At 36.5% G+C, this 72,089-nt stretch overlaps 2 protein-coding genes and 2 long non-coding RNA genes across 8 annotated transcripts; 1 reads left to right on the forward strand and 3 right to left on the reverse strand.

Annotated features, from left to right (window-relative positions):
* Positions 1 to 1,056: 1,056 nt before the first annotated feature.
* LOC113293498 lies at positions 1,057 to 6,053 on the reverse strand. Its single transcript, XR_003332331.1, has 9 exons — positions 5,893 to 6,053; positions 5,646 to 5,766; positions 5,203 to 5,248; positions 4,878 to 5,115; positions 4,349 to 4,409; positions 4,103 to 4,241; positions 2,272 to 2,404; positions 1,799 to 1,862; positions 1,057 to 1,656 (listed from the first exon to the last, which is right to left on the reverse strand). It is a non-coding gene; the product is annotated as an uncharacterized LOC113293498 (long non-coding RNA).
* A 1,417-nt stretch (positions 6,054 to 7,470) lies between these two features.
* On the forward strand, positions 7,471 to 8,918 carry LOC113299859. The gene is made up of 4 exons (XM_026548958.1): positions 7,471 to 7,586; positions 7,949 to 8,067; positions 8,166 to 8,258; positions 8,423 to 8,918. The coding sequence occupies exons 2-4, from the start codon at positions 7,966 to 7,968 to the stop codon at positions 8,666 to 8,668; spliced, it is 441 nt and encodes a 146-aa protein (XP_026404743.1). The 5' UTR covers positions 7,471 to 7,586; positions 7,949 to 7,965; the 3' UTR covers positions 8,669 to 8,918.
* Positions 8,919 to 25,670: 16,752 nt separating this feature from the next.
* On the reverse strand, positions 25,671 to 28,208 carry LOC113299860. Of its 3 annotated transcripts, XR_003335227.1 has the most exons (6): positions 27,808 to 28,208; positions 27,380 to 27,493; positions 26,725 to 26,988; positions 26,471 to 26,521; positions 26,173 to 26,271; positions 25,671 to 25,974 (listed from the first exon to the last, which is right to left on the reverse strand). It is a non-coding gene; the product is annotated as an uncharacterized LOC113299860 (long non-coding RNA). The 3 variants fall into 3 exon arrangements; XR_003335226.1 differs by having other exon boundaries at positions 26,471 to 26,988; positions 27,829 to 28,208; XR_003335225.1 differs by having other exon boundaries at positions 26,471 to 26,988.
* A 7,468-nt stretch (positions 28,209 to 35,676) lies between these two features.
* Positions 35,677 to 38,665, reverse strand: LOC113293499. Of its 3 annotated transcripts, none has more exons than XR_003332332.1 (7): positions 38,493 to 38,665; positions 38,259 to 38,386; positions 37,763 to 38,047; positions 37,252 to 37,595; positions 36,394 to 36,674; positions 36,149 to 36,260; positions 35,677 to 35,887 (listed from the first exon to the last, which is right to left on the reverse strand). XR_003332332.1 is itself a non-coding variant. In XM_026542119.1 (6 exons), exons 1-4 carry the CDS (start codon positions 38,588 to 38,590, stop codon positions 36,616 to 36,618), a joined length of 363 nt encoding a protein of 120 aa, XP_026397904.1. In that variant the 5' UTR covers positions 38,591 to 38,665; the 3' UTR covers positions 35,677 to 35,887; positions 36,149 to 36,260; positions 36,394 to 36,615. The 3 variants fall into 3 exon arrangements, 1 of the variants encoding a protein (XP_026397904.1); XR_003332333.1 differs by having other exon boundaries at positions 37,763 to 38,050; XM_026542119.1 differs by lacking the exon at positions 37,763 to 38,047 and having other exon boundaries at positions 37,252 to 37,329.
* Between the last annotated feature and the right edge of the window lie 33,424 nt (positions 38,666 to 72,089).

The raw sequence follows: 72,089 nt of genomic DNA on the forward strand, positions 1-72,089 counted from the left end.
TTCCACTGTTTAGCATCATCCACAGTAGATTCTAGAATTAGAGAAATTTTCTAGTGGCACAAGTAAGTCAGCAACATCCCCAATTTCATTCTCATTTAATCTTCTCCTAAAATTAAAATTCCAAACTCCTTCAATTGAAATCATGTCTCTGACAGTAGCTTTCTTGGTTCTAGAGATTCTACAAATAGCAGGATACCTCTCTTTTAAACTAATATCTCCAATCCATTTATCTGTCCAGAAGTGTATACTCATCCCACCGTGCATTATTAGTTTAGTATTTTCAATGACATAATTTTTGGATTTAAGGATGCCTGCCCAAAGGCTATGACTTGTAATTTTTGAGTAAGAATTAGGAAAAAGAGAGTTTTGAGTACTACAAATTTCTCATGAACAGTGAAGAGCCTTATTATCTAGTTTTAGTTTTTTGATTCCGGTGCCTCCTCTTGACTTGAGAAGAGCTGATCTCGATCAGGACACCCAACTCCTCTTCTTCTTCTTCACATCAGACGAACCCCACATAAAATTCGTATGATCATTTTAATTTCTTTTACCACAGAAACCGGCATCTTAAACATTGAGAGATAGTAAATTGGGAAGCTTGCAGTGACACCTTTGACGCCCATTTCTTCATTTAACTTTGATTCTTTTCACCGGGAAAATCCAGTAAGGGGAATGGACGGTCGGATTAATGACTCTGAACACTTGGATTTTCTCCCAGGATACAAATCATTTTCGATCTCAATAATATCTGGACGTGGATTCAAGGTTCAACTTTCAACATCAACACTGTTGCATGACCCCTTGCATAATCATTGGAGGAGTGGTTTAAGGGTTCGAGTGTGAACTTGAATGTGCGCCATATGGTTTGGCACATAAGAAATCATTTTTGCGGTCAATTATTAGGCGCAAAGAGACTTGATCCCCTAGATTAAAACGCCTTAGAGTGATCAAATGGCTCCAAATCACAAATTTTAGTTACTTTAAACAATGGGCCTAACCATTAGGCGCCAAATATGAATTTCACAGGACAAAACAACTGATTCAAGCTACCTAATAAGTAAAACATAACTATACATTTCTTAATCTTTAGATATTTAAGAATACTATTTATTAGTATGATTTTTCTGGAAATATATATCATATGAAAAAGGAAATCTGAAAGGTGGCGTTTGAGCCGCCTGATACTGTATTATTTGTCTAGTGACCAAATCTAGAATAGGCCCATGTACGTGTAGTTTCATGGACGCTTGGTCTATTGCTAGCGTCAATGTCTTGATCCGTCTGATAGTCCTTGTCGGAGTCTGGGAATCTTGATTTGGTTCTTCCAAAGAGTAAAAGGTTTTGTTGACGACTATCAGAGGCCATTCCATCATGAGCTTGAAAACCTTTTAACCATGTTTGTTAACGTGCCTACATCTTCTTGCCTGACTCATATATTCTGCTAAGCCCCAAATCTGATGCCATCCTCTTCTTAACTTGAAGCTTCTTCAATGGTATTTACCTGGCTTGTAGTTCTGTTTATATTTGTGACGAGATTCTCCATAAACTCCAGATGCATTTCTTAGCTGCAATGTCAGCCTCTCAAAGTACTCCCATTGGGTTCTTCGAATGATTTATTAAGTCAAAAGGGAGATGCGCTGTTATAGTCATATCAAGCTGACATACCAAAAGGGACAGAAAGTCAGGAGCCTAAAAACTTCTCATACATTCATTTAATACAGAACAATTGCTGAGGATTGTTCTGTATTTTAGCCTAAAATGCTGAAAGTAACCAATCATGAAAAGAGACGGAACAAACCTAAGCTGAGGAGCAGCATCTGCTTTTGTATACAACTTTTAGAGTTTGCGAGGAACTCCTTAGACTGAAAAAAAGAGATAGATAAAATCATGAAACCCACAAATAAGCTTTTATAATAAATCATACAAAATATAGATGCTACAAAGTGAGTATTAATCCAATCCAGCAATGATTCTTCTGAAGGATAATCCAATTTAACTCCTCTACACAGAGCATCATGATAAAATCACAACTGTGAAACCACTCTCCTCTATTAATATTATTCCTTCATTGACCCAAGTGATTCAGATACATGCATAGAACGCTTGGATATATTGTGAAAACATAAGCAGCAAGTCTTAAATACATACAGAAAAGAGCAAATTGAGCATTGCTTTCTATTGAATCTTGCACATGAAATATCTCTATGAAGACTAAAATATTTACGTGTGTAGTTAGATGTGTATTTACTATTTAGTTCAGCTTCTCCATACCTGTTATTGAAACATTGGACTCTGATGACTTCAACAATATCATACTTGGTAACACGTCACATGTTTGAGCTATGAGATTATTCAGGCAAACCCACAAATTAAGCTAATGGGTTACGCGAAACCATTTAACAACCTGCAAATGGTTAATGGACAGAAAGAACGAAAATCAGTATAAAGAAGGCATAGCAGTAACTAATGCAACTAATGTATTGTAAGTCCCATTTTTTTAGATTACTGTTCAACGGTAGATTTCACTATCCACATTGCAATGTAACTCTGTGATGTTCACGGCAATTTAGTTCATGTCGTGCCTTACTGTATTGGTTCATTCCACGGCTCGTTAGTTATTTAAGGTACAATATTAATGTTTTAGTTTCAGCAAGGTGCCAAGCACTAAACTTAGGTAAATAGAAAGCCTAATATACAACTTGGTGCATGTTTCAACGTCTACAATGCAGCATTTCATATTTTACACTGATTGTGTAACAATGCAATACATAAGGCAAACTCGAGGGAAGAGAGTTATAACTCTGTCTTTTAGAACAACCAAAGTTATAACCCCAAACCCCTCCATCCTCCACAAAGAACCCATTAGAATTCATCAAATCCAACATTTTCCATTTAACGCCAACTTTCATCACACCTTTTACAGATACCATATTTTGTGCAATGCCAAAACAAAATATAGGAAAGTGAAGCACAAAAATCGAAGTAACAGAATCCCCGTTATCACATCTCCTCGACATACATGGTCTCATTACCACAATTGTTGTACAACATGGGATATGGGTAAAAATGAATCATCTCAGAGTACTGTAGCGATTAATGTTGTCTAAATATACTGGTATCTAAAGCATGTAAGCGCAACTTCAGGTGTAACGCAAGGACAATCAACTTTCAACATGTTCACCTTCAGAACAAAGTGCTGCGAAAACATTAATGGTATTTGTTGAGTTTGATAGAAAACAAAAATGTAAAGAAATGAAAGGTTTTCTACATTTTCACCAGTGTCCGCACTATGTATTGTTATCTAAAGCATAAAAGGTTTTCGCTTACTCAAGTAAACCATGCCATATGTGGGAGTCGAACCCACAACTACATCAGTGAAAACCATGCGCTCTGCCATTTGAGCGACAGCAAATACAATTATATTTGTTTTTTTTAAATAAATCAAAGAAAATATACATAGATGTATTGTTTACTTAATTGCATGGTCACTGTTCACGGTAGACATCCACATCAATGAACTACCTAAACCATGTATTATTTGAGCACCCAAAACATCCCCTAAGGTAATACTAACAATATTTCTCTGTTGTGAGCTCAAAGTTACTTTTGAGCATCACCACTTAAGTGGGAAACAAAATAGAAGCTCAACAATTACACAATATGTGTTAAAGAGTTTATGGAGACCAAATAAAATAAAAAACTCTAAGCTTACCATTGTAAAAATGCATTGTTGTCGGCTAAGTTTGAAGAAGCCATACATGCTATGAAATTCAAGAAAATTCGACTCTACCTATTTCTTTTCCCTATTCTAGGAAACTGGAGACTTGCAGATTAGCAGACAACTCAACTAAACCAAAACTGGAGAAACTACCAAACCAACTTACTATTGAGCTCACATTATTACAGTGGCCACGCTCAGGTCTTAGACGAAATATGTCCGGGGGTCAATCACGTGTGTACGGTTTACTACAGACAACATTCTATACAAGCTAGGAATATGGAAAGAGTTTTCTATGACATGTAATAGATTAATTTTCAGCACAGTAATAAAATATCGACTATAACCCAACAAATCCTAAGTTAGGGAGGACATTTTTCTTACCTTTTCATCCATCAAGTGCATTCCATGCCATATACTTCATTGGTATACGGTTGCCAGACTCCAGGTCTTTAGAATCCTTGCCTTGATCACCTTTTGTCGAGCCTTTCGAGCCTTTAGTCCATCTTTGCCAATGTTTTTCCTACGCATTAGAGAACAAAGATGAGAGTAAGATCGTTATACGCCAACGCTTAATCAACAATGTCTACACATGCAAGTGCTTATACATAGAATGGAATGATCACAAACCTGAAGTAGAAATATGGACAGTCTTCTGAGAAATATTTAGTGGCAGAAATGTTTGTCTGGCCTGTTTACAATGGAATCAAAACATAGCTCAGATACCAAAACTTAGCTAAGGGTCTTACTAACAAAACTCCAGACTCTGTTCATCCATTACAGTTACAGACTTATGGAGAATTTGGAAGTACAATAGAGTAGCCAACCTAACAGGCCTCAGATGAGGTCAACAAAACCTGGAGAGTGATCACGTAGTTTAAAAAGGATAAAACCCAACTTCGATGCAAAGTATAGAAGCCCAGATATAACAAACGTAACTGGAATCTAAGGATACATCTAACCTTGGTATAAATGGAAAATACCAACCGCCAACTGAACTATAACAACAGAACCCAACCATAAATTCGAAACAAAATAATGTTAAAACCTAATTGTTATAAATTTGGAAACAAACCACATCTATAAAAAAAAAAACTGAGCAGGATCATTTATATCAAAAAATCGTAGGTAGATAAAAGAAGTTCTTTCACACACTAACCTACATGGAACTTTGTTAGTAAAAAACCATATGCATGAGAGCTTCTCTCTTTAAATAGTTCTCCCATCTCCTCTTTCACCTTTTGCAAGTTTCGCCAGCTTCTGTTAGTTTATTCTTTTCAGTAGTCACTGACCATGAATGGTAATCTTTGCATGCCTCTGTTGAGATGGTTAAGCCTGGTGATACCGATAGACTGATTGCCGCCATTTCAGCGAGATTCGCTCCTTTTTCCAACCAACTACATTTATTCATACAGCTTATTGGTTCCAACACGAAATATTACTTAAGGTGTGTAGAAACAAAAATAGAAGGTACTTAACAACACCTTCATTCCTTTGTTCCCTTCACGCATTCCTTTGCCGAACACCCCTCTGTATATAAAAAATAATGCGAAAATTTGAGTACCACTTGATATAGCATGGTGTATAGGCAAGGAGGTAGCAAACATACATCATATAATACAAATAAATCTAAGCAGTACACTTGAATGATTCTTGAAATTACATGTAGTGCTGTTAGTGAACAAATGTGACCATTGCCCTTATAATAATCAACAGTGCCATCATTATTGACCATTGCCCACCATTTTGGTACTAATTTAAATTTATCAAAAACCAAAACAAACACTTGAGAATGTAAGCTCAAGTTTTATTCCTTTTTATTCAATTTTCAAGACTATCAGAGAAGGTTAATTTTCAACTTAATGGATTCAGCTTGCCAGTTCATAACAAAATTAACAAAAAAAATTAAAATTAAAATTAGACTTACCATTTTTGCCTTCACAATCTGCTCCAATTTTTCGAAACAATCCAAGCTTCAGGAACCCGGAGAAGGAGACCGAGCAAAACCCAAGCTGACATGGTGCTGCTACATCCATTACTTTAAAACCCTTTTTCGAATCAAATTTGCAAGCATAGCATGCCAAAGTAAAACATAGTGAGATTCAATGGAAGAATTAAGAACAGGAGAAAAGCTAAAAATTGAAGAGCAAACCCTAGAATTCGTGTTCACTAACCACGATTTCATCTCTCTTCATATCCTTGTTCTTCGAATCTCTAATCTTCACGGAGAAGATATGATTTGTTTTTCTTCCGAAGCAAGTAATAATTTCCGTTCTTAGGGTTAGAGAGGAAGAAGAAACCATCGCTCGCTCCGTCTCCCCTGTCACAAAATAAAAGAAGGCTATTGGGGCGTCACATTGCATTAGAGGGGCGTCCCCTAATATGATAAAAACGGGTCATCCATAAATAATATCAAAAACTTTTTATCTAAAATAATTGTGTAATGTCTAAACAATCTTTATTTAGTTAAAAAGAACCTGGACGTAAAATGAGCTTCTATTATTGGAACTAATTCAAACCTAGACGTAAAATTATATGCAAATAAAATTCTACGGTTGGAATTAATCCAAACCTGGATGTAAAATCACTTTTACGGTTGGAAATAATTGAAACCTGGACGTAAAATCACTTCTACGGTTGGACTTAAAAGAAAGCTGGACGTAAAATCGGATTCTACGGTTGAAATTAAAAGAAACCTGGACGTAAAATGAAATTCTACGATTGGAACTAATCCAAACCTGAACGTGAAACTAAATGCGAATAAAATTCTACGGTTGGAACTAATCCAAACCTGAACGTAAAATCACTTCTACGATTTTTAAGTTTTTATTTTAGTTAAAGGGTAATCTAGACATTTTGTATATGTGTTAGGATATCCAATAACAATTTTTTGGACACTAAGAATCCAAATGAAGCCCCTCTATTAGAGTGTGACGCCCCAATAATAGCCTTCAAATAAAAATAAAATAAAATTACGAAAAACATACAAGTGGAAAGAGAGAATCCGAAGCTGATTTGGAAGAAAAAAAAAAGGCAAGTCTGAGTTGGTACGAGTCAGTCCCGAATCAGATAAATTAATTTTTAGTAGGGGTGTATAAAATGCCTGAAATCCTGCGGCCTCCGGTGTACCGCCCAGGTCTTAAGAAGCCCGTGGACGCTCGATAGCCTGTCATTGGCCTATCCGACCTACCCGGTAATTATAAGTGGGTGGTTCCGGATATTTGTTCAAAAATTGGAGCCCAATCTGTTTGCCGGTCTGGTATCCTGTTTATTTATCCGGCCTAACTGTCTGATAACATAAAATAAAGTTTTCTAGCAGTGTGATGGATTTCATTATGAATTAAATTTCAAGTTTGGACAAATTATCGTGGTTGAATCAAATTTTAACTTATACTTCACAGTAATGAATATGAATTGCTTGAACTATCATTTGAACGAGTTAGAAATGTATCAATCATTCATCAAGCTAAAAAAAACACAAAACTATATTCTTTTTTTATTTTGTGAACTATCTCTTAGGCTCGACCTGGCCTGACCTGTTTTGTTTCACGGATATGGACAGGCCATGGACACTATTTTTTTGCTACTACCCGATCCGACCTGACCTGTCAAACTTAATGGATAGTAAGAACTACAAGCCCATATGGCCCGCCTGTGCTACAATCGGGCTTAGGATGGCCTGCCCGGCCCGATGTACATCCCAGATTTTTAGGGTAAATATAAAGACCAAAAGAACGAAGACATGGTTTTTCTCGGAACAACCAAAGTTACCAAACAAAATCAGTGAGCAGAAACTCTCCTCCCTCTCTCCCACCATCGTCGCACATCTCATCCTCATTTGAAGGCAGGCAGGCAGGCAGCCAGACCAGTAAGAAGATCGATCCTGACTTATGAATAGTATTGATTTGATTAGGGTTTGTTTCTTTTGTTCGGATTTTACGATTCGATTTCATCATTATTTATTTTTGAAGCAGTTTGATTTCATCATAGTCGATGGTCATTTTAATTTCTCAGGGGTGGGTTGGTTTCAGCTTTTCTTATTTGTTTGGTGAATTAGGTCTTTGTTTGAAAATTTTCAATTTTCCTATTTGTTTTTAAAAATTAGGGCTTTTTCGATTTTTCCTTTGTTCTTTAAAAGTTGGGGATTTTCTAGAACATCTTAATAGTTGCTTGTAATTTATGGCTGGTGATCTTCTATTAATGTTGATTGCTGTCATTACTTGTTGTTAGGGAAGTAGAAAGATCAGATGGCACTAAAAAGTGTCACAAAAATGCTATCCCAGAGGTGGTTCTCCACCAGCACCAGAGGCATTACCAATACTGGAGGAGGAACTGAGACCAGCAAACATGTAACAATGTTATTTCATTATTGGATTTGCATTTATTCATCTTTTAACATCTAATCGAAACAGGCCTTCTTACTTGTATGTGTTTAATGATCTATCAGATTACGGATGAAAAATGGCGAGGTCTTTATGAACGCATTAAGCAGGCTACTGCAGAAACAAACCAACTCAGGGATGAATGCAATGCTTACTTTGTACGCCCCTTCCTTCTATCCGCACCTTTATTTCCTTTTGCTCTTTATACTCCGTGAATCTATGTCTGCCTATTAGAGGATTGAGCAGCTAATTTACCCATGTGCAATGCTACTAGTATTATTATAGATATCACATTAAATTGCAATGCATGTTTCTTTTGCAGGCCCTAAAAAGGGCATTTCCCCAGGATCGAGTCGTATGGGCATTGTTCATTCTCAGTGTTGGTTATAACGTAGTTCTGCAGTCCCAAGAAATCTTGAAAACTAGAAATGTCATCAAAGATAAACAAACCCAGTTGACAGCTCGTCGTAACGCCATCAAAGATAAACAAACCCAGTTGACAGCTCGTCGTAACGCCATCAAAGATAAAGAATCCCAGTTGACAGCTCGTCGTACCGAAATGCAATAAAGAAAGTAAAAATGAATGTCCTGGAAAAGAATATAGAGTGTCATTTGCATCTTTGTTACCCTCTTAGGTACTTTCTTGTCCTTGCAGTGAGTCTTTTGTTGCCTGCAATGTGAGTACGAGTTGCCCATATGACGTGCTCTAGGGAAGTCTGATTACTTCTTGGTAGAAAGATTGTCAAGTTTATTGGCCACTGTTCTGACATTTCCACTTGAGCAATAAAAATTATAATCCTAAACCACATAAAAAAAAAGCTGAAAATTATAATCCTAAAAAAAAACAAAAAAAGTACTCTCATGTGGTAATTCACTAGGCCCTTCCAAACAGAATTTCCACTTCCTCCAGTTGGCCCCTCCCAGATAACAGTTGGTCTTCAAGTTCTGCAATAAAGAAAGAGGTACATTATATGAATTAGTCAAATGGGTATCAAGCCTTCAGAAGTACACATATAGCCTTCAGGAGTCAGGTTAATCCCTCTGTTTCAGGAAAAGAGATCCTTTTACTGTTTCAGTTTGGACAGTTTTCAAGGAAACAACTTAACTAAAACAAAGGTAGTACTAGTAGTTCACAGAAATTAAAACTCACGACCTGCTTTGGATGAAATATCTGGACTGGCAAGTCAGACAGCATTCGAGAGGTGAACTGCTGCTTGCTGGCCTAAGCTAGATGACACTCAATGCCCAAAGGAAAACACGTGCCAAAACAAAACTTCAACCAAGATAATAGGAAGAGATAAATATCATAAGAGTAACCATATATGTCATCTTCTTCAGCAATTTAAACATGACTACTTCTAGAAAGAGATAAATATCTAAATTGCAAAATGTAGGATAACCATTCTATTACGCATCAAGGGGTAGAAGCTGGTCTCAAGCTTGGTTGGGTAGAATCTGGTCTCAAGATTGTAAGCTCGTAAGTTTGGGTTCCGTTAATCCCCTTTCCTTTACAAAATAACAACCAAACAAAGCACAAATAAGATAAGCAGCAACTTACATTTGAAGCACATATAATCAGGTCTGGAAGCTTGGCCAAGACTGCGAATAAACCCCATAATTGGTGCCTTTCGTGAAGGAGCCTGCTTTGTTACCTCGTCTGCTGATACTTTGTTTGCTGATGCCTTCGTTTGCTGTTCGATCTTGGCTAGACTTTCTTTCACTCCCATCATCTCACTTTCTAAATTCTTCAACTGAATTCTTGCTTCTTTGATCTCAGCCAGAAGATCTTTCAGGGAAACTTCCTTTGGGGCATTTGTCAAGTAGCCCCACAAGGACAGAAGGTGTTTGCTGGCAAAATCAATCACTGCACCATATAAAACAATCCTTTGACATTGATTTGATAAGTTCGATCCGTGCTGTGTTGCTTCATTTATTGTACTTGCACAAAGCTTAATGTCCTTTACTCTCTGCCCCATGATCCTTTTTTTGAAACTGACCTACCAAACTCCATACTGACTCTGTTTGGGAAGCTGGAGGCACTTCTGCAGCAGATGGAGGCACTTGGGAACCAGTTGGAGGCACTTCGGAACCTACTGGAGGCACCTGCTTCGGAGATGGAGTATTGATTAAGGTTAAATGGTCTGTTTTGGTTAGCTAATATATCCAAAACGATTAACAAATCTGCAAAATGTAGAGATGCCAGGATCCACAAAGGACCCGACCATTTCTCGTGATTTCTTACATCAACACTACACTAACACATGTTACAGGATTTAATCAGATCAAATTTGTCATGCCTGAATCGGTTGGAATCGGTCGGTATTTTCGTCGGAATCAGCGTCTTGTAGCTATTTGCTGGTGGCATTGATGTTGTTGTATCTTTAAGAAACTTGGATGATGTTGATGCTTCTAGTGTCTTTGATGATGTCGTTATTGATGCTTCTGGAGACTTTGATGATGTTGTTGTTGTTAGAGTTTGTGTTCTATTAAGACGAACATGAACATGATCATTAACAAACTTCATCATAACAATCGAGGTGAAAAATCTACTCCGAAATCAATTAGATTTGAAACAGGAAGAGGAAAACTTTAAAAAAACTTAAAAATAAAATCAGAGGTAAAAACAAACCCTAATAAAGTCTATAACTAAGTAGAGAGAAATTAGATGGAGTTTGATAAAGTAATGATATGTTCTTGCTTATATCTGCTCCAAAGGATCCGGTTTGAGAAAGAGAATCCTCAAGTTTTTCGTTTTAACTTTTTTAGGAGAGAGCAAGGTAGTTAATATCGCGTATCGGTATCGTATCGGTCGGGTCCTATACACCTATACAAATGATAATATCTGTTTTTACAGGTGATACATCATTTAATATAGAATTTCAAATAATATAAAATCATTGTAAACTAGATGACTGCTTCAGCAGTGTTAGGACGACCAAAGTAGGGGCTTGTTTTTTGTGATGCAATTTGTAACAGCTTTTGCAACAATGTCTGTAATAGTGATTTTATAACATTTATAAGCGTTATACTAGTGTAACACTTATATTGTAACAATTATGTATCATATTTTGTAACATTTATGTAACAGTTTTAGATATGATGGCTGAATTTTCTTTGTAATCAACGATCAAGATTAAAATTAAAAGTTTAGGTGACGGATTTTTGACCATTTTCATGACTATTAGCCGTCAATTAGGTCGACTTGTATTCGTTTTCATCGCTCCTAACCGTAGTCGGGGAAGATAACTCTTCGATTGTTGACTCAAGTCGAGAAAAAACGACCAATACTCATTCAATTGAATGGATTAAAACTGAAGAAAAAAATGGAAAAAAAAAACGTTGCAAGCAATGCATTTTTAGCCCCCCATAGTGACAGTATAGAAGGGACTCCCTTCAGTCGTCCCGAAAATAATAAGAATCATACACATATCTCAAATTTCCAAAATACAGGTGGTTTGTTAGAGCTTCTCCAATGGTCATTGTGTGTGCTTCCTATGTGGAAACACAAATAAGACATCCTCAATCTATTTTTCATTAAAAATTAGGGAGTGAAAAAAATTAATCTCCAATAGTATTGCATGTAACATATTCTTTTAATTAGTATAATTTTTATTTTCCATAATTAAGATTTTATTAGAGCTAAAAATAGTTAGTTAATATATTAGAGTTTCTCCAATGGCATGTGTGTGGAGATAAATGTTAAAATCCACCTAGGATACACATCTATTTTCTCTAAAATCATTCTCCAACCATGATATCTTAAACCAATGTATAGATGACTTTGGTAGAAAATGTCAAGGAGAATGTCAAGTTTTAGACATTCCCCTTGACATTGTCTACCATCCTAGTCAGCTTTTAATTAATTGAATTGTCTTTGATATATTAACGAACCATTTTTAGATTTAGTAAAATCTTAATTATGGAAAATAAAATTTATCCTAATTAATGAAGATGTTACATGCATTACTATTGGAGATGGATTTTTTTTCTCCCTAATTTTAAGAAAAAACATATCGGAGATGTCTTATACGTATTGCCACATAGGAAGCACACACAATGATCAGTGGAGAAGCTCTTAAAGTCAATTCAATTAAGTAAAAGTTGACTACGATGGTAGACAATCTCAAGGGGAATGTCTAAAACTAGACATTCACCTTGACAATGTCTACCCAAAGTCATCTATACATTGGTTTAAGACATCAGGGTTGGAGAATGAGTTTAGAAAAAAATGGATGTGTATTCTAGGTGGATTTTGATATTATCTCCACACACATGCCATTGGAGAAGCTCTTAGCCAACGTTGTGATTTTTGTCCCATTATTCAAGTAAATCTTTTTTTGTTATCCTTCATATTTATATTATATATTTCTCTGCATTGCAATTGAAATTTGGTTTCCATCGTATATCCTATATTAGGGATTTTTACCTTCTCCAATTGACATTGTACTTTTCTGTAAGACTAGATTCATGTTTGATGAAAAATTTATTCACAAAACCGATATTATCGGTATACAAGTAAAACATGTTAGAGCATTGCTCGGTCGACCTCACATGCGTTGATATCTCAAGCATGTTTGTCAATGTTAGTGATCAAAACTATAAGTCTTGATTTCTAGTCTGTTATAGCTAAGTCTCGGACTAGTATAGAAAGTGTAGTTGAGCTCAAGGACTTCATGGAGATTCATCATACAAGAAGAAGAACTACTCAAGGAACCGGTGGAACTTCTCGACAAAAAAGTATGTGAAGACTTGAACTTATCTGTCACTCAAAAGTCTATCTACTCTATCTCTTACTCTTTGAGACAAGAAGTCGTATGCTATATATATATATAGACTTGGATTATACACATTTGGTATTTCGAGCCGAGTATACCTCGCCTATCTATATATCGAATATGTGTTGGGAAGCTTTTCGCTTCGATCAAGTTTATCTTTACCTAGTGACGAAAGTCATGATATGTTTCAATCATCTTGAAAATTTCTCTGACGAAAAATGGTTTGTGAATAACAACTATATAACGTCCTCTGAGAATGTTTCAATGATTGAAATGAGAGTTTAGATTACATAACCAATGATGGACATAAACATTATTGTGGAAACACATTTATGTATAAGTCCTATTCTCTGAACCAAAGTTTGCGAACTTTGTTGATCAAGAGAAATCGGAGAATGGCGCGAGCCAAGTCCGCGAACTGCCGAACTTCTCATCCCGAGAAATTCTGCTGGAGTTGACGAACTAGTTGCGTCCGCGAACCGGCGGAAGGTCTTTACCGAGATTTTCTGCTGGAGTTTATAAACTCTACCGGTTGCTTAAGTCCGCGAACCTAGTCTGCGAACTTGAGAAAGGTTATATATCTGAAGATGATTTCTAAACTTAAACTTATAAAGACTAAGGAATGCAGTTTGCAAACCGTGGCTATAAAGTTCATGAACCGATTCGAGTGAATCAAATCATGTTTGCTTCAATTGTGTCTTGTGTAGTACATGAGATTTCCTTGCAATTGAACAACTCTCTTAACTACTTCATATGAGTCATTTGGACTAGTTATGGTGAAGAAGAACATGGTTGATATGAAATGCTCATATGGCTAACCTTTTGGTTGACTATTATTGAACCAACAATGCACACGTTTGGGTACGTTTAACAAACCTAGAAGCGTGCAGTTCAAGTGTGTATAACAAGCTAAGTTTTCAATCTAATGGTTGAGAAATATGAGCTTGAATCTGAATCAGGTTTTCATCTAACGGTGGATATTGTTTGCTTTGCAACCAAGGAAAAATCCTGATTTGAAAGACTATATATAGGAGACATCTAGTATTGTGCAAAACTAATCCCCACACCTTATGTCTGATACTAGTTTGCATACACTAGTGGAAAATAGAAATAAAACCACTGTCAGGACAAGAAGTTATATCGCTAAAAACGACTGTGTCCATTAGCAGTAATCTAGAAGTGGTTTTTTTCAAAACGACTGTGCCTGGCAAAGGTTGAATTCTTTAAAAAAATCACTTTCTTCATCAGCTGATTGATAAGTACTGACAAACACAGTAGTTTTTATTGATGATATTTATAAAAAAAAAAGAATAATTGATATTGATTCAGCTGAATCCAAAGGAGAATCAACTGAATCAAAAACTAAAAGCTGAATCACAATTAAATTAATATTACTTCAAAACAGAATTCAACAAAATTAAATTGATAATGGATTTAAAACTTAATTTATATTAAAAAATGTATTCATTTTAGAGTTTCAACTAACAAAATACTGCAAGTCTGAAAAACTGCTAACACTAAGTTGGAGAACCTTAACCTATATTCATATTGCAAGCTTCACATAATGAATTGGCTCAACTAAGGAGCAAGGTTCTACCATCAGTTCATCATTGAGAATCTTCCTCTGACAGCCAAGATGCTCAAAAGCTATTTACCATGACTCTTTTTATCTTGACTCGCAACAAGGTTTGGCTACTGTATCAACTCTATCGTTCTTTCTGTTGTAGCTCCAGAACTCAGTTCAGTTGAAGCAAATTTTCAGAACCTGCACATTTTCAGCTTAATATTTATGAACAACATACACGATTTTAGAGTACAAATGCTTCAAGGTTAATGTTCATAGATACATGTTTATGAGATAATCCACGATATATGCCTATGAGCTATATCAGTTCATAGAGAAATTTCAAAACTCATAGGGGATGTAAAACAGTTACATGCTAATGCTTATCTGAAGTTATAATGGAGCTTACCAAACACAGGTATCAAATTTTATGTTAATCTACCTGAGTTCTTGTCGAGCTCAAATGCATAGGTTTGTATATAGATATTATGAAAAGGGTTGAACAAAGAGAAACAAAAACTTATCTTTGAATTAGTGGTTGTTCAAAGACGTTCACGACCCTGCAACATCCTTTTTTCCCATTGCAACTATTCTCCATTCAGAGTTCAGATATTGTTCAACTCCAACACTGAAACAACAAGGAAGTTTAAGGATATAGGATATGATATATTCTAGGTAGATAAAATAACACAACAATTCAAATGTTATGCCGGCTAGGAACCAACAGTCCATTTGTAGGTAGACTATGCTTAAATTTAGACAATGCAAATATGGTAAACCATCTGCCAACAGATACATTTTTTTTATAACATTTAAACTAAATATGAATTCTGAAAACCAAATGGGGTGATGAAAGATCTTAATTGGGTGGCTTAGTTTCAATAAGAAGTTGTCAACCTGCATTCTTGTACAAGAAAGAATCCCTAGAGTCTACCTTTTTAAGTTACTGAACACGATAAAGAAAACATGCGGAGAGTTGAATATTTATAAAACTGATAAACTACATGTTCTTTAATATCAGCGTAATTATTTTTACTTCAAGCCTCTCTTGAACCTACACATGAAGTGACCAATTAAATTGCAAGCCCTTTCATACCAAATTAACATGCTCTGCCAAACCTGCAAAAAGAAAGATACACTACTAAGTTGAACTGAACTCATACAGTACTACAATGTCGTAGAAACAAAGACCCATGTTAAGTACAAACATAAAGAAATGCATAAGAAATAAGAGCTCGGAAACAAACCATGTGTAAGTAAGTATCAACATGAGGCACTCTTTATTTAGTAATTCCTCGTGGGTCTTGATGCTTAAACTACCATTGAACACAACAAATTTAGTATCAGGCAGGGTAAGTGTTGAACCGCTCAAACTCGTAGCAGATCTGAGGTTTAGATATAATTAAGAATCAACAGGAAATGATCAAAATCTTCATTGTTATATGAAGGTTTAGTATGAACGCAAAATTATAACAACAACTTATCCAGCCACATGCTCAATTTGCTGCAGTGTCAAGAGGGGCCAGAGACTATAGTTTTTCCCATCCCAGATTTTGCTTGACAGATAACATCCATAACCAAAATAGCTTGAGAAATGCATTCATGTTGAACTGATTAATAACCAATAGAAGCAAAGCAACCTCGGTAAGTAAGATATGATCTTCGAATATGAACTAAAATTATCTGCAAGTCAAACAATACACCTCAAAATATAATTCCACTAATGAATATGAACTAAAATTACAAAGAAAGTAAATTACAACCCCTGCAGCACCTATTCATCTTCAAGTACCAAGAGGACTAAACCAAAACTAGCCTACTGAACTTTGTTAAATCAAAAACACAAAAGAGTACAAGGAGTAGTAAATTAATCTCAATTCATAAGAAGATTCAAAAAAGGAAAAAAAATGTAAAAACTAAATCGATTAAATAAATAAAATCACCAGAATAAAATGATTCTTAGGCCAAATTATAAGGTCCAACACGACAAAAGTTCCAAAGGATTAAGCTCTTCCATACAAAGAAATACAATACTAAAGAATTCCAAGTTTTTAACTAACAAAACCATCTATGGGATAACACAAAACAAGTCTCGATATTACTACTAAACTGAGGCAAACTATCAATGATTCTTATGAACCAGGCGAAATCTTTCATATTATGAATTTTTCACCAACACAACATAAAAATTCATAGATTCCTATACTAGCTGAGCAACCTTCAAGTCTCTAACTACCCACACACATGAATGAAACAGCACACAACTGTAAATCTGTACACACAATACCTGTAAGAGATAAAACTACTGAACATAAAGAAAATAAAAATTGGATATATGCTCAATCCCAGATCGACCACTGCTCTAAGAAGCTCCGCCTTTAATAAAAATTCTCCAAGTCCAGAACCATATATTTTAACATACCCCCTGCACCATTACAAAACATTCACATTAGCCTCAAACTTTAAAGTTTCATACATACTATCAGAAATCGACAAAAAAAAAACTAATTTCTAGGGCTTGAGCAAAAAACCAAAAACGAAATCATATCAATTTCACTCGCAAGATGTAATTAACTTTCAGAAATCCAAAATCACTAACAATTTCATAGAAAAAAATTTCTAAATTTTAGCAAACCCAATCTTAATTCCAGTTGAAATCAAATAAATTGAAATCAAATAAATCCAGGGTGTAAAAATTAAATATAACCAAGATAATGAGTTCGAAATTCAATGTTCGGAGTTCAAATCTAAATAGAGATTAATAGTTAATCTTACCGTTTTCATTATTTCACAAGATCTATATACTTGTGGTCATCATATTTTCTCGATCAGAACTCTAAGGATTGTAAGAAAAATTGAAAGAAGAAAGGAACCCTAACCGTAAGATAGTAAAATCATCCCTTACGATTTCTGTCTTCATCAACATCCTCTAATTATTTTTCCGATACATCTTCTGTGCTATTTTTGTTGTTTAATTAGACAGATTATGAGAGAGATTGAGAGAGAGGTGGGGATGGAGAGTGATTGATTTGGTTTACTATAGGTTTTAGTTGATGGCTAGGGTTTGTCTATTTTCTTTTCAGATCGAATGATGTCACGAAATTTCTGGTGAAACTGAAAGATGAAGAAATGAGCTGGATTTGAGATTTGGGGATTTTAGGGTTTTCCTGAGAGATTGATGTGGTGAGTGAATGGATAAGAAGAAGAAGATGCGGTAGCTGTGAACTCTGAGTGAATGAAGAGAAAGGGGGAAATTTCCTTTTACAATTTCTTTTCTCATAGAAAATTCAGCCTCTCACAGTGGTTTCTGAAGTCCATAAGAAAGCCTACATTTTTATGGAAATACGCGCTTATAATACGACTGTGAGAGAAACAAGTTTTCTATTTTCTTGTAAAAGCCACTGGGTCTCACAGATCATATAATTACCCTGGCCCGTGGAAGTCGTTTCTTCAAAGTCCATAAAGTTGTTAAAATCTCATTCTCCACTAGTGATACTAGAGTCGATTCTCCTTTAACCCTGTGGTTTTCTTTTCTCAAACCGTTTTAACGACTTAAAGACTTTATTGGGATTGTGAAGCCAGACCGATACTACTTTTATCGTAGTTTTGTGATCTGATCTTGCATCTTCAATCGTACGAGTACAATCAGATTGATTGGCTTGAGATTTGATATCTCCGATAGGAAAGATATAAAGAATAATCACAAACACTTCGTCTCATCGTTTGTGATTCCACAACATCTTGTTTCGCTACCATACGATTAAGATTGTTGTGAGTTGATTGATTAATCTAGGATGTTCTTCGGGAATATAAGAATGGGTTATCAATTGGTTCTTGTTCACCTTGATTATTATCAAAAGACGGAACAAAACCTTTAAGGTTTATCTGTGGTAGACAGATTGATCCTTTGATAGACTTGTCTGTAGGAGACATATTTGTTTATTGTTAAATCCTGCGATTTAGGGTCGTAGCAACTATTAGTTGTGGGTGAGATCAGCTAAGAGAATCAAGTGCGCAATATCCTGATGGTATCAGAGGCGTTGAAGCATAACTTTACCTTGGTCAGTGGGAGATTGGTTTGGGTTCAACTAAAATCCAGTACGAGGTTATCTTGGAGTAGGCTAGAGTATGTAGTGGCTTAATACAGTGTATGTTCAATATGGACTAGGTCCCGGGGTTTTTCTGCATTTGCAGTTTCCTCGTTAACAAAATTACTGGTGTATGTGTTATTTCTTTTCCGCATTATATTTGTTATATAATTGAAATAATACAGGTTGTGCGTTAGATCAATCAATTGAAGAGTCCGACCTAACGGTTATTGATTGATATTGATTGATCCTTGGATATTGGTCTTTGGTACCATACAAGTTATCTCTCTTTAATTGAGACTCGCAGTTTGCTTGAGTAAGATTAAATCGAGAGATTGAGATATTAAATCCTTGATATACTTTTATCTAGATTGAGTCTGACTGTCTAGTTGATTCTCTAGAAAGTGTTTCAGAGTTTTTCCATACAGATTGCTAAGCGGAATATTGGGTGGTGTTGTTAGACCCTTGCCTTTTCAATTGGTATAAGAGCAGGCAAACACGTTTAAGACCTTACAAGTCTGTGTTTGTAGCGATCTGACTATATGGATTATTAAGTCTCAATTAACGCTTCACCAAGTTTAAAAACCAGTCATAGAAAAAAGTCTGATAAACTGGTTACTCTTCAAGAAGGGTTGGATGAACAAATTCGGATCAACGCTGGTCTTGTTGCATAAATTGCAATTTTTAAGGATTTGATATCTAGTAATAGTCCCTCGGTGAATCTGAGAAACCACAGTTGTTTCTCTTTAAAGAATAGTCGTAAATCAGATAGTAATCAATGGTCGTATGTTGGGAAAACTAATGTGACTAGGAACCACTCAGACAAACTTCAAAGTTCTGGCACGTGTTTGAGTTTTGATTCTTCCAATCACCTCCAACAAGTTTGTATGTCCTTTCAAAAGAGTCTGAACGTTGTAAGTAATCTTTCTAAGAAAGCTAAACAACTTTTTGATACTCTGAAAGCTCATATAAAACTGTCAGGAAACTCTAAACAGAGAAGTATTAATAGTATGGGCGCATTTTTTTTAATATCTACCTCTCCTTTTCAATGGTTTCTTGATAGTGGATGTAGTAGACATATGAGAGGCGATCTCACATGGTTTGTCTCGTCTATCGACTATAAAGGAGGTCTCGTAACATTCAGAGATGGGAGTTGCTGCTACATAGCAAGAAGGGAAAGATCAAACTACCCGGTGTTCCAGAAATCCATGATGTAGTATACGTAAAAGGTATGACTGCTAATCTTCTTTCTATTAGTCAAATTTGTGACAAAGGCCATCGAGTAGTCTTCAACACAAATGGATGTGACATTGTAGACAAAACCCGGAAAGTAATTTTTCAAGGAACTCGTGGTAAGAACAACTGTTATCTACTTGATACTCAGTTCAGTAACCGTTGCAATTTGACTAAGGTGGAATCAACACATCTTTGGCATGAGCGTTTTGGTCACATCAATTACCGACTTCTAACTAAGATATTTAACAAAAAACTTGTTAGAGGAATTCCCAAAATCAATGCATAGATTGAAGGTGTATGTGGTGCCTGTCAAAAGGGTAAACAAACAAAAGTTCACCACAAATCATCTCGAGATATTCTCACTAAATCTCCACTTGATTTAATTCATATGGATATCTTCGAACCAATTCAACAACCCACTGTTGCTGGTAAGAAGTATGCTTTATTGATGGTAGATGGTTACACCATATTCACTTGGGTCGCATTCCTATCTCATAAGAATGAAACCCTTGGTGAATTCAAGAGTATTACTAAAAGGATCCATAATGAACAAGGTCGCGAACTAAATAAATTTAGAAGCGATCGTGGAACAGAATTCAAAGACATCAAAGTATTTGAACTCTGTGACGAACTGGGGATCATTCAACAATACTCACCACCTATTACTCCTCAAGATAATGGAGTTTTCGAAAGAAAGAATAGGAATATTCAGGAAATGGCCAGGGTAATGCTCCATAACAAAAACTTATCATTAAGATTTTGGGAAGAAGTTGTCTTTACAGCATGTTACTTGATCAACCGTGTGTATTTACGGTCAAAAACCCTTAACACTCCTTATGAGTTGTGGTATGGAAGGAAACCCAACTTACATTATCTCAGGGTGTTTGGAAGTAAGTGCTATATTCTGAAGGATAGAGAACAGAAAGGGAAATTCTACACCAAAAGTGATGAAGGTATCTTTCTTGACTATGCTTCTGATAGTCGTGGTTTTCGAGTGTTTAATCTCAGAACTAAAGTCATGATGAAATCTGTTAATATTATCATCGATGACATTAGTAACTTTCGTCATGATAATCCTCCTGTTGAATTGCCTCCAACCGAGACGATTGAGAAAGTCAAATAAATTCCAGAATCAGTTGAAGTTATCCCAACTGTTACTGATCCTGACATTTCTAGTGACGAGGAGAAGATCACTGATCAAGCCATTCCTGACGAACAAGAACGTGTCCATCCACGACATCTCTGGGCTCAAAGAAATCATGATCCCAACATTATTATTGGATGAAGAGATTCTACAACCAAAACAAGAGGACAACTTCAAAATATGTGCAATTTTGGTTGTTATCTTTCGCAAGTAGAACCAAGAAATATTGATGAAGCTCCGAACGATCCCCTTTGGGTGAATGCAACGCATGAAGAGTTAAATCAATTTCAAAGACAAGATGTGTGGGAACTTGTACCTTGTCCCTCCAATATCAATATTGTTGGTACCAAATGGATATTCAAGAATAAGTCTGATGAATTTGGTACGATTGTCAGAAACAAAGCTAGACTGTCATTCAAGGATATTCAAAGATTGAAGGAATTGACTTTGACGAGACCTTTGCTCTTGTGGCACGCCTTGAGTCCATTCGTCTTTTGTTAGCTCATGCTTGTTTTCTTAAGGTTAAGTTGTTTCAAATGGATATAAAATCCGCGTTCCTCAATGAAATCTTAAAGGAGGAAGTCTATGTTGCTCAACCAAAGGGGTTTGAAAACCCTGATTTCCCAGATCATGTGCTAAAACTCAAAAAGGCATTGTATGGGTTGAAACAAGCACCTAGATCCTGGTTTGAAAAACTTATGACTTCTCTCATTAGAAAAGGTTTTTCAAGAGGCGGGTCTGATAAAACCTTGTTTACCAAGTGGAGTGGGAAAGATGTTGTAATTTCTCAAGTCTATGTACATGATATTATCTATGGATCAACTTCTGAAAAATTTTCAAAGGACTTCCATGTCTACCTTGCTAAATAATTTGAAATGAGCAATGTTGGTGAATTAAAATTATTCTTCGGATTACAAATTCAACAACATAAGGATGGAATCTACTTATCCCAAGAGAAGTATGCTCGAGATCTTGTGACAAGGTTCGTCCTGGATAAGTCCTTTCCAAAATTGACACCTATGCCCACTACTGGTAAACTACATAGAGATGAAAAAGGAGAAAAATTGGATCAAAAGATGTATCGACCTATTATTGGTAGCCTTTTGTATCTTACAACTACGAGACCCGACATTTCTTTCAGTGTTGGTTGTTGTGCTAGGTTTCAGGAGAACCCAAAGGAATCTCATATTGCATCTGCAAAAAGGATCATTCGATATATTAATCACACTGTCGGGTATGGTATTGAAAAGGCGGGGGTCTAACAACACCACCCAATATTTCTCTTAGCAATCTGTATGGACAAACTCGAATACACTTTTAAGAGAATCAACAAGACTCAATCAATTAAAAGTACATCAACAAGTTTATATCTCTCTTTTGATTTGATTTACTCAAGCAAGAATGCGAGTTCTAATCAAATACAAGGAATAACTTGGATGGTACCAAAGACCAATATCCAAGGATCAATCAATATCAATCAACAACCAAAGGTCGGATTTCCAATTGAATGATTCAAACGCAACCTGTATTATTTCAATTATAAATATAAAACAATATAATGCGGAAATTGAAATAACACAGACACCAGAAATTTTGTTAACGAGGAAATCGAAAAATGCAGGAAAAACCTCGGGACCTAGTCCATATTGAACACACACTGTATTAAGCCGCTACAGACACTAGCCTACTCTAAGATAACTTTGTACTGGACTATAGTTGAACCCCAATCAGTCTCCCACCGATCCAAGTTACAGTTATCTCCTACACCTCTGATCCCAGCAGGATACTGCGCACTTGATTCCCTTAGCTGATCACACCCACAACTAAGATTTGCTATGATCCAAAATCGCAGGCTTTAACAATAAACAAATCTGTCTCACACAGACAAGTCTATCAAAAGATAAATCTGTCTCCCACGGATAAACCCTAAAGGTTTTATTTTGTCTTTTGAAAATAATCAAGGTCAACAGAAACCAATTTATAATCCGGTCTTATATTCCTGAAGAACAGCCTAAATTAATCAATCACCTCACAATAATCTTAATCGTATGGTAGGGAAAAAGATGTTGCGGAATCACAAACGATGAGACGAAGTGTTTGTGATTACTTTTTATATCATGCCTATCGGAGAAATCTCACGATCTCAAGCCAATCAATCTGATTGTACTCGTACGATTGAAGATGCAAGATCATATCACACAACTACGATAAAAGTAGTATCGGTATGGCTTCACAATCCCAATTAATTGTTTAAGTCGTTTAACCCGGTTTGAGAAAAGAAAACCAGAGGGTTAGAGGAGAACCGACTCTAGTATGCAAACTAGTATCACACATAAGGTGTAGGGATTAGTTTTGCACAATACTAGATGTCTCATATATATAGTCTTCAAATAAGGCTTTGTAATCAATTTTAGCTTAGTAACGAAGCATTCAATATCCACCGTTAGATGAAAACCTGATTTATATTCAAGCTAATATTTTTCAACCGTTAGATCGAAAACTTAGATTGTCATACACTGCACGCTTCTAGGTCTGTTAACCGTATCCAAACGTGTGCATTGTTGGTTTAAACATAGTCAACCAAAAGGTTAGCCATATTAGAATTTCATATCAACCATGTTCTTCTTCACCATAACTGGTTCAAATGACTCAGATGAACTAGTTAAGAGAGTTGTTCAATTGCAAGAAAATCTCATGTACTACACAAGACACAATTGAAGCACAAATGATTTGATTCACTCGAATCGGTTCATAAACTTTATAGCCACGGTTTGCAAACTGTATTCCTTAGTCTTTATAAGTTTAAGTTTAGAAATTATCTTCAGATATATAACCTTCTCAAGTTCGCGGACTTAAGCAATCGGGTAGAGTTCACAAACTCCAGCAGAAATTCTCGGGATGAGAACTATGCCGGTTCGCGGATTGGGTTCGCGAACTTGGCTCATGTAAGTAGTTTGTCAACTCCAGCAGAAATTCTCGGATTTGAGAACTTCGACAGTTCGCGGACTGAGTTCGCGGACTTGGCACTTGCCATCCTATTTTTCTTGATCAACAAAGTTCGCAAACTTTGGTACAAGAAATAGGACTTATACATAAATGTGTTTCCACAACAATGTTTATGTCCACCATTGGTTATGTAATCTAAACTCTCATTTCAATCATTGAAACATTCTCAGAGAACGTTATATAGTTGTTATTCACAAACCATTTTTCCTTAGAGCAATTTTCAAAGTGATTCAAGCATATCATGACTTTCGTCACTTGGTAAAGATAAACTTGATCGAAGCGAAAAGCTTACCAACACTTATTTCGAGATATAGATAGGCGAGGTATACTCGGCTCGAAATACCAAATGTGTATAATCCAGTCTATATATATAGCATACAACTTCTTGTCTCAAAGAGTATGAGATAGAGTAGATAGACTTTTGAGTGATAGATAAGTTCAAGTCTTCACATACCTTTTTTTCGAGAAGCTACACAGGTTCCTTGAGTAGTTCTTCTTCTTGTATGATGAATCGCCATGAAGTCGTTGAGATCAACTATACTTTGTATCCTAGTCCGAGACTTAGCTATAATGGACTAGAAATCAAAACTTATAGTTTTGATCACTAACATTGACAAACATGCTTGAGATAGCAACGCATGCGAGGTCGACTGAGCTATGCTCTAACAGTCTCCCCCTTTGTCAATTTTAGTGACAAAACTATCAATACATATGGAATACAAAAAAGATAAAGAAACTTTAGTGGCTCATATTCCATAGTCTAATCTTCAACATTACTCGAAATCTTCGTCACTTCCAAGTACTCCAATGATCCCTAAGGTTGTAAATTTAGTATCACATTTGTTGAAGATCCGTAGCTATAATAATGAGAAAGCATCGGTCTTGATCATTGTTATACAGTGTCATAGTATTATTACATAGTGTTAAAGTCCAATTATATCACAACTTCAACAATAATACTATGGTGATATGTATCACTCCCCCTTAGTCAATACTTCATCTCACATCGAAACCACTCCCCCTTACATAATAATCCGAAAATCATATGTATTTGTAGTATGAAACTACATATTAATTCTCCCTCTTTTTGTTAATAAAATTGGCAAAGGTACAAGAACGGGATCATAATGAAATTTCCGTAAGAGACATTTCATGACCAAAAGAAAGAATACATATCAACTTAATTTAGATGCAATCATATAGCCGAAGGTAATAGCATTCATCAAGGAGTTTAAAGATACAAGATAACCCCTCTAATATTCCACAGCCGCACTCCCCACAAAGATATGACCATTAAGCACAAGTTCAAAAGAACTCTCCCCCATTTGATGTCATTCCCGAAAGAACAACAAGAGCGACCTTAATTTCGAAAAAGAAAAGAAGGATTTAATTGGAAATTAAAACCATGACACTAGTCCAAAACGTGTAATTTAGGACGGGCATTGTCTGTTGAAAATGGTCTTATAGGACAAATGCTAGCTGTTCTAAAGTCTGTCATATTTTTGGTGTACTATTTCTTAAAGGACAGGCTCTTTGCGTTGAAAATTTACATCGGATTTTGCTTGTCCTAAAATAGCTACTGGTTCTGCTTTTCGAAATATAGGTTTTAAGATCCAGCTGGATTCAGCCGAGCCAGCTTCACCCTAATCAGATTTTGCAGGGTATGATACCGATATAGTTTTTTTTTTTTCTTTTACCATTTTCATAATATCAATTCTTGAGACAAGAAAGCCAACATATGGATTTTTATTAACAAATTCAAAAGATTTTATAAAAATTAACTTAAATTAAATTACAAACAATTGTTCAAAAGAAAAATTACAACCTAAGAAACCAAACAACTCAAACTCAACAATTGAAGTTGTTTCATGTTCCAAACAACAAAGAAGAAGGAAAAAAAAATCAAAACATATGTAACTTCTAGGTGCCCGAGCTCCTTTGTTCATCAGATGATATACCTTCAATAAGAGACAAACCTTTTGAAGGATTGATCGTAACATCTATATCGTCCAGTAAAGGATGTCGGACTTTCAAAAACTTAAGATCCACTTATGTAAGTCACTGCATATATTAGCATACATATGTCAGAAAACATGACATGCATCTAATTAACATCAAATGGTAAGGTACCGGCCCCTTGGAAGAGAATCCGGTGGATATATCTAAACATGCGTAAAATAACAGTGTCAACCAACAGGGATCAAAACAAGTTGAGTACCTCTTGAAAGCTTAAGGTCTAGCTTATTAAGAATTTATTACCTTGAATACGACAACTAGCACCAAGAAGAGAAAAGCAGGCATATAAATAGACTTTTCAGTATTGAACTTCTTGGAATAGAGAGGTTGGTGGGGCTGTCCCTGTAAACAAATAAGACCCATGTAAGGAATTAGTAGTTAGTGTGCTTATCACTGTTAGCAACAGTGAATAACCTACACAGATGAAATGTTCATGGCACTTTTTCTTGTAACTGTGAGATTTCAATATCTAAACCGCGGATAACAACTAGCTCATGTGCCTCTTGTCCAGTACTAGTAGGATGTCATCAACTAATATTACCTTAATTCTTTCATATTCCATATCTTGCTGATTTTTCAGAAATCCTTCAGCCTACACCAGCAAAGAATATCTTAACTCTTTAAAAAAAAAATCCACATTTAATATTACTACCAGCACGTTGCTCATTACCTGATTATATAAATCAACAATTAATACTACCCGCAAAGAAAAGATTTAACATATAAATAACCCGAAAAACAAAATCCACATTTAATATTACCATTACTCATTACCCTGTTATATACATTGCTCACCTGTAGCTCAAAATCATGAATCTTTTCTTATTTCTTCTCTAGAATCTTTGTATCCTTTCAACCACATGAGGATTAAAACCTACCTAGTGATTCGTAATCAATTGATTTTATTTCTTTAAACGTTCTTCATAAATTTCTACCTCCTTTCGCAAGTTTTCCAACCGGAATAGATGTTTGTTCCTTGTGCATCATCTGACAGCCTTGAAGCTACATCCGACCTCGTCAACAGCAATAGATTTCCTTTGCTGCAAGGGTCTGCAATAACTGCAAAAGAGAAACCATACAATGATAAGTAGTCAGCACAGCGGAACACTTCTACTGAAAATCTCTTTTGTAAATGCAAAGGAAGAAATATGTATTCAGTATAATTGCAAATAAAAACCTAACCCTTTTATCAACAAGCACCAGCATGACTCTTAATCCCAAGAACATTTATACAAATCCCAAAAGTCTCAAGCTTGCCTTAACACCATTAATAATTGGAAAATCCATATGAATATTGTCGCTGTCAGAGACAGTAAACAACTTATACAAATGAAGTGTTCATGTAATTGGCTAATGATTTCCGATTTTGCATCCAAACCAAAGATAACAAATACACCTAGTTACTGAGCCTACAACACAGTATTAGTAGGAAGTTAACAATTTATATTACCTTGATTCTTTCATATTCTCTGACAGCAATCATCTTCGCATCATCAATCACTCTTATGAATGCTAGACCCAATTCTCACATTGTTCCTCCTATAGATTTCACAAGTCCTTCAACCTGCCGCAAAAGATGATTTTAACTATAGTGACATAAAATATCCCAAGAAACAAAATTCATTGTTAAACATTAATGTGTAGTTGGGATTCATTGTTTGTGAGGATTCAGTGGTTTTTTCTTCTTATAAATGCTATGCTAAACCCAAAATACTGAAAACCAAAAATTCGAATCATTAAAAAGAAGTACAAACTCATGCAGGAATAAAAAAATTCACACAACCTTTTTTTTATATAATATTCATTAAAATTGCTAAAATTGAATCAGTAGTTCATTAAAATCACAAGAATTTTTACTGATTCGCGTCTCTATCTGACCTGCTCTCTAGGTTTATTCACCTGTTGATGATGAATCTCTTCTTCTTTTGATGATTGAATCTACTCTACAATCGTCTTTGCCATGCATCAACCCACCACCACTTTCCCCATTTCAAACTAAATCTGTGTATCTCTCTGTTACAAGTAGAAGATTGAGATGTACAGAGAGACCTTACTGTTGAAAAGAGAAAAAAAAATTCCACTCTCGTTCTCTCTCTGTGATTTATATTTAGATTCAATTCCAGTTTATCTACAAATTTGAAGTGTTTTTGTGATGAAATTGATTGAGGTTAACGCCTGAATCTAAGAAAAAGAAAATCATAAGAACCGAATGGGGAAAGTTAAGAAAGAAGTTTTATTTTGATGAACATGAAGAAGGAGAATACGAGGGACTTTATTTTCTCCGTTTGTTATTCAGTTTCGATAAGTTTATAGATCTAATTAAAAACCGTACGATTAATGTGATCCAAGGGTTTCTATTTTTACCCGATAAGGGTGGAACTTTGAGGGAGTGGGGCCAAACAGAAGCCAAAAAGAACGAAAATTTCCTTCTGTAATTTTGCAAACCCAAATTTTACAACGAAAGCCTACTGTTAAACATATTACTACTTGCGAAATCCGTCCATTTTCTCAAGCCCCAAGTGTCCTAAAAATCAGGATTTGGATTAGCGTGAGAATGATTTTTATATCCAAAATACTCAATCAAATTAATCACAAGTAAACTCATGATTAATTTAATCGGTATACACAATCAAGTTACACACACAAAAAGTGGTCAACTTAATTGAATATGCTCAACATAAGTAAACTTACGGAACATATGACTAACATAACCATTAAAAAATAATTACGATAGTTGTTCATATACTCAACACAAAGGAAGGCTTATGGAATATATGAATACTCAAGACTAATTACAAGAGAACTCATAATTAATCTAATTGGGATACACAATCAAACTAATCACAAAAGTAATCAATTTAATTGTCAATGGTTTTGCTCAACATAGAAGAACTTACGGAGCAATAACTAAATAACCAACTGAGATGATTAATTTAGTTTTAAATGCTCGACACAACATACCTCACGGAACAACCAACAAAGCCAATCATAAATAATCAACTTCGTTGTTCGTGCTCAACATAAGATATATTACGGAGCCTCACATTAATACAAAAGATATGGATCAATAAAGATATTTACTATGGAATACACAAGGATTCATTCTATCTTCCATCATTACATCATAACAACATTAATAAAGATAATCCTTGAAAACAAAAGATTTTAACCTATCTTCCATAAAAGAATTGACAATATAGGCTTAACTTTTGTATTTGTCAAAAGTCTATTCATCCTTTAAATCAATAGTGAATACCGATCGTGAACGACTTTACTTTTGACAATATATGGGACCTTCAAGTTCACTGACGCAAATATACATATCCCATCACAAATTGCAATATAACAAATCATAAAGATTAATAATGCAAAAACATCATCCTCCAAATATTTTTAGAATTTTAAACCCAAAAACCTAAAAAAGAAACAAGAAGATGAAAAAACATAATAGCTATGTGTAGTCACAATCATCGCTATTCAAGCACTAGTTATTCTTCCAACTAAGCCAAAAAGAAGACATACTAGGCAACCATATCTTTGAGAAATTCTTTATCATTCTCGAACTCTTTGTCGTCAACAACCATTGAAACATAGGGTTCGTGAATGAAAGAGTTGATATCAACGAACCGTCTTGGCTGATGATGTCGAACCAGGGCCTTCTGAATTTCCAAAGATCTTAAACGCAAGCCTTTATTTCACTAATCTCCTTTCTTACACCCTCAACTCATCAAGAACATCGAAACATTTTTGAGAGTTAGAAGGGACAGCCCTTGGCTTTCTGGTATTTCTCCTTTTCTTTTCAACGAAGGAGTTACCGGAGATTTCTCCTTTTCCTTGATTGATGTCTTAACAATCATATTGACATCTGTTAGAGCATTGCTCGGTCAACCTCGCATGCGTTACTATCTCAAGCATGTTTGTTAATGTTAGTGATCAAAACTATAAGTCTTGGACTAGGTTAGAAGGTGTAGTTGAGCTCAAGGACTTCATGGAGATTCATCAGACAAGAAGAAGAACTACTCAAGAAACCGATGGAACTTCTCGACAAAAAGGTATGTGAAGACTTGAACTCATCTGTCACTCCAAAGTCTATCTATTCTATCTCCTACTTCTTGAGACGAAAGTCGTATGCTATATATATAGACTATGATCATACACATTAGATATTTCGAGCTGAGTATATCTCGCTTATCTATATCTCGAAATGTGTGTTGGTATAAGCGTTTCTCTTCGACCATAGTTTTCTTTACCTAGTGACGAAAGTCATGAATGTTTCAATCACTTTGAAAATTGCTTTGACGAGAAATAGTGTAACAACTATATAACGTCCTCTACGAATGTTTCAATGATTAGAAAAAGAGTTTAGATTACATAACCATGGATTCGTTGAACCGAAGTTGTCCAACTTTGTTGATCAAGAGAAATCGGTAGGATTGTGGAATTGGCTTGCCAAGTCCGCGAACTGACGGAAGTCCTCATCCCGAGAATTTCTGCTGGGATTTCCAAAAACTCGTTTGTGTGATTAAATCCGCGAACCCAGTTCGCGAACTGGCGAAAGTTCTCGACCGAGAATTTCTGCTGAGTTTGGAAATCTCAACCGATTAAACTTAAGTCCCCGAACTTGTTGGTGAACTTAAGTGGTTATAATCTAAAGATGATTTCTGAACATATATATTAAATTATCAAAGAATGATTTATGCAAATCGTGGCTACAATGTTCGTAAACCGATTCAATCAAATCGAATTATCTTTGTTTCAATTGTGTCTTGTGTAGTTACATAAGATCTCATAGCAATTGAACGACTCTTTAACTAGTTCATGTGAGCCATTTGAGCTAGTTATGGTGAAGAAGAAAATGGTTGGTATGAAACACTCATATGGTTAACCTTTGGTTACTGTATTGAACCAACATACGCGTACACGTTTGGGCACGGTTTTCACAAACCCACTAAACGTGTATGGTATTGTGTATGACAAGCTAAAGATTTCGATCTAACGGTTGATATATATTAGCTTGAATCTAAATCAGGTTTTCATCTAACGGTGGATATGGTTTGCTTAGTAACTAAGGAAAAACCCTGATTTGAAGATTATATATAGGGGACATCTAGCAATGGAAAAAACTAATCCCCACACATCTGTGTGCTACTAGTGCGCTCGCTAGAGTCGATCTCCATTAACTCTTGAGTTTCTTCTTTAAACTCGAGTTAACGACTAAAAGACTTCATTGGGATTGTGAAGCCAGATCGATACTACTTTATCGTAGTTGTGTGATCTGATCTTGCATCTTCTATCATATGAGTACAATCTTTGATTGTCTTGAGATCGTGAGAGTTCTCCGATAGGAAATATAAAGTAATCACAAACATCTTCGTCTCTCTGTTTGTGATTCCTCGACAAACCGCCTGTGTAGTCAGGAAGGATTTTTGAGTAGGTGATTGATTAATCTAGGCTGTTCTTCGGGAATATAAGTCCGGATTATCAATTGGTTTCTGATTCACCTAGATTTTATAATCGAAAGCCGAAACAGAATTAGGGTTTATCTGTGGGAGACAGATTTATCCTCTTTAATAGACTTTTCTGTAGGAGACAGATTTGTTTATTGTTAAGCCTGCGATTGTGTTCGTAGCAACTTTTAGTTGTGGGTGAGATCAGCTAAGGGAATCAAGTGCGCATGATCCTGTTTGGATCAGAGGCGTAGGAGCATAATTGTACCTTGTATCAGTGGGAAATTGATAGGGGTTCAACTATAGGCCAGTCGAAGTTAGTTGTAGTAGGCTAGTGTCTGTAGCGGTTTAATACAGTGTGTATTCAATATGGACTAGGTCCCGGGGGTTTTCTGCATTTGCGGTTTCCTCGTTAACAAAATATCTTGTGTCTGTGTTATTTCTTTTCCGCGTTATATTTTTTTATATAATAGAAATAATACAGGTTGTTCGTTCGATCTAATAAATTGGAAATCCAACCTTTGGTTGTTGATTGATATTGATTGATACTTGGACATTGGTCTTTGGTACTGATGTGTTTTCAAAGTTGTTGTAGTAAAAAGGTTCGTTGAGACTTGTGAAGGAAGACTTTTTAGACTTAATTTTTATAAATAAAAAAAATATAACAAACTCCAGTAAAAAGTGTTGTGAGAATTATAGTGAGACTGGGGCTAGGATTCCGCTATTTACCAATTCCAAAGTGATATTAATTATAATCATGCAATTTAACACGTTCAAATTGATTCTCAACTATTGCAAAAGTAGATTTTTAGAAACAACAAATGTTAATCCAAAGCATGAGACGTCAAAACCCTAGGCTAAGCATGTTCCATCAAAACAAAATACAATTGTTTAACAAAAACCATAAAATCTATTTTCAATCTAGGAAAATAATCATAAATAAAAATTACATAAATTAAATAATTAAGAATTACCACTTTTTCATTGGAAAGATAGCATCCTCCGTCGCCCCAAGGATTGGGTTTAGCTCATCATTGTAGAAACGCACTCAAAAGTTGATTTCATTGCTCAAAGTGTTTACGATCGATGAATTGGAGAAAAACTATTAAAAATCGGGTGTTTGCAACGTTTTTAATTGTTGCAAAACACTGCTACATAAAACGATAAAAGCCAACTGTCGTTGTTAAGTTTCTACGACCCCCACCTCTGTGTCGTTATCACTGTTGATAAACGGCTGTCTTCGTGAGTCTGTTCTTCGTGTTCTTCAGTTCTGCAGAAGCAGAAATGGTGTTCTCTGCAACTCGATTTTTCGGCTCTGTGATGCTCTGTAACTCTCCCAAACTCTCTATCCTCCTCTACGCTACCACAGAGTTGTATTTATAATCAACAGGGCCAATAATAACTCCTCATTACTCCACGAAATCTCCCATTACTCGACAGTGATGAAAAATATTCTCGGAATATTTTCTTCCCTGATTTTTCTTCTCACGCGTCTGCAGCTTCCTAAATCCATTCAACACGCTGAATATTGAAAATAAAATGATCCATACACACTCCAGGCTCGTGCCAACCATAGAATAACTCGGGAAAGAGAATATTAACCCTCGTGAAAGTAAGAATACCAAAGTTTTCCCTCACTCGTGTTTTGCTTCCACACAATTCTTCGGCCAAATCTAATCGATTCCAAGGACTTTACCAGCCCTGTTTAGTCCCTAGCAACAAACCCATTTGATTTCAGCCATTGAATCTCCCTAAAACGCCTTCAAATCACGAACCCTAATTTTGGTGTTTTGATAATAGCTTTTCCCGCCAAATTCCAAATTCAAATGGAGAAGATGACCTCCCTCTAATCATGTACGGGTGTCCCTTTAGCACTTGCCTTATGGGGTGTGAATAGTAAGGAAGGTGCCCCTTATCCATTGAGGTGCCCTTTAGTAATTGAGTGCCCCTTATCCAACAGTGCGAGTCCGAATAACATGTGTCCTCCGGGTGCTTTAGACAACTTTTCGAGCCGATTTTTCCAATAATGTTTATTTCCCAAAAATGAAATAAGTACAAAAACCGAGTACCAACAATACATGAAATTAAGGACAACGTAGACACAAAAATGTGTTTATCAAATACCCCCAAACTTATTATTTGCTAGTCCTCGAGCAAATCTAATCTAGAAAAATAAAATGACTACACTTAGCACGTGCAGCAAGCCGTTAAACCGCTAGGTGGCCCTAGCGGAGGAGTGTTGTCTCCGGAGGGTTTACCAGAGGTGTACCCACAAAACCTTTACTACAGACCCTAGCTATCTACGCAGAACCTTGGAAGGCACTAAAGAATCTCCTTGGTTGGCATGTAATCATTGACTATAGGAGGAAGTACCCTGATGCGAAATTCCAATTGTTGTACACGAGTTTGCACTCATCATACTAAAAAAATTCATGTATAAGTGACATAGCTCTACTCAGATAGTTTCTGGACATCATAAACGGAATCAACCAATCATATGGAAATATTAAGAAGATGGATAAAGAAAAAGATGGTTTAAAGTGAATGGTGTTTCCCATATATGTCTGAAGGCCTCTTCCAGAATGAACCTATCCTAATGGACTGAAATACCGGTCAGACTAATATCAACACAACTGGCATATACAAGGGGACCAGCGATCGATAATCCTAACTCTAGGTCAACACAACTGGCATATACAAGGGCACCAACGGTCGACTTTATTGAATTTATTCCGGTTGATGGTCTGGTCTCAATATTTTTTTTTTGTGGTATCTCAATCACTCTATTTCACCCTAACATTGGTAACAACTTGAATCGTGTGCCCCCCAAATCACTTAAAAAAATAAAAATAGAAGGATTAGGATTCAACGAGAAATGGCGAAACTATCATGTTTTTTTTTTTAATTCTAACACCTGAGATCTGTGCTTTTATGAATAGACTCTTTAGATGTTTCCATCTAATCAGATTGGTTCCTCAACTCCTACAACCAAGATGTTCCCATTCACTTAGATTGGTTAGTGCCAACCTTAATAAGCATAAATTTCTAGGCTCTGGAGTTTATTTATTGCAACTAAAAGCTAACAAAAAGTTTCTTCCCCACCCCCAAACTTAAATCTAACATTGTCCTCAATGTTTCTAATCAAAAAGCAATACCAAAAAGTAAAGTAACATGAGGAATTAGTAAAGAGAGAAGTCGGAAAGATAGTACCTGGGTGAAGAGAGAAATCAAAAACTAATATACAACATACAATCGCCTCGATGGTCAATCAAGGGTAAACAGGGTCCTCCAAAGGGACCTCCTCAACATCATTTGTAGGAAATGGCTCTAAAAAGGGTTTCAATCTCTGACCGTTAACCTTCGAAGAACTACTACCATCTGGTGTCTCAATCTCAACAGCTCCATGAGGAAAGACAGTGCGAACAATAAAAAGACCCCGTCCACCGAGAATGTAACTTCACAGGGAAAAGATGCAAGCGGGTATCATACAGAAGACACTAGTACAAACAGTCGCATAGGCCACACTCAAATAGTGTGTCCACAGGCCTTTAGCCATGGATTTTTTTCACTCTAAAACCGTTATGGTAGGAGGCATAAAAATAGGGTACCTTTATGGCTACATAAACTTTGAGTGGCTATTTCACATGATTTTCCATAACCATATCCTATAACCGTGTCTATATGGTGCCCACTCTTTTTTTTGTAATAAAGCATTTTTTTTCCTATTATCATGGCCGTAAAATCCTTATAAACACACAACTTGATTTTAACGTGGCTAGAGTTTGTTGTAAGGCCACATGAATCTATTTTAATCATTACCTTCGTTATCCTTAGACTCATCAAGTATGGTTTCGATGTGGCTACTTTGTACCCTGATACCACGTGCAATTGTTTTACCATGGCAATTTCTATCATTCAAACAAGCAAAAAAAATATTTCAACATGGCCAGTTCAGGACATATAGCTACAAAGAATCTATAGCATGGCCAATCTATTTCTTATAATTATACTAAATTTATGGCACCGTGACTAAGTACTTTACAGGTGGACACGTAAATCATGTAAACGTGGCTATTGTTTGCCTTCTGGACACAAGTAACGATTTTTAGCCACTCAAAATATGTAGCTCAGTCAGTCATTTGGCCAAGGTGACCATATTTCATATTTAGCCACCGGAAGCCAGTTGCGGTCACTCATTTATATCATACGCAGCCAAATTAATATTGATAATCATTGTTGCAAAACAATAATTGGTCCAAAATACTTTTTATTAATCATATGATAAACCTCTCATATGTCTGATCAGTCGTGCAAAACCTTAAAACATAAAATATTCAATTGGCGATTCAAAAAGTCTGAACATTCGCAGTCTAAGGTACTATTTCTCTCAATGACTCTTGCTGGTTCTCTGAGCATTCATAGCTGGAGATTTCTTGTTCTTCATCTACTTGGCCTTTGGGGCAGCACCATGTTCATTGGGATCTACAAGTGGCTCTATCTGCAGCAAAAACCTGTTTTGGTAGATATACATGCACATAAAGATTCAAATACTGCACGCAGTACAAAAGGTTCAAAAACAACTATTGCCTTGGCAGGTTGTACATAAATTCTGAACCTATAGTTACCACATGAATGCCACAAAGAACAATTGTTGCCTCCTCTACTTCATGAGCTATATCCATTACAGGGATATGAACATATTATATTGCTTCACAAAGTTGTTAAAATGTTTCATCGCCATATACAACAGACAATGGAATAAAGCAACTTACAATAGAGCAAGAGGTCGCAAGTGCTTTTGGCCAAGCTACGAAACTCTCATGCAATCATCATGAAGTGGAACTCCATGCATTATCTTTTTTGCTGCTGATTGATGAAAAGTAACTGCAAAGATGTTCCTTAGTAAGGTATGGGCCAGTTTGCATTTCCCAGTCTATAAAACATATAGGATATAATAACGTCAACAGATTCAAATCTCAAAACAATATGGATTTAAATATCTGCAAAAAGAACATACTACTGGGAGTCTAGTTTTGTATTTCAATGCCGTATATTGAGATATCTCTTGAGAGTCAGAGCACTGATGCTTGGAAGCAAAATACATATGTTTAGTTACATCAGATTTCTGCCTTTCAGTCAGATACTTATGTCTGCTAGGGGGCTTCTGCATAGCAAACTTCTCTTGAACTGGGGATCCCTGGGTAAGAAGAGGAGACACCGGTCTAGGTCCATCTGATGTCTAGATGCATGAGATCTTTGTGTAGTTGCAGCAGCTGAGTGATGAGTTTAAGAAGGTTTCTGCAGAGTGCAGTTGACATTGCAAATAGATATTAGTTACTTCAGTGTTGCTAAAAAGAAAATATAGTTTAAAGTTTTAGAAGATGTTAAACATGCTTAATCAAAAATGCTGCCAATAAGTAGCTACATAATAAACTACTCTTGCATCAGTCAATCTAATTAATTCAAGCACTATTTTTTCAGGTAACCAAGTATCTATGACATAGCTTATAAAATATATCTTTGGAGCAGAACATACTATGTCATCTGATTCAACTGCAACAGAATATCAATGATCAGATTTAATGTTTCCACTGACGATTAGTATATTAGTATCATTCATAATATTAACCACTGATACCCAAGTTACATGATAACTAGAAACCACAGTCACAAATGCACGATATTTACAAGAACACAAACAAAAGACATAAATAGTGATGTGGATGTGTATCTATGTCTCTATTTGATCACACCCACTTGCAAGAGCAGAAATGACATCACAGAAAACATAATACAAGTAGCCTCAAAACATGTGGTGTACAATATAAAATAGTAAAGAATTGACTATATCAGGTTCAGAGAGAATAGATCATACCATGCTTGAGGTGTCTCTTCCACCCATTGAAAAAACATGCCATCATAGGAGAAGAAACTAGCCGTCGCATACCTAAAACTGAGGTGGAAAATGAACTCAATAAAATACAAAACCACGACAGGTCATATTGAAAAGTGAAAGCATAATGCAATTACAAGATGCAATCTGATTCCTGATAACTACTTTGCCCGAGGTTCTTATAGGACTCTCGGAAACCAGCATACACACTTGTATTGTATTGCAATTACAAGATTTCTATAAGAACATCTCAAACTCGAGCCAACCTGAACCATCAACATCTTGGCAAACAGCTTCTTTACCAGCACCAAGAACAGCCTAGCTCTCTGCAAGAATATTTTTTTTCATGTTTAAGTGTGGAAACATAAATATAAAGACCACAAAACAAAGCCTTAAATTTCAAGATAGTACTATCAAGAAGGCACAAAGTCCATAATACAAAAATTTGATTGAACATGTTAGTAAAACATAAAATCAGTAACGACAATGTTACCTTGTTGTTTCCTGTCTCAGGTTCAAACTTCAAGATTCAAAATCTTCACACCTTCAGGTTATTTCCAGTATTTCCCTGATTTCTTGGTCAATCGACGACAACAAAACCCATGAATTCTTACCACCATAACTGATTTGAATCACACAAAACCCTTTGAACATGTCAACTCCAACTCAAATCCGAACAACAATCGAAACCATCAACAACATTTCTCTGTTCATCTGAGTTCTTAAGATATTTGCTGTTTGCATTCCAATTTTCAGTAGGTTTCTCATTATCCTCTATCTCCTCAATGACAATTGTTTCAGAAAGCACAAAAGCATGCCAGGTTTGGAAAAGTTAGCTATGAATATCATAAATCTTTCGCTAGTAAAACACATCACTAACCCATTGTCCCCATAAACTCAAAGCTCATTCCACAATAGCTTCATTATTTTACTTTCAACAAAGAAAAACACAACGAAAAGTACAGAACAGAATAAATAAGTGATTTTACCTGCACTCTTGCCTGATGGAAACATATCAAGATCCTCACCGTCATCCTCAAGGTACTCATCATTATCAGAATCATACTTGAATTCCTCAGAGTCCCAATCCTCCCCAGAAATACCATCCATAGAGTCACTAAAAACACAAGTTAAGGCAATCCAATATCCACAAATTCACACAAAACATCTCAAAATAACGAAAACTAAAAGATTTATCTACAAACAAACAATCAAAAGGATACCATTCATCATCATCATCGTATTCTTCATGTCCAGAATCAGCATCACGTCCAAGATAATAACCAGTTAGATGCACACTCCGAGGACCATGCAATCCCATGAATCATGCTTTCCTGCTAATCCTATTTAATCGATCAATCAAATTAATGAAAACCCACAATTGAAAATCACAAATTGATAAAAATGGGAGTTAGAATACGGTTTTTGGTTAATATCTTCCACACCTGAACTGTGGAGACTCATTCATTATTTATACTTGAAGATGTTACAGAGATAGAGTTTAACAACCGATAAAATAGCTAACAAATAGTGGAACGAGTTATATGTATTCAACGAGCTTGGTAGCTAGTCTTGAGGAAGACTGAACTGAACTGAACTGATAGCTGACACTTAGGAAGACTGAGCCATTTGCTTAACACCTCCCCTCAAGTTGTACGTGAGTTGACGAACGTGCAACTTGGCTCGCAAAAGATTAAACCTCGGCGCAGAAAGGCCCTTGGTGAAAATATCTGCCAACTGATCCTTTGAGCTGATGAACCTCACTAGCAACTGCTTGCTAGCAACTCTTTCACGGACAAAATGGTAATCAATCTCAATGTGTTTGGTACGGGCATGGAAAACTGGATTTGCTGCAAGATATGTTGCTCCTAGGTTGTCACACCATAGCAACGGTGGTGCAATGTTGAAGCCAAGTTCCTGAAGCAAAGATTGGATCCAGATAACTTCTGAAGTGGCAATTGCCATGCCTCGATACTCTGCCTCTGTACTAGACTTGGAGACCGTTTTCTGCTTCCTCGCACTCCATGAGATAAGATTTCCACCAAAATAAATACAATAACCACTCGTCGAACGTCGATCATCTAGACTGCCAGCCCAGTCTGCATTAGAATACGCATGGAGAGAGTAATCACGAGAACCACCAAGATGAAGGCCATAGTCTATAGTGGTTTTCAAATATCTGAGAATCCGTTTGACAACATCCCAATGCTCAATATACGGGTCATGCATATACTGACACACCTTGTTTACTGCAACAGAAATGTCAGGTCTTGTAAGATGTAGATATTGCAGCGCACCCACTACACTACGGTAGAGTGTAGGATCCTTGAATCTCTCACTACCACCTTGCTGAATTTTCTCATTAGAGGCAAGAGGAGTGGACACAGGCTTCACACCATCTATTTTAGTACGTCTCAAAAGATCAGTTACATACTTTCTCTGTGTAAGTATTAGGGAATTGGAACTTCTGATGACCTCAACACCCAAGAAGAATGATAAATCCCCCATATCCTTCAGTGCAAACTCAGAACCAAGGGACTCAATCAGCTGTTGTATCTTTAAGACATTAGAACCCGTGACAATGATGTCATCCACATAAATGAGAACATAGGTTACATGCTCAGGAGTTTTTAATATGAACAATGAGCTATCAGAAATAGAACCTGTGAAACCAAGCTTTATCAGATAGTTGCTTAGCCTTGAAAACCAAGCACGGGGGGCTTGTTTGAGACCATATAAAGATTTATGCAGCTTACAGACATGATTTGGATAGTTTGGATCAACATAACCAGCAGGCTGCTTCATGTAAACCTCCTCCTCCAAAGTCCCATGAAGGAATGCATTCTCGACATCCAATTGCTTTAGTGGCCAACCGTGCATCACAGCAATAGATAAGACAAGACGTATAGTACATGGTTTTATCACGGGACTGAAAGTTTCACCATAATCAATCCCGGCTTGTTGATTGAACCCTTTGGCAACCAGACGGGCTTTATGCTGACTTATACTGCCATCAGGATTTTGTTTTACACGAAAGACCCACTTCGAACCTACAACATTCATACCATCTTTTAAAGGCACCAATGAGAATGTACCATTTTTAATCAGGGCATTAATCTGGACGTCCATAGCTTTTCTCCACTTAGGATGTTTGCAGGCCATAGAGTAGCAAGTCGGCTCCATGAACTCCTCGTCCAATAGCGGATGTTTCGTTGCGGTCAAACATAGCTTCTGAATGGGTTTCGTAATACCAGATTTAGCTCGAGTCGTCATTGGGTGGGCCACAACTGTCGGTTCCGCAGAAATATCCCTTGATGAAGCTGCACTAGTGTTAGATAACTCTGAATCAGAAACTGAAATCTGTTCAGATACAGCCTGTGATTGTGCAGGAGAATTCTCCAGAGCAGGTGAATCTGGAGCATATGATGCAGTTGGATATGGAGCAAGAACCATTGGAGATAATGTAGCAGCCTCCTGATGTACTTGGGAGTTACATTGATTAAAAGGAGGAGAAAGTAAAACACTAGTGCTTGATGGCTCATTACCTGAACAAGACAATGGAGTGTGGCGCTGCCGAGAAGACTTGAATGGAAATGCCGTTTCTTCAAACCTAACATGACGAGATATGTAAAGTCTGTTTGTTTTCTGATGCAAACACAAATAACCCTTGTGTGCACTGCTATATCCTATGAAGACACATGGAAGTGACCTTGGTTCAAGTTTATTTGCATTATAAGGCCTAAGGAAGGGGTAAGCTAGACAACCAAAAACTCGTAAGGAAGAGTAGTCTGGAGACTTTTGAAAAAGAAGTTCTAAAGGAGTTATAGACTCTGAGTTGGACTTTGGGAGCCTGTTGTTCAAAAAACAGGCTGTGGTAAAGGCATCAGCCCAGAAGGAACGAGGCATGTGTGCATGAAACAAAAGTGCTAAACCAGATTCAGTCACATGACGAATTCTACGTTCTGCTAGGCCATTTTGAGGTGACGTGTGAGGGCACGAAAATCTATGTTGAATGCCTGATTCATTGAGATAAGCAGTGAACTTCTCAAACTCTAAGGCATTATCTGACTGAAATATTTTGATTTTGTGGTCAGTTAGATTTTCAACCTGTTTGTGAAAAATAATGAAAGTTTTAAGAGCATCAGAGCTTTGCACAAGTGGGAAAACCCAGGTAAAATGAGAATAGACATCCATTATCAATAGGAAATAACGAAAACCAGATCTTGACAAGTGAGGAGAGACCCAAATGTCAGAAACAACCAAGCTTAAGGGCTTGTTATAAACAGTTGAATTAAGAGAAAAAGACAATTTCTTGCTCTTATTGATATGGCAAGAGTGATAAAAATCAAAGTTTTTATTAGCAATAGGAAGAGAAAATTGTTGGCATATTCTGGAGACTGTGCGCAACATGGGATGACCTAGTCTCTGGTGCCATAATGGTAAACTGGAAGCAACATGTGCCTGTGGTTTTATTGAAAAATTCAGCGAACTGACTCCATCTAGAACATGCAGACCATTCCTTTCAAGTCCTCTCAGCAGTGGAAGCCCCGTGTGCTTGTCCTTCACAACAAAAAAGGAAGTGTGAAATTCAAAGAAGACTGCATTGTCCTTACAGAATTTAGATACTGACAGTAAATTACACTTGATTTCAAGCACATGAAAAACATTATTCAAATAAAAATATCTTGAGTTTTTTTTAAAGAACTGTTACCAACGTGAGAAATAGTCAATGAATTACCATTACCCACTTGCACTTGTTCAGTGCCATCATACTCATGAGGAATAGTCAGATTCCTCATGTCTGTTGTCAGATGATTAGTAGCTCATGTGTCTGTAACCCATTGTGTGTCATGGTGGCCACCAGGTAAAGCAATGTAAGCAGCTGTTTGACGCTGCTGATTGGTATTAGGTTTCTCATAACGAAACCAACATCTGTCTGCAAGATGATTTCTTTTCTTGCAGATTTGGAACTTTGGTCCTGTGCCGGCATCATTCTGTGGCTGCTGCTGGTTATTGCGCTGTGCATTATTGTTGTTGTTGTTCCTCCTGTATGACAAATTTGGATTGTGCTGATACTGAGATGTTGAACCTGCATATCTCCTTTGGTCCTGCCTATTGCCAGATGTGGCTGAGGTAGACACTGCAACATTGGCTATTGGTGACTGCAGCAAGGCTAGCTGTGATTCTAGCCTCATATCATAAGTTAAAAGATGGGAGTAAAAGAGATCAATGTCCATACCCTATATTGTAGTGAGAGAAGTGACAATCGGATCATAGCTTTGGTTTAAGACATTGCAGATGGCTTGCTTCTTTTCATCACTAGATACTGTATAACCTGATTCTGCTAACTGAGCAAAGAGAGTTTTAGCTTCAGATAAATAAGATTTCAGAGTCTTATTACCTTTTGAGAGGTTGTGAAGCTGCTTCTTGAGATTCATTTGATGAACAAAGGTTTTGGGTGCATATTCTGATTCAAGCTTGTCCCATATTTCTTTAGCAGTGTCTAGTCTTGCTACCGTGCTCAAGACTTCAGGAGTCAAGGTTGAATTCATCCATCCGACTATCAGTGAGTCTTGAGATTCATATGCAACAAAACTAGGATTTATGGTTTCTCCATCTGGAAGTGTTTTTGCTGGTTTTGGTTTAGTTCCATCAATGAAACCTGTGAGATCATGACCCTTAAGAATAGGTTTAGATTGAGCCTTCCACAGCAGATGATTTGTTTCGGTGTGTTTCAAGGTAACTAGATGGTGAATTTGTACTTGTCTAAGGGAGGTTGTAGTGTCTGCCATTGTTGATGGTTCAGAACTGAATTGTTTATTTTTTTGTTTGATAAGAGGAAGGTGGCTTGGATCAAAATCTGATACCAAGTTAGAATACGGTTTTTGGTTAATATCTTCCACACCTGAACTGTGGAGACTCATTCATTATTTATACTTGAAGATGTTACAGAGATAGAGTTTAACAACCGATAAAATAGCTAACAAATAGTGGAACGAGTTATATGCATTCAACGAGCTTGGTAGCTAGTCTTGAGGAAGACTGAACTGAACTGAACTGATAGCTGACACTTAGGAAGACTGAGCCATTTGCTTAACAATGGGAGAAGGTATTTAGGGTTAAGAGAATTTACCAATGATGAGAAGGACTTTGTTAGGACCATGACCATAAGTTCTGTAAAAAATCTTAATCCAATTCTGGATTCCTTATACTCACATTACATAATGGCATCTTCTTGTTCTTCTCGGATTCAATTGAAAATCAAATCAAACCTTCAATTGATTTTTGTGAGAGACGAAGAAATTCTGATTTTTGAAACCCTAATTTTTCATCTATCTCCTGAAACCCTGATTTCTTAATCTCTCGAATACTCACTAGAACTTTGCAGATCCATATGCAAGAAGTAAATATCAAGAACATGCATTAGATTTGCATAAGAAAAAATAAGAGAGAGAGGCGGAGGCGGAGAAAGTAAAGAGATGAAGTAAAAATGGGGGGCAGTCGCGAGATGTATGGGTAAGAGTGTGGTGATCCTCACATGATATTGATCTACGACCGTTAGATTAAAATTTGGACAATCCCATTGGTTTAAATAAAGCATACGGATTGAAAAGAAAGCACAAAATTTTGTAAGCCAAACGGGACTGCAAACCGTTAGATTGGATTTTGATCCACATGATTTGATTTCGTTAAATTTGGTTCGTTGGATTAGTAACAATCGGTATATTCTCTGAAACCTTAAATCAACCCTTTTCTAGCGACTTCGAGAAAGAAAGTGGCTCCGAGCCTGAAACCTGGCCGAGAGTAGACTACTATAAGTCGGAAACTTGGTAAGAACGATGAATCCAACCATTCATAGGCAAGATTTCATTGGAATATTCTCTGAAACCTTAAACAAATCCTTTTCTAGCGACTTCGAGAAAGTGGCTTTGAGCTCGAATCTGGCCGGGAGTGGACTACTATAAATCGGAAACTTCGTAAGAACGATGAATCCAACCATTTATAAGTAATATTCTATCGAATATTTTCTGAAACCTTAAACAAACCCTTTTCTGGCGACTTCGAGAAAGAAAGTCGCTCCGAGCTTGAAACATGGACGGGAGTGGACTATTATAAGTCAGAAACTTCGTAAGAACGATGAATCTAACCATTTATAGGAAAGATTCCATCGGAATATTCTGTGAAACCTTAAACAAACCCTTTTCTAGAGGTTTCGAGAAAGAAAGTGGCTCTGGGAGGGTTCTGACTTCAGACTTAACATGATACATCATCAAAATCGATATATATGAAGCTCGGCGTCGATGCGAACTTCAAATGTGGTATAATGACATACAAACTATGAACCACGAAGCTTTGGGAGGGTTCTGACTTGGAACTTATCAGGATACATCATCGAAATCGATAAATATGAAGCTCAATGTCGATTCGAACTTTAAATTCGGTATAACGGTATACAAACTATGAACCACGAAGCTACGGGAGGGTTCTGAATTCAAACTTAGCATCATACGCCATCTAAATCGATAAGTGCCGATTCGAACTTTAAATCTGGTATAACGACATACAAACTATGAAACACGAAGCTCCTGGAGGGTTCTGACTTAAGACTTAACATGATACATCATCGAAATCGATAAATATGAAGCTACGTCTATAGATAAACTGAGTTTTACTCCTTTCCCGAAAGTCAATGAAATGTTCATTCTGCCACTATTTTTTTTTTAATGACCATTTTTCCCCTGGATAAAGTGAACCATACGTGATACGAACACGCACCAGTGAAGATGATCATATTTCCCTTACCAGATTTAAGTGCAACGAGTATTCCGGAAATTGTGAAAATAATCGAACTACCCTTATCAGAATAAGTGCAGAAGATATTCAAAGACTGCCAAAATGACTACTTACCTCTTTCTCGAAAGTCGTGAAATGTTCATTCCGTTATTAATTTGAATTCTGTAAAATGACCATTTTCCCCCTAGACAGATGATTCAAACACGCATCTATTAAAATGATCAGATTACCCCTACCGAAAATAAGTGCAACAAATACTTTAATCTATAACCGTTTTATTTCAGAACTCAAATCGCGATTCATGCCCAAGTTCTTGTCCAAATTCATGACTAATATGATATGATAGATTGGTAATGAGCACAATAGTTTTTAACACACAAGAAATATTTTTGTGTGGCCATGCAATGAACTAAAAAATAAAAAGTTAAGTTGTGTAGTAATATATTACTACTTTTTCATATTAATGAAATGTGTAAATTTCTTAACATATACGTGTCTAGTAAACCATGCATTATAGATACAGAAACAAACCAAAGTGGATGAACAGGTTCTTTTCGGCCATGGGTGATTAAATGTGTCTAATACCACCCTAAACAATAGACACATCAACGACTTGTCCATGTAGTCATATACTAATCTACGGTTACAAGCCATGGTTTAGATTTAAACCCATGACCAAATGGTGCTCTTTGGTTACAATTTATGAATTTGGACTTAAAATCCATGACCAAATGATGATCTTTCCTAAAGGGTAACCTAAAACGTGGCTACAACAACACTGCAGTTTGTAACTATTACATGTAGCCACGCAAATAACCCAAAACGTGGCTAGGCTATAAAACCAAAAACGTGGCCTATGTAACTATTTGTACTAGTGAGAACTTTTTGACCTGGAGAAAATGACTTTCTTAAGATATTTCTATCATGCACAAGTTTCATTTTGTTCTTATACTCCTTAGCACTATCGTATGCATCTCTACCAATCTCTTCCAACTCATTGAGCTGGAGTTTCCTATAGGCACCTGCCTTGTTGAGTGAAAAATTTAGTTGCTTAACAACCCAATAAGCTCTATGTTCTAACTCAACAGGTAAGTGACATGCCTTGCCATAAACAAGCCGATAAGGCGACATTCCAATGGGGGTCTTAAACGCAGTACAGTAATCCCATAACGCATCAGTAAGCCTAGACGACCAGTCTTTCCGATTAGGATTAACTGTTTTCTCTAAAATACGTTTTATCTCCCTATTGGAAACTTCTACCTAACCACTAGTCTGTGGATGATACGGGGTAGCTACCTTATGTGTAATACCATATTTTTTTCATCAAAATCCTAAAAGGTCCATTACAAAAGTGAGACCCTCCATCACTAATTATAGCTCGCGGTGTACCAAAACGTGTAAGTATATTATTTTTCAAGAACTCAATCACAACCCTATGGTCATTGGTTTTACACGCAACCGCCTCAATCCACTTAGAGACATAGTCTACAGCGACAAGGATGTATAAGTTACCAAAAGAATTAAGAAACGGATCCATAAAGTCAATACCCCACACATCAAAGACCTCAACAACTAAAATAGGGTTCAAGGGCATCATGTTCCTACGGGATATGGTTCCTAATTTCTGGCAACGTTCACAAGTAACACAATAACTATGGGAGTATTTAAACAACGAAGGCCAATAGAATCCACACTGCAATATCTTAGCAGCGGTCTTCTTAGCACTAAAGTGATCCCCACAAGCATGATCATGACAAAAGGAAATAATACTGGACTGGTCACTCTCAGGTATACATCTCCTAATAATCTGGTATGTACAATACTTAAATAAATAAGGATCATCCCAAAAGAAGTGCTTAACCTCAGCTAAAAACCTAGAACGATCTTGTTTACCCCAATGTTGGGGCATTCGACCAGTAACAAGATAGTTCATTATATTCGCATACCAAGGTAATTGGGTAGCAAAGAACAGTTCTTCATCAGGAAAGCTATCCCTTATAGAAAGGGAATCATCAGAGGAACTAACAACTAGCTTATACAAGAGGTTTGCTACAACATTTTCGGCACCCTTTTTGTCTCTAATGTCTGGAGAAAACTCTTGCAACAAAAGGATCCATCTAATTAATCTAGGTTTTGTATCCTTCTTAGACAAAAGATATTTCAAAGCAGCATGATCAGTATATATGATGATCTTAGAACCTAAGAGATAGGGTCTAAACTTGTCTAAGGCAAACACAATGGCTAACAGTTCCTTCTCGATAGTGGTATAGTTCAACTGCGCATCATTCAGAGTTTTGATAGCATAGTAAATCACATGGAGTAATTTGTTTTCTCGCTGACCTAGCACAACACCAATAGCATAATCTGAAGCATCACACATGATCTCAAAGGGTAGGTTCCAGTTGGGTTCCTGGACTATGGGGGCGGTAGTGAGTAAACTCTTAAGCTTCTCAAAAGCCTCTAAACAAGCATCATCAAAGACAAACTTAACATCTTTTGCAAGCAAATTGCAAAGAGGTCTAGAAATTAGGCTAAAATCCTTAATGAATCGACGATAAAAACCTGCATGCCCTAAGAATGACCTAATATCTCTTACAGTTTTTGGGACCTGTAAAGTCTTAATAAGGTTAACTGTGGCTTTATCTACCTCCATACCCTTAGAAGATACGATATGCCCTAAAACAATTCCTGAACGAACCATGAAGTGACATTTCTCCCAATTAAGCACTAAATTCTTTTCCTTACACCTAGTCAACACTAGTGACAAATGATGCAAGCACTCATAGAAAGACGAACCAAACACTGAAAAATCATCCATAAATACCTCTAAGAACTGTTTTACCATGTCAGAAAATATGCTCATCATGCAATGCTGAAAAGTTGCAGGGGTATTACAAAACCCGAAAGGCATGCGTTTATACGCAAAGGTACCAAAGGGACATGTAAAAGTGGTTTTCTCCTGGTCTTCTGGGGAAATAACGATCTAATTATATCCAGAGTAGCCATCTAAAAAGCAGTAGTGACTATGTCCAGCTAATCTCTTTAGCATCTGGTCGATGAAGGGAAGGGGAAAGTGGTCCTTCCTAGTGACCTTGTTCAATTTATTATAGTCAATACAAAAACGCCAACCCGTGGTCACTCGGGTCGGGATTAACTCATTGTTATCATTCTGGACTACAATAATACCGGATTTCTTGGGAACAACCTGAACGGGGTTGACCCACTTACTGTCTGAAATAGGATAGATAATGCCTGCATCTAACAACTTAAGGACCTCGTTTCAAACTACCTCTTTCATATTAGGGTTTAGTCGATGTTGCATCTCTCTAGAAGGTTTGGTATCACTCTCTAAATAGATCTGATGCATACAAGCAGTGGGACTTATACCCTTAATGTCATCTATGGTCCACCCTGAAGCTTTGTTGTTGTTTTGAAGGACGGTTACTAGCCTACTTTCCTGATCACTATCCAAGACGGAAGAAATAATCACAGGTAAAGTCTTCAGATGGGCCTATAAACACATATTTCAGGGTATCTGGCAATGGTTTTAGGTCCAACTTAGGAGACTCTTCTAACGAAGGAACTAGGGTAGACTTAGAAACTTGTAGTGGTTCAAACTTAGGTTTCCATACATTACTAGTGTCCAACAAAGGGGTTGAATCTAACAAAGCATTCACCTCATTAATCACATTATCATCATCAAAATTAATCCCAAAGTGAGCTAGGCATTTCTATAATGGATCTTCTAACAAAGTGTTTGGTAATGATTCCTCGACTAATGTTCCTATCATGTTCACCTCTTCTATGTTCGAGTCATCTAGTTCAGAGGGTAGCTTACTAATATTATAAATGTTCAGCTCAATAGTCATATTACCAAAAGACAATTTCATACTACCATTTCGACAGTTAATGATCGCATTGGATGTAGCTAAAAACGGGTGACCTAAAATTACTGGTATCTGGTTCTCTGGGTCAGAGACAGGTTGGGTATCTAGGATAAAAAAATACACTGGATAAATAAACTTGTCAACCTCTATGAGAACATCCTCGATCACACCACGAGAAATTTTAACGGACCTATCAGCTAACTGGTGTCATCTGGGTAGGTTTCATCTCACCAAGTCCTAGCTTAAGGTACACATGATATGGTAGTAAGTTCACACTAGCTCCTAAGTCAAGCAACGCTTTCTCAACACGGTATTTACCTATTGTGCAAGAAATGGTAGGGGACCCTGGGTCTTTATACTTAGAAGTAGTAGTATTTTGAATAATAGAACTCATGTGACTAGCTAGAGAGGCTTTCTTCTGGACATTAAGCTTTCGCTTTCGCGTACACATATCCTTGAGAAACTTGGCATAAGAGGGAATCTGCTTAATTTCATCTAGTAGTGGAAGGTTGATAGTTACCTGCTTAAAAACCTCCAATATATCATTAAAATTGGACTCCCTCTTAGTTGGAACTAGCAGCTGTAGGAATGGGGCTCTAGGGACAAATTCGGGCTCAATATGACTCTCATTGGTATCTTTAGAGACTCTATCAGTCTCCTCAGTTTCTGGTTCAGAAGGATGAACTACAACATGTTCACTATCAGGTATGGAAACCTTGTTGTCTATCACTCTTCCACTCCTAAGGGTTTTAATAGCATTCACATGATCAGATGGTCTTTCACCTAATTCATTAATTTCTCTAGGGTTGGGTTGAGTCTGACTAGGAAACTTACCTCTTTCTCTTAAAGACTGATTTATCTGACTAACCTGGTTTTTCAACTCGGAAATAGCCTGAGAGTTAGCCTGACCTATTCTCTTATTTTCTTCTAAACCTTGAGCAACAGATTGCTGAAACTGCACAGTGTTACGAGTTAACAAAGCAAGAGACTCTTCTAAACTCATAATCTTCTTATCCGAGAGGTTCTGAAATTGTTCCGGAGCTGAATGATTCTTAGTATAGCCAAAACCTGGGGGAACCTGAGCATTACTAGAATGACCTTGATTCTGGCCCTTGGACGAAGAAAGGTTTGAATGGTTTCTCCAGCCAGGGTTATAGGTTTCTGAATATGGGTCAAACTTCTGTCGGTTATCAAACCTAGTGTTGTTATAAAGAGCATTGGCTTGCTCTTCAACAGCAAGGCCTTCCTAAAAAGGCTCATTTCTTCCACTACTACCACTAGAATGACCTAATTCTAAGGCTTCTAACCTTTTGGCTATAGTTGCTATTTTGGCATCTGACTCATAAGTTCCTTCTACCCTATTAACATTTCCTCTACTTAGAAATATTTTTTTCTGGGGTTCCCTACTATTTTCCCACTGTTGGGTCTTATCGGAGATTTCATTCAAAAATGTCATCGCTTCATCAACAGTTTTATTCTCAAATCCACCTGTGCATAAGGACTCAACCATGGTTGTTGTTGAATAATCTAAACCCTCGGAGAGGATCTGAACTAACCTAACCTTCTCCAAACCATGATGAGGACATTGAGATATCAAGTCATTGAACATTTCTAAGTACCTATATAAAGATTTTCCCTCTTGTTGGGCAAAAGTACAGATTTGTGTCCTAATAGACGATGTTTTATGCCTTGGGAAAAACTTATGTATAAAGGCAAAAGTAAGTTGGTCATAGGTTTCAATTGACTCAGAGGCCAAACTATACAACCAAGATTTGGCTTTATTTTTTAAGGAAAAGGGAAATAACCTAAGTTTCAACGCATCATCACTTAGTTTTTTAATTTTCAGAGTGCTACAAACTTCCTCAAATTCCCTAACATGAAAATAGGGGTTCTCATTCTCTTTTCCTAAAAACATTGGGAGCATCTGTAAAGTCCCAGGTTTCAGTTCATAATTTGCCTCGGTTTCAGCTAACTTGATACAAGACGGACGAGAGGTCCTAGTTGGGTTTAACAAAGCTTTCAAAGTTGCCATTTCTGGCACTACCAAAGGACTAGGAGTACTTTCTTCACCAATTGTCAAATTTTCAAAGCTGAAATCTCCAAAGACAGGGCTCTCAAAAGAAGAGTCTTCGAGTTCCCCGCCTTCACTAGAAGAACTAGGCTAGTCACTAATCAAACGACCTAGAGTGTTTCTTTTGCAAGCCCGTTTTCTAACCTCGGGCATACACTAGAAAAAAAAATTAAAATGAAAAGTCCTAAAAAGGAAGGGAAGTTCCATGCAAACACAAACAAGTCTGACTCTACCACAACAAACCTATTGATTTTCTAGCAAACAAAAAGCATGATGGCTCCACTTAGATTGTTTCTAGACCAGCTTCTAATCCTTCGAAAGGGAATTCGTTACAATTTAAGCTAACCCCTCTGGAATCAATCCGAGTTAAAGTAAGTTGAATAGAGGCGAGGGAAGCTCGGTGGAGCTTTGATACCCAAGGCCTCACCGGTATTACAAGGCGGCGCAGTCACGCATTCAACTTACAGAAACCGTCAAGAAATTCGAAGTATGCTTAAAAGAGTAACCAATATTTTTCGAATGACTTTCCTGTTAAGCTCGTTACCCTATCGGTCTCGTTCTAGTCAAAATTTTAGGCTTAGGTTTGCGTTTGGTGTCGTTTTCCTAAGGCGGGCAAGAAGAGAACGGTGATAAAATCCGACCCCTTATCTTGTATGGCCAGTTCTTTCCCTTTACTAGGAAATTAAAGAAGCCGTTTTCAAGTCCTCAACATATATGCATACGAAGGAAGACAATAACTCACTGACAGGAGATTCGCGAGTGTTTCGACAAATTTACCTCCCGTACCAGACGGGGGATGAACCTTTGTATTCGACTCGGGCCACGACTCCTATGTCATGTACGAACCCGAGGGGCCGAGACGATATCGTAATCGTCGTCCTTCTCTGCAAACAGTTTATATTTAAACTACCCTTCCGTAGGGTTTAAAAATAATGTCCCAAAATTTAAAGTCCAAATAGGGAAACGCAAAAAAAAAATTACAAAAATAGAGAATATCCTAATACAATTTCTAAAAACTAGAAAAAAATCAAAAAGATAAAAACAAAATCTAATCAAAAAATTTCTTTTTTTTATCGCTCTTTTCGCTTTTTCTTTAACTCCAAATCTTTATGTATTCACCAAAGCTTTGCCAAATTTTTCTTTCGCTCCGAATTCCAAAATCTGTAGTAAAAAGACAAAAACCCAAAAGTGCAAAGAAGAACAAATAAAACCTAAAAAAAAAATCTAAAAACTCTAGCCTAAAGACAAGTCCGGTCGGCGGCGCCAAAAATTTGATGTGTTTTCAAAGTTTTTGTAGTAAAAAGGTTCGTTGAGACTCGTGAAGGAAGATTTTTTTAGACTTAATTTTTATAAATAAAAAAAAAATAACAAACTCGAATAAAAAGTGTTGTGAGAATTATGGAGAGACTGGGGCTAGGATTCCGCTATTTACCAATTCCAAAGTGCTACTAATTATAATCATGCAATTTCAAACGTCCAAATTGATTCTCAACTATTACAAAAGTAGATTTTTAGAAACAACAAATGTTAATCCAAAGCATGAGATATCAAAACCATAGGCTAAGCATGTTCCATCAAAATAAAATACAATTGTTTAACAAAAACCATAAAATTTATTTTCAATCTAGGCAAATAATCATAAATAAAAATTGCACAAATTAAATAATTAAGAATTACCAATTTTTCATTGGAAAGATGGCATCCTCCGTCGCCCCAAGGATTGGGTTTAGCTCATCATTGTGGAAATGCGCTCAAAAGTTGATTTCATTGCTCAAAGTGTTTACAAATGATGAATTGGAGAAAAACTATTAAAAATCGGGTGTTTGCAACATTTTTAATTGTTGCAAAACACTGTTACATAAAACGATAAAAGCCAACTATTGTTGTTAAGCTTCTACGACCCCCGCCTCTGTGTCGTTATCACTGTTGATAAACGACTATTTTCGTGAGTCTGTTCTTCGTGTTCTTCAGTTCTGCAGCAGCAGAAATGGTGTTCTTTGCAACTCGATTTTTCGGCTCTGTGATGCTCTGTAACTCTCCCAAACTCTCTATCCTCCTCTACGCTACCACAGAGTTATATTTATAATCAACATGGCCAAGAATAACTCCTCATTACTCCACAAAATCTCCCATTACTCGACAGTGATGAAAAATATTCTCGGAATATTTTCTTCCTTGATTTTTTTTCTCACGCGTCTGCAGCTTCCTAACTCCATTCAACACGCTGAATATTGAAAATAAAATGATCCATACACACTCCAGGCTCGTGCCAACCATAGAATAACTCGGGAAAGAGAATATCAACCCTCGTGAAAGTAAGAATACCAAAGTTTTCCCTCACTCGTGTTTTGCTTCCACACGATTCTTCGGGCAAATCTAATCGATTCCAAGGACCTTACCAGCCCTGTTTAGTCCCTAACAACAAACCCATTTGATTTCAGCCATTGAATCTCCCTAAAACGCCTTCAAATCACGAACCCTAATTTTGGTGTTTTGATAATAGCTTTTCCCTCCAAATTCCAAATTCAAATGGAGAAGATGACCTCCCCCTAATCATGTACGGGTGTCCCTTTAGCACTTGCCTTATGGGGTGTGAATAGTAAGGAAGGTGCCCCTTAGTAATTGAGTGCCCCTTATCCAACAGTGCGAGTCAGAATAACATGTGTCCTCCGGGTGCTTTTGACAGCTTTTCGAGCCGATTTTTCCAATAATGTTTATTTCCCAAAAATGCCTACAAACACATAAAATATCATAATAAGTACAAAAATCGAGTACCAACAATACATGAAATTAAGGACAACGTAGACACAAACATATGTCTATCAGGTACCGTCCAAGTTTATCTCTCTTTAATTGAGACTCGCAGTTTGCTTGAGTAAATCGAGAGATTTAGATATTAACTCCTTGAGATACTTTTATCTAGATTGAGTCTGACTGTCTAGTTGATTCTCTAGCAAAGTATTTCGGAGTTAGTCCATACAGATTGCTAATCGAATTATTGGGTGGTGTTTTTAGACCCCCGCTTTTTCAACATCCTTTCCGTCCTAAGACATGATGCTTAGAGAAAAATTATAAACAATTGGTTTTTGTGAGTGGAATTCTCAATCTCATCAAGAAGTCTTAAGATATAAAGGATATCAGGAGGAAAAAGTAATGTAGGGTTCGCAACCTTTAATCAGGTTCGTGTACGTCCAACTCTAAACCCTATAAAGAGTAGAATAGTCGATAATAACCCTCTACTTTATTTGATAGACAGAAAAGACAAAACAAAGAACTTTTCCTAAAGCCTGTGAGGAACTAAATCTCATCTCTTTTGATCAGGCACATGACACAAGATTTACCAAACAACACAATCAATTTGTGTTGTGGTGAACAATTTGTCCACCATTTTCCTCAAGAGAGGAATCCTCAGACTTTTGTCTATAAAAGCGACTTGACCATACTTTCTTCTCTAGTGGTCTTATTTTGTCTTAGGAAACCAACTTCTTAGACGAATATAAAATCCTACATACCTCAGCAGTCTTCTGAGCTAGTTTTAGCTTCCTTGCCAATCGATTTTCTCTTTGTTGAAGTTTATTGGCGTGCCTCACTTGATGTTTGTACTTGTAACATCTTTATAGTTCATGACCCTTCTGAGAACAAAATGAGCACGTCAAAATTGAATAATATTCAGGCATCTGTTGTGTAACCGCAACTAGACACATAGTGGATCCTGAAACATAACAATCAGAGTTTCCAAAGGATGGGTCAATTGATTCTTCCAGCTTGATTGGATTCTCTTCTTTACCGAAACCATCAAGATCGATATATGTATTGCTACAGTTATCAAAATAAATATTTTCACATAGAAGACCAACACTTGATTTCTTGTCTTCATCAGAATCATAGATCTCAGACATCTCATCAAGTGTTACAACAAGACCTTTGTTCCCAATGTATTTTCTACGATTTGGGCACTCATTTGAAAAATGACAAAAACCTTTACACTTAAAGCACTGAGGCATATCCTCATCATCAGCCTCGTCAGCAACCCTGATTTTAGGAGGAATGCGATTGTGAGGTTAATTTGATGACCTAGGTTTGTGTCTTGAAAACCGTTTACTTCTCTTCAACAGAAGGTCCCTAAACTGTCTTGTGATCAAGGAGACTGATTTTTCAAGATCTTCATCTGAAAAATCATCCTCAGACTGATCATCCTCGGAGACATACACTTTTTTACTTTTATCAAGTAATTTAGTGTCCTTTAGAGCTTTGAATGCAACATCCTTAGAGTTGGATGAATGCTCTTGATCAAAGGTATTTAGATTTCCAACCAATGTATTTCTTATCAAGGTTATTTACCTCAACTATGGCATGCTTCTTAAACTCGTATCTAGATGGCAGCGATCTGAGAATTTTCATCACAACGTCCTTTTCAGGAATAGTCTTACCCAATGCAAAAGATGCATTAACAACTTCATACACTTTTTGATTAAACTCATCAAATGTATCTTCATATGCCATACGAAGGTTCTCCAATCGGAATTAAGATTTTGAATTCTAGCTTCCTTTTCACTGGAGTTACCTTCAAATACGGTTTCTAAGACATCCCAACCGTCTTTAGACCTAGTGCAATTTGATACATGGTGTTGAAGATTTGGGGGAATGGCATGTATGATTGTATTCAAACAGTCGGAATTTTGCTTTGCAGCAAGTATCTCAGCAGGTTTGTATTCACCAATATTCTTGGGAACGTTTACATCTCCATCTGCCACAACGGGAGCATCATAGCCATTAACAACATATACCCATGTTTGAAGAAAAGCTCGCATAGCAATTTTCCACCATAAGTAGTTAGAGCCATCGAAGACTGGTGGTATGTTAATAGAGATAGCACCTCTCTCCATAGAGTCAGATCACTACAAACACATACTTTTGAGGTCTTGAACATGTTTGCCTGCTCTGATAGCAATTGAAAAAGAGGGGGTTTAACAACACCACCCAATATTTCGCTTAGAAATCTGTATGGACAAACTCGAATACACTTTTAAGAGAATCAACAAGACTCAATCAATTAAAAGTACATGAACGAGTTTATATCTCTCTCTTGATTTGATTTACTCAAGCAAGACTGCGAGTTCTAATCAAATACAAGGAATACCTTGTATGGTACCAAAGACCAATATCCAAGGTGAAAAAGCGGGGGTCTAACAACACCACTCAATATTTCGCTTAGCAATCTGTATGGACAAACTCCAATATACTTTTTATGAAAATCAACTAGACAGTCAAAATCAATCAATAAAAAGATATATCAAAGAGTTTATATCTCAATCTCTCGATTAAATCTTACTCAAGCAAACTGCGAGTCTCGATTAAAGAGAGATAGACTTGGATGGTACCAAAGACCAATATCCAAGGATAAATCAATATCAATCAACAACTGTTAGGTCAGACTATCCAATTGATTGATCTAACGCACAACCTGTATTATTTCTATTATATAAACAAATATAATGCGGAAAAGAAATAACACAGACACCATAAGTTTTGTTAACGAGGAAACCGCAAATGCAGAAAAACTCCGGGACCTAGTCCAGATTCAATACACACTGTATTAAGCCGCTACGAACACTAGCCTACTCCAAGATAACTTCGGACTGGACTGTAGTTGAACCCCAATCAGTCTCCCACCGATCCAAGGTACAGATGCACCCCTACGCCTATGATCCCAACAGGATATTACGCACTTGATTCCCTTAGCTGATCTCACCCACAACTAAGAGTTGCTACGACCCAAAATCGCAGGCTTTAATAATAAACAAATATCTCTCCCACAGAAAAGTCTATCAAAGGATAAATCTTGATAGACGCATTTATGTGTCTAATTTTTCCTCAATGTTCCGTATTGTTAGTACTCGTTTTCGTACTTATTATGGTGTTTTGTGTGCCTGTAGGTGTTTTTAGAGAAACACACTTGCGTGGAAAAAGTTAATCAAAAAGTGCTATTTGGCCCCCCGGAGAAAAGTACTAAAGGAACCCTCCTTTTGGATAAGGGGCACCCCAGGTCACCCCCAAGGCATCTACTATTCGCACCCCCTGCTCTGGATAGGGGCAACCCTTCTTCATCGTTTAAATTTCAAAAATGGCGGGAAAATGAAGAACATCTACTGTGTGATTTTCGATCAAAGTTTGAAGGAGTTTTGGGTAGACTAAAGGGCTGAAACTTCATGGGTAGTTGTGATATGTCCTAACAAAGATATTATGGGTGTTTCTTTCGATCGAATTTGGCTGGATAACTTGGTTTTAATCCAAACAGGGAGTTGGAGGAAAAACATGAGCTTGTACGGGTTGTGAGGAATTTAAACGTGTACTGCACGTGTTTGGAAGAGTTAATCGATATTATGGAGCGTGAAGAAGGTATAGAGGGAAAGAAATACAGCTGCATGCGCGTGGAAGATCAAGAAATGGAAACTTTGGTCGTGGAGAATAATATTGATAAATGAAGATTATTTGGGAGATATGGCGTGATTAAATGAGTATTAGGAGTATAAATAGATTTTTCAAGGTATAAGAGAGGGTGGTCGAGAGTTGGGAGTCGAGAGGAGGTCCAGAGAAGCAGAAATCAAGACGAACAACAAGCTCCCTGTTGCTGAAGAGCACGAAGAAGGGACCTGCCAGAGCAGTCGTTCTTCAACAGTAACAGCGACAGCGGACCGTGGTTCGTAGTTTTCCAACGATTACAGCACTTAAGACATATAGTTCTTTGTAATGGGTTATGCAACGATTATAAACGTTGCAAACACATGATTTTCACCATTTTCTCTCCATTTCATCATTGTGAACCATTTTTGAGCCATAATAAAATACTTTGAGCGTGTTTTCATCATGATGATCTAAACCCAACACTGGGATGAAGGAGGAGGCTGAATTTCGTGCATGGGTAAATTTATTTTGTTCTTTTTTATGACTTTTGCATTAATTTAAAATTGAAATATGATTTGAATTAATTAGTTGTTATTTAATTTGATGATGTATGCTTAGCTTAGTTGTTTTGATACATCATGCTTAGGACTTACAATCAATGTTTTAAGAATCTATCTTGGCAAAATCAGAGGCTATGTTAATTTTATTGAGTTTTAGTTGTCAAAGAATATATGAATGAACCTTGTGTGATGAATTCATCCAAATCCTTAGTCCCAGTACCTCTCACCCATTGTTAATATTTTTGTATATATAATTTTATTAAATCTAAAAATTCAATTTCCTTCACAAGTCTCAAACGAATCCTATTTACTACAACCCCATCAAAAATCTTTAATCAGTCTCCCACAAAAAAACCCTAAAATTTTGTTCCGTTTTTTGATATGAAATCAAGGTGAACATAAACAAATTTATAATCCGGTCTTATATTCCCGAAGAATAGTCTAGATTAATCAATCATCTCACAACAATCTTAATCGTATGGTAGGGAAACAAGATGTTGTGGAATTACAAACGATGAGACGAAAATATTTGTGATTACTTTTATATCTTTCCTATCGGAGAACTCCCACGATATCAAACCAATTAATATGATTGTACTCGTACGATAGAAGATGCAAGACTAGATCACACAACTACGATAAACGTAGTATCGGTCTGGCTTCACAATCCCAATGAAGTCTTTAAGTCGTTTAACCCGGTTTGAGGAAAAAAAAACAGAAGGTTGAAGGAGAATAGACTCTAGATTACAAACTAGTATCACACGGACGTGTGGGGATTAGTTTGTAGAGTTTCTAGATGTCCCCTTATACAGTTTTTCAAATCAGGGTTTCACCTTGCTCACAAAGAAAACGCTATCCACCATTAGATGAAAACCTGATTTAGATTCAAGCTAATATATCTCAACCGTTAGATCGAAATCTTAGCTTGTCATACACAAATGAACTTCACGCTTCTAGGTTTGTAAACCGTACCCAAACGTTTCTTGGTTCAATAATAGTCAAACCAAAAGGTTAGCCATTTGAGCATTTCTTACGAACCAGTTTCTTCTTCACCATAACTAGTTCAAACAACTCACATGAACTAATTAGAGAGTTGTTCAATTGCAAGGAAATCTCATGTACTACACAAGACACAACTGAAGCAAATATGATTCGATTCACTTGAATCGGTTCATGAACTTCATAGCCACGGTTTGTAAAAGCATTCCTTAGTCTTTATGAGTTAAGTTCAGAAATCATCTTCAGATATATAACCTATACAAGTTCTCAGACTAGGTTCGCGGACTTGAAGCACTGGAAAGAGTTTTAAAACTCCAGCAGAAATTCTCGGGTTCAAGATCTTCGTTGGTTCGCGGACTGGGTTCGCGAACTTGGTTCACGCAACACAGTTTGATAACTCGGCAGAAATTCTCGGGTTTGAGAACTTCGGAAGTTCGCGGACTTGGCTACTAGACGATTTTAGTCATGGGACTTATGCACATATGTTTTCCACAACATATTTATTTCCACTATGGTTATGCAATCTAAATTCTCATTCCAATCATTGAAACATTCTAAGAGGACGTTATACAGTTGTTACACTATTTTTCGTCAAATCAATTTTCAAGATGGTCGAAACATACATGACTTGCGTCACTAGGTAAAGAAAAACATGGTCGAAGTGAAACGCTTACCAACACATATTTCGAGATATAGATAGGCGAGATATACTCGGCTCGAAATACCAAATGTGTATAATCTAAATCTATATATATAGCATACGACTTTTGTCTCAAGAAGTAGGAGATATAATAGATAGACTTTTGAGTGACAAATAAGTTCAAGTCTTCACATACCTTTTTGTCAAGAAGTTCCACCGGTTCCTTGAGTAGTTCTTCCACTTGTATGATGAATCACCATGAAGTCCTTGAGCTCAACTACACTTACTAGCCTAGTCCGAGACTTAGCTATAATAGACTAGAAATCAAGACTTATACTTTTGATCACTAACATTGACAAACATGCTTGAGATAGCAACGCATGCGAGTTTGACCGAGTAGTGCTCTAACAATCTCCCCTTTTGCCAATTTTAGTGACAAAATTATCAATACATATGGAATACAAAAAAGATAATGAAACTTTAGTAGCTCCTATTCCATAAGTCTAATTCTTCAACATTCCTTGAAATCTTCTTCCTTCCAATTACTCTAATGATCCCAAAATTTGTAAGTTTAGCATCACCGTTGTTGAAGATCCGTAGCTATAACAATGAGAAAACTCTAGATTCTCAATCATTGTTATACAGTGTCATAGTATTACTACACAGTGTCAAAGTCCAATTGTATCACAACTTCAACAATAATACTATGGTGATATGTATCACTCCCCCTTAGTCAATACTCCATCTTGATCATGGAAACCACCCCCCCTTACACAATGATCCGAAAATCATATGTATTTGTAGTGTGAACTACATATTAATTCTCCCCCTTTTTGTCAATAAAATAATCAAAGGTACAAGAACGGGATCATAATGAAATTTCCACAAGAGACATTTCATAACTAAAAGAAAAGACACACATCATATTAATTTAAATGCAATCATATAGCCGAAGCTAATAGCATTCATCAAGGAGTTTAAAGATACAAGATAACCCCTCTAAAATTCCACAACCGCACTCCCCACAAAGATATGACCATTAAGCACAATTTCAAAGAACTCTCCCCCATTTGATGTCATTCTCAAGGGAACAACAAGAGCGACCTTAATTTCAAGAGAAAAGAAGGATTTTTATTGGATACCAAAAACCATGATAAATGATTTTCTATATCCAAAAACTCAATCAAATTAATCACAAGTAAACCCATGATTAACTTAATCGTAATACGCGATCAAATTAAACACACAAGGTGATCAACTTAATTATTTATGATCAACATAAGTAAACTTACAGAACATATGAGTACCAAAACCATTGAAAATGATTGGGCTAGCCGTTCATATACTCGACATAGGAAAAGTCTTATGGAATATATGAATGCTCAACTAGACTAATTACAAGAGAACCCATAATTAATATAATTGGAATATAAACAACCAAACTAATCACGAAAGTAATCAATTTAATTGTCGTTTATTTTTCTCGACATAAGAGAACTTACAGACCAAATAACCAAACAACCAAACGAGATGATTAATTTAGTTCACAAATGCTCAACATAATACGCCTTATGGAACAACCAACCAAATTAATCAAAAATAATCAACTTAGTCGTATCGTGATCAACAAAAGACATATTATGGAGCCTCACAGGATTTCATAAGATATGAGTCAATGAAAAACAATACCGTGGAATACACAAGGATCTATTCTATTTTCAATCATTATTTGCATAACAATAATAGACTTTATCCTTGTTCACAAAATATTTTAACCTATCTTCCATCAAAGAATTGACAATATAGGCTTAACTTTTGTGTTTTTCAAAAGTCTATTCATCCTTAAACCAATATATGAATACGGACCATGAACGACTTTACTTTTGACCAAATATGGGACAACAAAGTTCACGGATGTAAACACACAAATCCCATAAACATTGCAATATAACAAACCAACGATTAAATATTGCAAAGCATCATCCTCCAAATATTTTTAGAATTTAAAACCCAATAAACCTAAAAAATAATACAAGAAGATGAAAAATAATAGCTATGTGTAGTCACAATCTGAAAAAGCGAGGGTCTAACAACACCACCCAATAATTCGATTAGCAATCTGTATGGACTAACTCCGAAATACTTTGCTAGAGAATCAACTAGACAGTCAGACTCAATCTAGATCAAAGTATCTCAAGGAGTTAATATCTCTCACTTGTTTTGATTTACTCAAGCTAAAACAATGGCGAGTCTTTAATCAAACACAAGGAATAACTTGGACGGTACCAAAGACCAATGTCCAATGTCCAAGGATCAATCAATATCAATCAACAACCAAAGGTTGGATTTCCAATTGATTAGATCAAACACACAACCTGTATTATTTATATTATATATACAAATATAATGCGGAAAAGAAATAACACAAACACCAGAGATTTTGTTAACGAGGAAACCGCAAATGCAGAATAACCCCGGGACCTAGTCCAGATTGAACACACACTGTATTAAGCGGCTACAGAAACTAGCCTACTACACGCTATCTTCGGACTGACCTATAGTTGAACCCCTATAAATCTCCCACTTATACTGTTAGAGCGTAGCTCGGTCAACCTCGCATGCGTTGCTATCTCAAGCATGTTTGTCAATGTTAGTGATCAAAACTATAAGTGTTGATTTCTAGTCTACTATAGCTAAGTCTCGGACTAGGTTAGAAGGTGTAGTTGAGCTCAAGGACTTCGTGGCGATTCATCATACAAGAAGCAGAACTACTCAAGAAACCGGTGGAACTTCTCGACAAAAAGGTATGTGAATACTTGAACTCATCTGTCACCCAAAAGTCTATCTATTCTATCTCCTACTTCTTGAGACAAAAGTCGTATGCTATATATATAGACTATGATCATACACATTAGATATTTCGAGTTGAGTTTAACTTACCTATCTATATCTCGAAATGTGTGTTGGTAAAACGTTTCGCTTCGACCATTGTTTTCTTTACCTATTGACGAAAGTCATGAATGTTTCAATCACTTTGAAAATTGCTTTGACGAGAAATAGTGTAACAGATATATAACGTCCTCTAAGAATGTTTCAATGATTGGAATAAGAGTTTAGATTACATAACCATGTATTCTTTGAACCAAGTTGTCCAATTTTGTTGATCAAGAGAAATCGGTAGGATTGTGGAATTGGCTTGCCAAGTCCGCGAACCCGGTTCGCGAACTCAGTCCCCGAACTGACGGAAGTTCTCATCCCGGGAATTTCTGATGGGATTTTCCAAAACTCGTTTGTGTGACCAAATCCGCGAACTGGCGGAAGTTCTCGACCGAGAATTTATGCTAAGTTTGGAAAACTCAACCGATTAAACTTAAGTCCGCGAACTTGTTTGTGAACTTAAGTGGTTATAATCTAAAAATGATTTTTGAACATAGATATTAAATTATCAAGGAATTCTTTATGAAAACCGTGGCTACAATTTTCATGAACCGATTCAATCGAATCGAATCATCTTTGTTTCAATTGTGTCTTGTGTAGTTACATAAGATCTCATAGAAATTGAACGACTCTTTAACTAGTTCATGTGAGCCATTTGAACTAGTTATGGTGAAGGAGAAAATGGTTGGTATGAAACACTCATATGGTTAACCATTGGTTACTGTATTGAACCAACATACGCGTACACGTTTGGGAACGGTTTTCACAAACCCATTAAACATGTATGGTATTGTGTATGACAAGCTAAATATTTCGATCTAACGGTTGAGATATTAGCTTGAATCTAAATCAGGTTTTCATCTAACGGTGGATATGGTTTGCTTAGTAACTAAGGCAAAACCCTGATTTGAAGATTATATATAGGGGACATCTAGCAATGGGAAAAACTAATCCCCACACGTCTGTGAGCTACTAGTGCGCTCGCTAGAGTCGATCTCCATGAACTCTTGAGTTTCTTCTCTAAACTCGAGTTAACGACTTAAATACTTCATTGGGATTGTGAAGCCAGACCGATACTACTTTCATCGTAGTTGTGTGATTTAATCTTGCATCTTCTATCGTACGAGTACAATCTTTGATTGGCTTGAGATCGTGAGAGTTCTCCGATAGGCAAGATAAAGTAATCACAAACATATTCGTCTATCTGTTTGTGATTCCTCGACAAACCGCCTGTGTAGTCAGGAAGGATTGTTGAGTAGGTGATTGATTAATCTAGGCTGTTCTTCGAGTATATAATTCCGGGTTATCAATTGGTTTCTGATTCACCAAGATTTTATAATCGAAAGCCGAAACAGAATTAGGGTTTATCTGTGGGAGACAGATTTATCCTCTTTGATAGACTTTTCTGTGGAAGACAGATTTGTTTATTGTTAAGCCTGTGATTTTGTTGGTAGCAACTCTTAGTTGTGAGTGAGATCAGCTAAGGGAATCAAGTGCGCAGCATCCTGCTGGGATCAGAGGCGTAGAAGCATAACTGTACCTTGTATCAGTGGGAGATTGATAGGGGTTCAACTATAGGCCAGTCCGAAGTTAGTTGTAGTGGGATAGTATCTGTAGCGGCTTAAAACAGTGTGTTTTCAATCTGGACTAGGTCCCGAGGTTTTTCTGCATTTGCGGTTTCCTCGTTAACAAAATCTCTGGTGTCTGTGTTATTTCTTTTCCGCATTATATTTGTTTATATAATAGAAACAATACAGGTTGTGCGTTCGATCAAATAAATTGGAAATCCAACCTTTGGTTGTTGATTGATATTTATTGATACTTGGACATTGGTCTTTGGTGGCGTCTAAGTTTATCTCTCTTTAATCGAGACTCGTAGTTTTCTTGAGTAAGATTAAATCGAGAGATTGAGATATTAACTCCTTGAGATACTTTTATCTAGATTGAGTCTGACTGTCTAGTTGATTCTCTAGCAAAGTATTTCAGAGTTAATTATACAGATTGCTAATCGAATCATTGGGTGGTGTTGTTAGACCCCCGCTTTTTCATATACAAGGTACAGTTATGCTCCTACGCCTCTGATTCCAGCAGGATGCTGCGCACTTGATTCCCTTAGCTGATCTCACCCACATCTAAGAGTTTCTACGAACACAATCGTAGGCTTTAACAATAAACAAATTTGTCTCCCACAGAAAAGTCTATCAAAAGCATAAATCTGTCTCCCACAGATAAACCCTGAGTCTGTTTCGTCTTTTGATATAAAATCAAGGTGAATTAGAAACCAATTGATAATTCGTTCTTGTATTCCCGAAGAACAACTTAGATTAATCAATCACCTTCTCAACTATCCTTCATGACTACACAGGCGGTTTGTTGAGGAATCACAACAGAGAGACGAAGATGTTTGTGATTACTTTATCTTGCATATCGGAGAATTCTCACGATCTCAAGCCAATCAAAGATTGTACTCGTACGATAGAAGATGCAAGATCAGATCACACAACTACGATAAAGTAGTATCGGTCTGGCTTCACAGTCCGAATGAAGTCTTTAAGTCGTTAACCTGATTTTAGAGAAGAAAATCAAAGGTTAATGGAGATCGACTCTAGCGAGCGCTCTAGTATCACACAGACGTGTGGGGATTAGTTTTTCCCATTGATAGATGTCCCCTATATATAGTCTTCAAATCAGAGTTTTGCTTTAGTTACTAAGTAAAGCATATTCACCGTTAGATGAAAACCTGATTTAGATTCAAGCTAATATCTCTCAACCGTTAGATCCAAATCTTAGATTGTCATACACATTTTCCATACACGTTTACTGGGTTTGTGAAAACCGTGCCCAAACGTGTACGTGTATGTTGGTTCAATATAGTAACCAAAGGTTATCCATATGAGTATTTCATACCAACCATTTTCTTCTTCACCATAACTAGTTCAAATGGCTCACATGAACTAGTTAAAGAGTTGTTCAATTGCTATGAGATCTTATGTGATTTACACAAGACATAATTGAAACAAAGATGATTCGATTCGATTGAATCGGTTCATGAACATTGTATCCACGGTTTTGCATAAAGCATTCCTTGATAATTTAATATTTATGTTCAGAATTTATCTTTAGATTATAACCACTTAAGCTCACAAACAAGTTTGCAGACTTAAGTTCAATCGATTGAGTTTTCCAAACTCAGCAGACATTCTCGGTCGAGAACTTCCCCCAGTTTGCGGACTAGTCACACAAACGAGTTTTTGGAAATCCCAGCAGAAATTCTCCGGATGAGAACTTCCGTCAGTTCGTGGACTTGGCAAGCCAACTCCACAATCCTACCGATTTCTCTTGATCAACAAAGTTGGACAACTTCGGTTCAAGGAATACATGGTTATGTAATCTAAAATCTTATTCCAATCATTGAAACATTCTTAGAGGACGTTATGTAGTTGTTACACTATTTCTCGTCAAAGCAATTTTCAAAGTGATTGAAACATTCATGACTTGCATCACTAGGTAAAGAAAACTATGGTCGAAGCAAAACGCTTTACCAACACACATTTGGAGATATAGATAAGAGAGATATACTCAGCTCGAAATATCCAATGTGTATGATCATAGTTTATATATATATATCATGCGACTTTTGTCTTAAGAAGTAGGAGATAGAATATATAGACTTTTGAGTGACAGATAAGTTCAAGTCTTCACATACCTTTTTGTCGAGAAGTTCCACCGGTTTCTTGAGTAGTTCTTCTTCCTGTCTTATGAATCGCCATGAAGTCCTTGATCTCAACTACACCTTCTAACCTAGTACAATACTTAGCTATAATAGTCTAGAAATCAAGACTTATAGTTTTGATCACTAACATTGACAAACATGCTTGAGATAGCAACGCATGCGAGGTTGACCGAGCTATGCTCTAACAATCTCCCTGTTTGTCAATTTTAGTGACAAAAATATCAATACATATGGAATACAAAAAAGATAATGAAACTTAAACATATCCTATTCTATAAGTCCAATTCTTCAACGTTCCTTGAAATCTTCGTCCTTTTTAAGTACTCCAATGATCCCAAAGGTTGTAAGTTTAGCATCACCGTTGTTGAAGATCCGTAGCTATAACAATGAGAGAACTCGAGATTCTCGATCAATGTTATACAGTGACATAGTAGTATTATGTTATATCAAATTCCAATTTTATCACGACTTCAATAATAATACTATGGTGATATGTATCACTCCCCCTTAGTCAATACTCCATCTCGATCATGGAAACCATTCCCCCTTACGCAATGATCCGAGAACCATACGTATTTGTAGTGTGACCTACAATATTTCTCCCCCTTTTTGTCAATAAAATTGGCAAAGGTACAAGAACGGGATCATAATGAAATTTCCACAAGAAATTTTTCATGACTAAAAGAAAGACACACATCAACTTAATTCATATGCAATCATATATCCGAAGCTAATAGCATTCATCAAGGAGTTTAAAGATACAAGATAACCCCTACAAAATTCCACAGCCACAATTCCCACAAAGATATGATCATTAAGCACGAGTTCAAAAGAACTCTCCCCCATTTGATGTCATTCCTAAAAAGGAACAACAAGAGCGACCTTAATTTCGAAATAAACAAAGGATTTTAATGGATACCAAAAAACCATGATAAGTGATTTATTATATCCAAACTCAACTAAGATAATCACAAGAGAACTTATGATTAACTTAATTGGAATACGCAACAAAATCAAACCATAAGAGTGATTGATTTAATTGAAGGTGCTCAACATAAGTAAACTTACGGAGCTACGACTAAATTGGGATATGGAGGTGACAACTTAAACGTTCAAATACTCAACATAAGGAAAACCTTACGGAATAGATGACTACATTAACCAATAGAACATGATTAGTATAGACGTTCATATACTCAACACAAGAACTTGTGGAATATATGAAAACTCAACTAGATTAATTACAAGAGAACCTACAATTAATATAATTGGAATACCGATAACCAAACTAATCGCCGAAGTAATCAATTTAATTATTTTGGGCTCAACACAAGTGAACTTATGGAACCCCGATTAAGATTATCATAGACTATGACATTCTTAACCGTACATGTACTCAACATAAGAGATAAAGCTTATGGATTACAAACTAAATAACCAAACTAGTTGATTAACTTAGTTTCTAAGGCTCAACAAATAGCATCTTATGGAACAACCAATCATGCCGATAAAAATCGACTTAGTCGTATCGTGCTCAACATAAGATACATAATGGAGCCTTCACGATAATACAAAAATTGGATCAATAAAGATCAACACCGTGGATAACATACAAGGATCTATTCTATGTTTTTATCACAAAAATGACATAATAGACTTTATCCTTGTTCACAAAAGATTTTAACCTATCTTCCATCAAAGAATTGACAATATAGGCTTAACTTTTGTGTTTGTCAAAAGTCTATTCATCCTTAAATCAATATAGATCATGAACGACTTTACTTTTGACAAAATATGGGACCTTCAAGTTCACGAACGCAAACAATACATATCCCAAAAAATATTGCAATACATTAAACCATTAAAAATATTGCAAACCATCATCCTCCAATATTTTTAGAATTTAATACCAATAAACCTAAAAAAATCAAAAGAAGATGAAAACAAAGATAGCTATGTGTAGTCACAATCATCACTATTCAAGCACTAGTTATTCTTCCAAAAAGAAGATATTCTGGACATTAAAATGATTACGCATTACTCATCTTCTTCCTCATCGTAGAGACTCCAAGATGCTTGAATTATGTTCAAATCTTCCTTTAGATCGGGAAACTTCGTTGAAACCAAAGAAATTTATTCTTGGACAGACTTTACTCTTGAATCAACCTTATACACACCCTTATGATTTTTTTGAAGAAGGCTCACGGTGGTAGGATCGCTAAAGTCAAGAGAGGCAATCCTTTGACGTTTGCAAGCATTTTCCCTTACTCGTCTAAAGGTACATGGACGAACCGGTTTGGGGATCCCAGGAGAGTTGCCAATAGAATCAAATCCACGAGCTTGGCAAACTTGACTAATCAAACAAGGATAACCAAACATTTTGACCGGTGAAGTCATAGAGATTATTTGAGATATAATAAAACCATAAACATCGAGACTTGAAATACCCGGATTAAGGAAATATACCAATTCCGCAAAATCGTGACTCCACCAAGAGTTTTCAATTGTGCAGGGACAAAGATTGGGGATACCAAGTTTACCAAACGCCAATAAATCAATACTAAGATCACTAGCAGGAAACTTTCCTTGACTCCAAGCAACCTTCTTGCCACAAATCCCAATCAAGATATCATCACAAGATGGACGTTCCTCACAAGGTCTAGGAAGTCGTACGTTTCCCAACGGAATTTTCATAATCCTTGAGATTAACTCTCTATCAACAAGGAATTTTTCTCTACCAATCATTGATTTAAATTCCATCTTTTCATAATCAACATCATGAATATTGGCATAGAAAATTCGTGTGAGAAAATCAAATCCTTGACCAAGACTGTCAAAGTTATTTCCAAGCTTGAATTTTGTAAAACAAATCAAATCCTTTTTATGTCCACTAGAGAAATCCAACCTCTTTTCTAGAATGAACCCTTTTGAAGCAATCATATCAAACATTCTAGCACAAGAGTCATTCATAAACCTAATTCTAAGAGAATTTTGGTCACAAGGAGGATTCAAGCAAGAGGTTTTTGCCCTTTTGAACTCCCTTTTGAAACTTTAGACTTCACCATATTCCTAAGAAATATGAGAGGAGTAAGAGGATAAAACTTACTTGGAAAGAGAACTTAACACCCTCCCTATTGATTTCTTCAAAGAAGCTCTAATGGTGGAGAACAACAAACCCTAGTTCACGTATGCGGACGGAAAGATGAGAAGGAGAAGGTTCGCGGACCATATACATATATATCCCTCATCCATGGGCTTGGGCCGAACACGAGCCGTGACTCACAAAAGACTCAAGGGTTTTTCTTATCCCTTTTCCACATTAATATATGCAACCAACATATATGTGAAAGAACACAAAAGAAATGGAAAGATAACCAGGAACAACACAACTGTACATACACAAACCATTTTTTGCCCCACTTCAAGATGTGTACAAATGGGGTAAATACTATCATTGTCACCAAGAGGCATAATGCGCAGAGGAGTTCTCATGCGACATGTTTGGTTGATAAGTGTGAACAGTCCATGTAGTATAATCAAAATAGTAATGATAGTCAGGGCAGCTGGAGCTTTCTATCCTTCGTTTGTTCGGGCTGAAAGAAGGATATTTCCGATTTCTGGGTTGTACAATATTAATATCCTTAACACGATCAACAACCTTTTCAGAATGATTCTTAGACTTAATGGAATTAAGTTTTTCTAAGAATTTAAAAACGCATTCGAAAGTTTTAAACAGATCTTTATCAATAGATCCATCATGATAGTATTCTTCATAGAGATCAAGTGTTAATCTAGAGAGGTTCCATATCCTTGAGCGTAATGAGCGTTTTCCCTTCTTTTTTATTTTTTCCTTTAGATTGCTTCTTATCATCTAAATCTTCCTTTTTAGATGAAGAGAGATTATCATGAGAACCAGGAGGTTTTTACCATAATAATCCTAGAGCAATCCTTAAGGAATTCTGGCGTGCGTTACAGATGCCAAGAGCAATTTTTCCTATGAAATTTCCCATTGGGTAATTTAACAGGAACGAACAAACACAAACTTATTAGGTTTACAATGTTTGCCTGCTCTGATGCCAATTTAAAAAGCGTGGATCTAATAACACCACCCAATAATTCGATTAGCAATCTCTATGGACTAACTCCAAAATACTTTGCTAGAGAATCAACTAGACAGTCAGACTCAATCTAGATCAAAGTATCTCAAGGAGTTAATATATCTCACTTGTTTTGATTTACTCAAGCTAAAACAATAGCGAGTCTTTAATCAAACACAAGGAATAACTTGGACGGTACCGAAGACCAATGTCCAAGGATCAATCAATATCAATCAACAACCAAAGGTTGGATTTCCAATTGATTAGATCAAAAGCACAACCTGTATTATTTTTATTAAATAAACAAATATAATGCGGAAGAGAAATAACACAAACACCAGATATTTTGTTAACGAGGAAACCGCAAATGCAGAAAAACCCCGGGACATAGTCCAGATTTAACACACAATGTATTAAGACGCTACAGACACTAGCCTACTACACGCTAACTTTGGACTGGCATATAGTTGAACCCCTATCAATCTCCCACTGATACAAGGTACAGTTATGCTCCTACGCCTCTGATCCCAGCAGGATGCTGCGCACTTGATTCCCTTAGCTGATCTCACCCACAACTAAGAGTTGCTACGAACACAATCGTAGGCTTTAACAATAAACAAATTTGTCTCCCACAGAAAAGTCTATCAAAAGGATAAATTTGTCTCCCACAGATAAACCCTGAGTCTGTTTCGTCTTTTGATATAAAATCAAGGTGAATCAGAAACCAATTGATAATCCGTTCTTGTATTCCCGAAGAACAACTTAGATTAATCAATCACCTTCTCAACTATCCTTCATGACTACACAGGCGGTTTGTTGAGGAATCACAACAGAGAGATGAAGATGTTTGTGATTACTTTATCTTGCCTATCGGATAACTCTCACGATCTCAAGCCAATCAAAGATTGTACTCGTACGATAAAAGATGCAAGATCAGATCATAAAACTACGATAAAGTAGTATCGGTCTGGCTTCATAATCCCAATGAAGTCTTTAAGTCGTTAACCTGATTTTAGAGAAGAAAACCAAAGGTTAATGAAGATCGACTCTAGCGAGCGCACTAGTATCACACAGACGTGTGGGGATTAGTTTTTCCCATTGCTAGATGTCCCCTATATATAGTCTTCAAATCAGGGTTTTGCCTTAGTTACTAAGCAAACCATATTCACCGTTAGATGAAAACCTGATTTAGATTCAATCTAATATCTCTCAACCGTTAGATCGAAATCTTAGCTTGTCATACACAATTGCCATACACGTTTACTGAGTTTATGAAAACCGTGCCCAAACGTGTACGTGTATGTTAGTTCAATATAGTACCAAAGGTTAACCATATGAGTATTTCATTCCAACCATTTTATTCTTCACCATAACTAGTTTAACTGGCTCACATGAACTAGTTAAAGAGTTTTTCAATTGCTATGAGATCTTATGTGATTTACACAAGACACAATTGAAACAAAGATGATTCGATTCGATTGAATCAATTCATGAACATTGTAGCCACGGTTTGCATATCATTCCTTGATAATTTAATATCTATGTTCAAAATTCATCTTTAGATTATAACCACTTAAGCTCACAAACAAGTTTGCAGACTTAAGTTCAATCGGTTGAGTTTTCCAAACTCAGCAGAAATTCTCGGTCGAGAACTTCCGCCAGTTCTCGGACTAGTCACACAAACGAGTTTTGGAAAT

The sequence above is a fragment of the Papaver somniferum genome, chromosome 7 (assembly GCF_003573695.1).
Source record: "Papaver somniferum cultivar HN1 chromosome 7, ASM357369v1, whole genome shotgun sequence".
In the NCBI taxonomy this organism is placed as follows: Eukaryota; Viridiplantae; Streptophyta; class Magnoliopsida; order Ranunculales; family Papaveraceae; genus Papaver; species Papaver somniferum.

Excerpts from the sequence above, each read along its gene's own strand:
- LOC113293499 (XM_026542119.1), bottom strand. The coding sequence starts at position 38,590 with ATGGGATTGCATGGTCCTCGGAGTGTGCATCTAACTGGTTATTATCTT. Across the intron at positions 37,330-38,258 it reads TCCATCAGGCAAGAGTGCAG|TTTTAGGTATGCGACGGCTA; the intron begins GTAAAATCACTT and ends TTTCCACCTCAG. Across the intron at positions 36,675-37,251 it reads GAAGAGACACCTCAAGCATG|AAACCTTCTTAAACTCATCA; the intron begins GTATGATCTATT and ends TGCACTCTGCAG.
- LOC113299859 (XM_026548958.1), top strand. The coding sequence starts at position 7,966 with ATGGCACTAAAAAGTGTCACAAAAATGCTATCCCAGAGGTGGTTCTCC. Across the intron at positions 8,068-8,165 it reads GAACTGAGACCAGCAAACAT|ATTACGGATGAAAAATGGCG; the intron begins GTAACAATGTTA and ends ATGATCTATCAG. Across the intron at positions 8,259-8,422 it reads ATGAATGCAATGCTTACTTT|GCCCTAAAAAGGGCATTTCC; the intron begins GTACGCCCCTTC and ends TTTCTTTTGCAG.